Source organism: Nuphar pumila, chromosome 3 (assembly GCF_984573655.1).
Source record: "Nuphar pumila chromosome 3, dmNupPumi1.hap1.1, whole genome shotgun sequence".
Taxonomy (NCBI): Eukaryota; Viridiplantae; Streptophyta; class Magnoliopsida; order Nymphaeales; family Nymphaeaceae; genus Nuphar; species Nuphar pumila.
In genome coordinates this window covers 81,039,519-81,111,607 of record NC_143251.1, presented here as the reverse complement: position 1 = coordinate 81,111,607, position 72,089 = coordinate 81,039,519, and the positions used below count along the sequence as shown (strand labels likewise).

General features: G+C 36.8%; 1 protein-coding gene across 1 annotated transcript; it reads left to right on the top strand.

Annotated features, from left to right (window-relative positions):
• Nucleotides 1-31,279: 31,279 nt before the first annotated feature.
• On the top strand, nt 31,280-45,513 carry LOC149843087 (large ribosomal subunit protein uL13x-like). The gene is made up of 4 exons (XM_089999595.1): nt 31,280-31,612; nt 31,757-31,873; nt 32,035-32,122; nt 45,044-45,513. The coding sequence occupies exons 1-4, from the start codon at nt 31,341-31,343 to the stop codon at nt 45,185-45,187; spliced, it is 621 nt and encodes a 206-aa protein (XP_089855721.1). The 5' UTR covers nt 31,280-31,340; the 3' UTR covers nt 45,188-45,513.
• The last annotated feature ends 26,576 nt before the right edge of the window (nt 45,514-72,089 follow it).

Here is a 72,089-nt window from a genome sequence, read left to right as displayed (position 1 = left end):
ATTATTTTGATTTAGCAAAAGCAATTTGTTTTATGATGGGCGATTTCTCTGAGTCAATTTATTTTCCAATTTTCAGAATGTCTTCCCGACCTATCAAGAAGCTCATTCTTAATCCAAATGCCTTTTCAAGGCCGACAGTGATTCATTAGGTCAAAATAAGAGCAGAATGCAGTCAGACTACAAAGCAGTCAGAAGAATCTGCAGAGTTCGATTCAGCTCTTCAAGAATTACCAGAATTTACAGTAATTCAGAAACAAGATGAGCCATCATCCTTAGTTTAAGATCCAACTGAGGATATCAATATTGGATCAAAAGATGATCCTAAAATTCTCAAGATTGGCAGCAGTTTGAGCCTGGAAGAGAAAGAAAGACTCACTAATTTTCTCAAATAGCATGAAGAAGTGTTCACATGGACGTATAAAGACATGCCAGGTCTGGATACCAAATTCGTTGAGCATCGTCTCGTCCTAAAACCAGATGTCAAGCCGGTTAAGCAGAAGCTGAGGAAGATGGATCCCCGAGTGGAACAACAAGTTAAGGAAGGTCTGGAAGACCTACTCAAAGCAGGGTTCATTCAAACCATTGACTACCCAAATTGGTTAGCAAATATTGTCATTGTTCCCAAGAAGAATGGCAAGGTTTGAATCTGCATTGACTTCAAAGATCTCAATAAAGCGACTCCTAAGGATGATTATCTGCTTCCTAATATTGAACTTTTGATCAACATCACGGCAGACCACGCCATGTTCTCTTTTATGGACGGATATTCTAGATATAATCAGATCAAGTTGGCCGCTCGCGATCAGTCCAAGACATCTTTTACTACTCCTTGGGGCACTTTTTGTTATACAGTCATGTCATTTGGGCTTAAGAATGTTGGAGTTACCTATCAACGTGCTATGGCCGTCATTTTCCATGACCAAATGCACAAAATCATGGATGCATATGTTGATGATATTCTGGTAAAATCCAAAGAAGAGGAAGATCACATCAAAGCTCTCAATCAAGTTTTCAAGTGGCTCATTCTTTACAAGCTAAGGCTCAATCCGCAAAAATGTATTTTCGGACTTGAATCAGGCAAGTTGCTAGGCTTTTTGGTTAGCAAAAAGAGGATAGAAGTAGATCCTGCTAAGGCCAAGGCCATCATTGACATGTCGCTCCCGACTAATCTCAAAGAATTGTGTAGCCTTCAGAGACGTATGCAATCGATCTGATGATTCATATCTAATTTGGCCATGAGATGTGAGCCTTTCAATCATTTGCTCAAAAAAGGAGTGAAGTTCAAATGGGGACCAGAGTGTCAGCAATCATTTGAGCGTATCAAGAAATATTTGCTCAATTCTCATGTATTAAAGCCGCCAGAATTGGGGAAACCCTTTTGTTATACATCTCAGTTAATCAAGTTGCTTGCGGCGGATTCTTGGCGCAATACGGAGAAGGCATTCTGATAGAGCATGTCATTTATTATGTGAGCAAGACCTTCATTGATTATGAGAAGAAATACTCTCAGATAGAGAAGACATGTCTAGCTCTGGTGTGGATGTGTCAGGAATTGAGACACTATCTGCTGGCATCTGAAGTCAAAATTTTATCCAAATTAAATCCTCTCAAGTACATTCTCGAGCAACCCTTTCTCAGTGGACGGATTGCCAAATGGCTAGTCCTATTGATGCAGTATGATCTGGAGTATGTCTCCCAACAATCTATCAAAGGCCAAGCAATTGCAGATCAATTGGCAGATTTCCCTCTAGTAGAGGATGTTAAAGCCGAAGATGATTTCCCCGATGAGCGGATCTGCAATGTTCAACAATCTTCAATTTGGAATTTATTCTTTGACGGTTCCAAGAATATGACAGGCATAGGAATCAGGATTCTGCTAATCACACCAGAGAAAGAGATGATCCCCTTTTCTCTCAAACTGGATTTTCAGTGCACCCACAATATGGCCGAGTGTGAAGCTTTGATACAAGGTCTAAAAATTCTACAAGACTTCAATGTCAAAAGAGTGCATGCTTATGGCGACTCTTTGCTTGTCGTCAATCAAGTCCTAGCCGAATGGCAAGTGAAGGATCAGAAATTACTTCCTTATCAGATGATCGTCTCAACTCTTGCCAGCAATTTCAAAGAATTCTAACTTTTCCATATCAAGAGAGATTTCAATCAAATAGTTGACAGTTTAGCCAATCTGGGTTATATTATGACTTTCAAGAGCAGAGAATCTTGTCGTTTCTTTGAAATTAGAAGACTCGATCAACCTGCTTTCGTCCCAATAGAGCAGATAAACCAAACTGAGCAAAAGAAAAAAGCCTTGGTATCATGACATCAAAATTTTTATTAAAACTAACAAATTTTCTTCAGAACTCTCGAAGAAAGAGCAGTGAGCAATTCAGCGCATGTCCGCCCGATATTTTGTGCTTGCAGACATCCTCTATCGTCGTGGATTCAGTTATAAATATTCCAGATGTTTGGACGAAGAAGAAACCAAAGAAGTTGTGCAAGAAGCACATGAAGGCATTTGCGGTGGTCATGTTGGCTACCAAACTCTTGTCAAGCAGATCATCCGAGCAGGATATTACTAGAGGACTATGCAGCAAGACTGCTATTATTTGGTGAAGAAATGTGTTCAATGCCAGATACACGCACCTTCCATCTATGCGCCAGCCACATATCTGCAATTTATTGTCTCTTCATGGTCATTTTCTATGTGGGTCGTTGATGTGGTAAGCCCCATCACTCCTTCTGCTTCAAATGGCCATAAATATTTTCTTGTCGCAACAGAATATTTCACTAAATTGGTAGAAGCAATCACTCTATGCATAGTAGAAGGTCGACATGTGGTCTCATTCATCCACAAGAATATCTCATGCCGCTTTGGTATACCGCATGATATTGTGTCAGACAATGGCAGTCATTTCAAGAATGAGAGAATAAGAACTTTCTACTTAAAGTTTAGAATCCATCATCATTTCTCTGCTCCTTATTATCCTCAAGTGAATGGTCAGGTAGAGGCCACCAATAAGATTCTGATTCGAATCCTGGAGCGAACTCTGGAAACAGACCGTGACTGACATGAAAGGATCCATGATGCATTGTGGGCATACAAAACCACCATTCGAACTCCAACTAATGCTACTCCGTCAGAACTTGTCTATCAAACTAAAGTAGTATTGTCTTTACATGTTCAAAAATCTGCCATGAAGTTTGCATCACTTCTAGAGTTACCACTTGATCAATATCAGCAACAGCAGCTAGTACAACTTGATTTGCTTGATGAAAGAAGGCTCAGAGCAGCAGAGCATGCTTAATCATATCGTCAGAGGATAGCCAGACAATATGCAAAATCTGTCATTGAAAGAAAATTTTGAGTCAATGATCTAGTGCTTAGATCAACGGCTTATCTCAAGCACCGCCCGGGCGGCAATTCGTCACCAAATTGGGAAGGTCCCTATGTTGTCAAAAAGGCATTACCTCATAATTAATATCGGCTCATCAATGCCGACGGAGTGGAATTACCAGATCCCATCAATGCTTGACATTTGAAAAAAATTATACTTAAATCATGTCTTATTTTTTATAATTCCCTAAATTTTCTTCAAATAATGATCAGATTCTCTTTTCTCAGTTACACTAGAGCATTTTTAAAATTTTATTTTTAAATACCCTGTATGCAGGCAGGATAAACAAATCTTTCATTTTTGCATGCATGTGCACCCATTTACATCATTTTGCATTTATTTACATACACGGGCATTCAATTGTATCCATCTGCATTCATTTGCATCAATTTGCATTTGCATCAAATTCACTACCCATTCAGAATAAGAGATAATCCTGAGACCCCGGCAATCATTCTCGTCACAATTCTCAAATATTTTGAGAGCGTCAGTCTCTTTCAAAAAAAAATCAAAGACTCAATTCAAAAACAAGGTATGTTTTCAAAATCCAGTGCTCGAACTGGTACATTTTCAAAACCCAGTGCTCAAACTGGTATATTTTCAAAATCTAGTGCTCGAACTGGTATGTTTCTGAAATCCAGTCTCAAACTGGTACATTATCAAAATCCAATGTCTATGTTGATATATTTTCAAAACCCGATATTCATGTTGGTGTTCCTTTCGAAATTGAGCACTCGTGTTAGTGTCTCACCAGTTGGCGGTGTCAGTCGACCTCTTGGGTTCAGTCTTCATGCTAATCATTCATCAAAATTCAAGTTACAATTACCACTTTCGGCCCTCGGGCCATCCAATTACCAATTTCGGCCCTTGGGTCATCCAATCACTAATGTCGACCCTTAGGCAATCCAATTACCAATTTTGGCCCTCGGGCCACCTAATTTCTAAATTTCTAATTTTGACCTTCGGGTCACCCAATTTTCACTTTCGACCTTTGGGTCACTCAATTCCCAATTTTGACCTTCGGGTCAATCAATTTCCAAATTTTCAATTTCGACCTTCGGGTCAATCAATTTCTAAATTTCCAATTTTGACCTTCGGGTCAATCAATTTCCAAATTTCCAATTTCGACCTTCGGGTCAATCAATTTTCGATTTTGACCTTCAGGTCAATCAATTTCCAATTTCCAATTTCCAATTTCCAATTTCCAATTTCCAATTTCCAAATTCCAAATTCCAAATTCCAAATTCCAAATTCCAAATTCCAAATTCCAAATTCCAAATTCCAAATTCCAAATTCCAAATTCCAAATTCCAAATTCCAAATTCCAATTTCCAATTTCCAATTTCCAATTTCCAATTTCCAATTTCCAATTTCCAATTTCCAATTTCCAATTTCCAATTTCCAATTTCCAATTTCCAATTTCCAATTTCCAATTTCCAATTTCCAATTTCCAATTTCCAATTTCCAATTTCCAATTTCTAAATTCTAAATTCTAAATTCTAAATTCCAATTTCCAAATTTCCAATCTCCAAAATTCCAATTTCGACCTTTTGGTCACTCAATACCAATTTCAATCATTTTATCTTGCGAGAGACCATTTTTACAGAGAGAGTTTGAGGGAGCTCGTTCTTTTCGCATGCTATCCTTTGTTCACTTAGCCCCTTTTTATGGAGAGTTTGAAGGGACTCGTGTCTTTGTAAACCGTTTGCAAAACAAATTTTTAATTTCACACGAGGAACCCTTAGTTCAGGGAGAACTTTGACGGAAGTTCGCTTTCCTTGTAACCCCAATTTCATACTAGGTCATTTCATCATGAAGTACCCTCTTTTCAGGGAGAGTGTGATTGACTCGTTCCTTCATGACCAATTCACCAACCTTACCATTACCGGCTCCTTTTTCATAAGAGAAGCCTAATGTTAGGAAGTTTTGACGAAAGCTTAATTTCTCTTCGAAAGTTCGTTTTGCAAACACCTCCTCTTCAGGGAAGAGATGAGTAATTTCTATTTTTCATTTCTGAATCTTTTTCTTTGGGAAAAGGAGAAGAGAATTTTTGTCATGGATGTGTTGAATCATGCTTCAAATGATCATTTTCACAAAGGATTTCAATAAAATTTTGCCAATTTGTCATTAAATATTTGTTGATTTCAAAATCTTTATTGCACAAAAGAATTACTTCAAAATACCTTCAGCATTACTTTCGAAAGAGCAAGGTTTTCGCGAAAAAGAATTCAAAATTCAAAATCTTTCTATTGGCCAACCAAAAGGATGAAGAATAAATCTTCGATATGGTCAGCAAAGAAAATTCAATGTTGTTGCAAAGCCATAAGTGATCGGTATTGATCGCATTCAATGGCACATTTTTAAAGATCATTGTTGGAAAATAAGGCAGTCGAAATATCCTGGGTGATATAGAAAAATCCATTCAATTTCCATATCTCATCAATCATCTAAGCTGCAATTAAATATTTGCAAAAGGGATCTCTCAATTGTCGTCAAGATGAAGATGAATTATGCGAGTTAGACCCCCGGGGCCAAAGAAGATTTGGATCATCTCCAAGATGGAGTTTGTGACAGATCCTTTCAGGGAAAGTTCAGAGCACCATCAAGACGAAGGCGACTACGATGAGCCTCCCAAAAAAACCTAAAAGATATTTAATTTCTGTTATCATCAAGAGATTTCCAACCAAAGAACCAATAACCGTCAATATAATCCCTGAGAGAAAGAAGGATCGGAGCATCTCCAAGATGAAGGAGTTTGTGACGTACCCTTCTAAAAAAAAAGAGAAAAGTCAGAACATCTCCAAAATGAAGGATGATATAATCCCTCTAAGAAAAAAAACCAAGAGAGCTCTAATTCTACCAATAAAAAAAAAGAGGGCAGAAAGATCATCATGAGAAAAGAATCCCAAGATATCAGACCGCCAAATCTGCCAAGAATCCTCTTTAAATTTTGTGAAATTCTATTATCTGAAAGTGCAGTAGGATCGAGGCAACGAGCACTAGAGGGGGGTGAATAGTGCTTTTAAATATCATCTTCGGAATTTTGACGAATTTTGAAATTTACAAAGCAATCACACAAAGTACACAAGAATTTATCCTGGTTCGGTCTTCCAGACCTACATTCAGTCCCCAAGCAAAACCCGCTTGAGATTTCCACTATCAACCTTGTGTAACTATAAGATCATACAGACCAAATTTGGTCCCACTTTCAGTAACACACCTACTGAAAGCAAACAACTCATTTAAACCAAGGAGTCCTTCCTTTTACAGAAAAATGAAATAAGTAACAACTTACAAACAACCTACGAGCCCTTCTTATGAATGCAAATGAGATGCAATTGGCTTTTGAGGTTGTTGAAATAGTCAACTCATGAATTCACTGTCTCTCAAAGGAATTTGAGTGAAAAACTGAAGTGAAAAATATCAAGTGAGTTTGAAAATGAATATGAGTGAAAAGCAAAGAGTAATTCAATGTAATTCAATCGGATTGCATTCAATTTGATGTTTTTTGAATGTAGAATGCACTCAGATTTATAGTTGAAAGATTCCATATGTTGAGGGTATGAAAGGATGTTAAAACAGTCCATTTTGAACAATCAAAACGTTTGAAAAATGAAAAGACACACCTTCTAAAAGTTACAGGAAAATTACTCGACTGGAACAGTATTTAGTCGACTGATAATTAACTATTAGTAGACTGACAGTTATCGTCGGTCGACTAATGTGTTTATCAAGCCGTTTGAAAATCTAAAGTTTGAAACTTAGTCGACTAGAGAAAAAATTAGTCGACTGATAATATCATCAGTAGACTGAAAATCTTTAAGTCGACTGCTGCTAAATTTTTCTGAAAATACATGTTCTGTCCGGTTGACTGATAAAATCATTAGTCGACTGCTGCTAAATTTCCAGAAAACAGACATTCTGTTCGGTCGACTGATAAAACCTTTGGTCGACTAATTTGACAAAAATGATATTTTGCTTAGAAAATTTGGCGCGAAAGGATTAATCGACTGGTGAGTCTATTGGTCGACTAATAAACATGAAAAATTAAATAAAGAGTTTTCTAAAAAGATTTTTATGAAGGGTTTTTTTAGAAAAGTTTTTCTAAAGACTTTTTAGGAGAAATGCAACCGAAATATGCACTCTAAGTCTCTTACAAGAATCTAAGACTTTTAATGAATTTTACATTTACACATTAGTCTTCAAAGATTCTTCATCAAATTCTTCAATTCTTGTCATCTTTCTTCATTGTCTTAACTGAAATGCAGTTGATTCACTTGTTCATCATCAAAACCTTGTACTTGAAGTATCATGTACGGCTTCATTGTTGTAACATTATCAATATTCTTTCACCGATTGCTTTTACAGTATCAAGAATACTCTCTTTTTTGTTCATATCAAGGAAATTGATAACTTCCTTGAAAGAAAGTCAAATGCGAGCAATTTGAATTCGAATCTTGATTCTACGAAGTTAAGTCCAGTCGGAGGTGATACTTCAGGTAGAAAAGAGGGAATATTTTCGCACCAATGTGCATCATTTCCAATTATTTTGAATCAGCAACAATTTTTCAATATTTTGACAACATTTTTCTAGCTATTCTAGCATGAAGCGAGAGCTTGAGGTTCATCTTTGGCGCATCCTGACACCATTTGTTATCCCTTTTAGGACTTGATAAAGGGAGTTTTCAAGATTTCTTCCCTTCTGTTGGTATAATCTGAACGTCTGGGCTCTTAGATTCGCACACTTCCCTATGTCCCTACTGTCTCACCATAGACAGTCAAATTTCGGCTTGAGGTTAAGCCACCAATCATTTTCTCATAAAGGTCATCAATTTCAAAAGTTATTTAGTCTCAGCAATGAGGCGCCCAAAATCAAACCTATTTTCAAGCTTTAGGGACCCCCAATTTCATTCTTTTGCAAAACCCCTATCGGATTCATTGTGTGGAAGTCCGAAGGTTCCATCATGGGTTCTTCTTTCGAGAATACCATCATTTTCATTCTCGGTCAGGTTAAGGGTTAAACCTGAGTCTCATTTTGATGAGGTATTTTCATTCTCAGTGAGGTTAAGGGTTAAACCTGAGCCTCATTTTGATGAGGTATTTTCATCCCCGGTCAGATTAAGGGTTAAACCTGAGCCTCATTTTGATGAGGTATTTTCATTCTCGGTCAGGTTAAGGGTTAAACCTGAGCCTCATTTTGATGAGGTATTTTCATTCCTGGTCAAGTTAAGGGTTAAACCTGAGCCTCATTTTGATGAGGTATTTTCATTCCCGGTCAGGTTAAGGGTTAAACTTGAGCCTCATTTCAATTAGGTATTTCATCTCCCGATCAGGTTAAGGGCCAAACCTGAGCTTCGTCTCTACACGAGGTATTTCCCGTCCCATCCAGGTTAAAGGCAAAACCTGAATCTCACTTCTTTTAAAGTAAAATTTTCTTCTTCATTCTCCATTTCATATCTACCATTTTCGTGAGGGTTGATTTTTTCATATCCAGTCAAATCCTTCTAACTGGGGCATTTTTATAGCCCAAATTTGGTGTGTTTTTCTTTGCCACTAAGCTCGTCCTCAAGTCGGCTTAGTAGCAAAGAGGGGCATCTGTAAACACTCCCAAATTTTTCTTATTCATTTTCAAACACACTCTTTGTGCAGTGCCAACCCTGTTAGGTCAGTGTAGGAGTCAAACCCCGAGTCAGTTTCAGAAAATCACCATTTTACCCATTTTTATTAGGAAAATTACGAATTTACCCCTAGGTCATCCCGGACCCCAGTCAATAGGAGTCAACCAAGCTCATTGGTCAGCTCATAACAGTTAGAATATCAGCCATTTCAAGCTCACCTAAGCTCGCAGTGAGAAGGTCATTTTCATTTCTGACAATTCCTGCCAAAATGGGATCATTTCTTAAGAAATGAGCTCATTTCTCACTCAAATCTAAGCCAATTGTCTTTGAGTCAGTCATTCACAGTTAGTCATACTCTTCTGAGTCTAGCTTGAGCTCACCAGAAGTTCAAGCGCTCCAGTTTCTGTTCAAAACCATTTCCAAGTGTCCAGGAGCCCATTTTAGCCCATTTCAGCTCATTCAGCTGAAATTGAGCTGAGTCTGATTGATTGAGCTAGTGTTTGAGCATCGGTTTTAGTTCATGTCAATATTACTGATCTTTGTTTCAGCTCAAGCCCAGCTCAGATTCGTAATTCACTTCACTCCAGTGACCATTCCGTACCATTTCTCTAAAAATGACAGCTTTTCTTGAACATTTAGTCGGAAAGGTCAGTTGAGTCAGTGTCTGGTCAGTTCTAAAACTCTAAAACCCAGCTCAATCCAGTTCATTTCAGTTCAATACAGCTTAAACCCTAATTTTCAGCGTCACCCTAGCTCGGTAGGGCCTGAAAACCATTTCTTGAACCATTTCGCAAATTTTGTCAATTTCAACACCTTTTGAACTTGTACAACTGCAAATCAGGGTCTAACATCCAAAATTCTTCATTCAGGGTCTGCATCTCGCATAGTATTTATGTCAATTCTCATCATTTCATATCATTTCTCAACATTTCATAACATTTCATCACATTTCATTTCATTTTCGAAGTCCAGAACTCCAGTTTTATAAATTTCAATCCAGGTTGAGTTTTAAATGTTTTCATAAATCAATTTCAAACCCTGGGTTTTCAAAATTAACATTTTCACCCCCAAGATTCTAAATTTAGAAATATTTTCCCGAGAAAAACAATTTGGATTTCTTTCAAAATCAAATTTTCAAATTCTACACTGGATTTGCTTTGCAATGGGGTATTGAACTTCAAATTCTGAGTTTGTTTCAAAAACTGCCAAAAATAGTTCATTTTGTCCAGGAAATTTTCTAAAAAGACTATTCTACCCCTATGATTCTCAAAATGAGTTTCAAATTTGGAAAGTGAGCCCACTTTGAAAACTCCTTCATTTTCATTTAAAAAAAATTATTTTTCCTTTTCTTTTGCTTTCTTTCATTTTTTTTTTATGAAGAGGAGGTGGGACCCACAAGGGGGTCGACCAGCCCCCTCTCTCTTCCTCTCCATTTCCTTCCTTTCTTCTTCTCCTTTCCTTTTTCTTCTTTCTTTTCTTTTCTTCCTTCTTTCTTCTTTTCCTTCTTTCTATCTTTTCTTCCTTTTTCTTTTTCCACCTTTTTTTTTTCCTTTCACCAGCCCATTCACGTAAGGCTCTTCTCCCTCCTCCTTCTCTTCCTTTTCCTCTTTTCTTTCCTTTTCCCTTTTCGTTCCCCTTTCCTTTCTTCTCTTCCTTTTCTTTCCTTTCTTTTCTTCCCTTTCTTTCCTTCTTCCCTTCCCTTCCTACCTTCCTTTTCCTATTCCCCAGCCCATTCACGTAAACAGCCTCTCTCATTTTAACCCTATTCAAGACTTTAGCCATAAGCCATAAAAACCTAAGTTTCAGTTTCTAATTAAACAGAAAAAGAAGAAAAGGATCACACGACTGGTGCTTTTGGAGGAACAGCCCATCTCTCTCTCTCCCTTAGCCTCTCAAGCTCTCTCTCTTGTTGTCATTGCTGCAGTCTCCTCCACACCATCTTTAACCTCTAGCCACACCAAGGTGGCAGCATAGCAACACTTCCAACCCCCACGGTTGCAGCAGCTTCCTCCATCAATTCAATGCAGCACCTCCAACACACCTCCAGCCACCCCTTTCACGCCCAGCAGTCTCCTCCACAACCATACCAGCTCCATTACAGTCGCCCATTCCTTCCAGCCATCTTCTTTCGTTTCCAGCAACCTTACCTTCAAGTTCCAGCAGGCATCCTCTTCGCAGCAAGGCAACCACCTCGGCAGTCGTCTCTTTCAAGGTCACACCAGCCAGCATCACTCCCATTTCAAGTGGTCTCCAGCTTCCAGCTCGCAACCTCCTTCAATCCTCCATCCTTGGTAGCATCACAGGAGCATCTCCTTCACGCCAGCCATCATTGCAACCTCAGTACAGTAGCAGTATCCATCAATTCCTTGCTCCAACCGGCACCATATCCAGCTCCACCTCCTTCTTCAGCAAGGCCAAGTAACCTACCCCCAGCTACTTCCATCTTGCTCCCTCCATTACCACAATAACTCCATTTGTTCCAGCCGAGACCCCCAAGGTAAATCATTACTCTTTTATTCCATGATTTTCATTAATTGTCTCTAAATCCCTATAATGGTCACATACGGAATCCATTAAGTAGAGATCTTTAGGTTTTATTTCATATAAACGTTATGGAATCAAATAAAAAAAAGGTGGATTTACAGTCATATGAAACCCTTTTTATCTGGTTTTAAATCAAGCAAATACGGTAAAGTATTCATCTTATCCATTGAAGCCACATGGATTATGGGATTCATCCACCGGTTGGATCGAATCTCTCATTTTTTTTTTAGCCAACATGAATTTTGAGTATACCCCCTATGATTATTTTGATTTCATTATTGAATTCATATAGATTTCGTAGTATATGCCTTACATTTAGATTATTTTTGCTGCTTTGCAGGTATTTTGGTTAGTTTCTTTAATGTTTGCTTACTAGTTTGTAAGTTTTTTATTTTGGGCAAGGTCCAGTCATTATTGCATGTATCAATTCTCATTATCAAATTCTGGGAAGTTTATGTCAGGCGTTATTTTGTGTTTGTAATTTCTCTAAAAAAAATGAGACTGATTTGGGTTTTCGAACCCTCTCTAACAAACTGAATCCCAAACTGGGATTTCACATTTCCAGAATTTCTAGTTTCTGTTTTAGCAGACAAAAGCCTCTGAGATCTCCTAGATGGATGATCTTATTTTCCTTCAAACAAATACCATGAATTCCTGTAAGAACTTATTATTCTCCTATAAATTTTTAGATTTTTCTAAACAGATTTGGCCTTTGTTAAAAATCAATTTTTTCAGACCTTTGGGAAAACCTCGATTTTTCCTTGTCAGGGTATAGACAGACCCTATTGTGTTGTGTCCGCTCAACCCGTAGCTTGAATGCAAAAACTTTCAACATGAAAGTTGTTTCTAACCCATTCCTTTGTCATTTCCCAAAATTTGGGAATTTTTTGATAGTCCAAGTATTTTTTTCCGAAATTGTCTTTTCTGTCCGACAGATTCCAATATCCAGAAATTTCAGAGAGTCAGGTCTCTGATAACAGTGTGATTATTTCCAAACTGTAACCCAAATTCCAATTATGCAAAAAGATGAAAACTTTATGTGTTTGTCAGGGACATTTTTCTATAATTTCAACCATTTTATCATCTGTCTGCTATTTTCCCCACATTTTCTCCCAAAACCTGTCAGTTTGTTTTAAATCCTAGAGTCGCCAGATTCCGATCTGACTTGCCGGAGCTGTCCAGCTCCTACCATAAGTCAAAACCAAAATGTATAAAATTAAAAAATCTTTTCCTTACTGTCCTCTGTCACCCCAGAAAATTTGGGAAATTTTTATGGAAGTTTGATATCCGAAATCTAATTTAGAATCAGCATTTTAGGCAAAATTTTGATTTTTTAGGATTTTTAGTTATTTTCCATATAAAGAAAATAACAAAAAAATAGACTTTCGAGTTTTATTATGTTTTTAGGGTTAGTCTAGGTGTCCATGCTAAATTTGGATGAATTTAAAGTTTATTTGATTTATATGTTAGTTTAGTTTTAAATTCAAAAGCAAAAATCAGGCGAAAATTGAGTTAAATTTGATATTTTATGAAATTTTTGCCATTTTTGGGTTTTATTTATAGACATAAGCCTGACATGTCATATTAGGGTTAATTTCAATGTCATTTTCATTTCAATTTCTCATTTTTGCAAAATTTATTTCAGAAAACCTTGGTTTGAAGGCCATAGTCTTGTTATCAGGGGCATTTTGTCATTTTGACCCCAATTTTGAAATTTCAAACTTTAATTCTTCAAATTTTCATGCATATCTTCATATTTCATCATATTGTGTTTGATTTGGTTCATTTGATTTTTAAATTTCTAAATTTTACAAAAATTCTTTCAGAAAACCCTTATTTCAAAGTTATCAGGGGCATTTTGGTCATTTTGACCCCAATTTCGAATTTTCAAGTTTATTTTCAAAATTTATTTCTTATTTCCCATGTTTATATCAATGGTATGATTCTGGGTTTATATCTGAATAATAACCGATAATTTCCCATATTTTCGGATAAATTCAAAAAAACCTATATTTCTGTGCTAACATGTTTTTTCCAGTTTTGCAGGAACATCCAAGAAGAAGACTTTGTTTATTTTTATTTTATTTCAATTCCATGTAAAGATGTAATAATTTAGAATAAGAATTTACATTTCTGCTTAGAATAGGATTGCATTTCATATAGTTTAATTTCTGCAAATTCTGATATCTGATGCATCATTCATGCACATTTTTCCAAAATTCACTATGGTTGACACGAATGGCACGTGCACAAGCTCTTATGGAGTTTATAAACTTGGTGGGATTTGTATTTATGGTCATAGTCAGAATACGAAGAAAACCAAGATTTGTGATCTTCGTATTAGCCACATTCAGCCTACACTCTTAGGCTAACTTCAAAAATGCACTGCATTTCTCAAAAACTCAAAAGAATTTCTCAATTCCTCAATGAAATTCTCTTTCAAAATCATTCATATCATTCAAATTGCATTATTTTCAAATTCATTCTCCAATTTCATATTCAGATAAATCAATTTTCTCAAAAATTCCCAAGTCTTTCTCAGGATTCGATTTTCTCAGAACTCTGAATTTTCAAATTAGATTTCGAAGTATTTTCCAAGTTCAAATCAAGATTTTTGAAGATTTCCATATTCTCAATTTCATTTTCCAATCTCAAAAATTGATTTTCTCAGAGTTCCCATTTTCCTAAGAATCCATTTTCCATTTCAAAAAAATTATTTTCTAATGAAGCTCCTGAGTTTCTCAGAATTCTCAAATCTATTTTAGAAATTGATTTTCTCAAAAAAGTAATCCAAATCTCAAAATCGATTTTCCCAAAGTTCAAGTTTTCTTGAGAATTCATTTTTCAATGCAAATTTTTGATTTCCAATGAAACTCAAAGATTTTTCCAGGAATTCCATTTTCAAGCAATTTTCCAGTCATTTTCTAAGTACATCTCAATTTTTTAAAAGCAAACATCATATTTCTCAAACTTGCATTATTTTCAAAATTTCATAATACATGCATGATTCTTTGTGCATTCTAGGAAAATAGAGCATAATTTAGATAATTTAACTTAGTCAAAGCACATAATTGATCCTTGGTTCGATTACCTCTGGTAAAGGCGCCAGGAACGATTGAACCTCATACCGACAGGCGGATCCCATTCCACGGATTTTTCCCGCAAATTTTCAAAACAGAAGCAAGTAATTTTCAAAATCAATTTTCAAAACAGAATCATTCTCTCACTCTTGGAGAGGGAGAGGGGGGGGATTTTGCGATGATAACAATGTTTTACCTCAAAAAAAAGGTTTGGAATAAAGCAAGAGTGGAGAGTTTTATTTGTGAGGCATACACTTTAGAAGAGACTTTAAATTTCTCATCTATGTACTTTGAGCCTCACATTCCAACACGTTACACTTGTCCACCTTGTAACGATAATGGAGAACAATTTACTATAGCTGACAAACTATTGATATTTCAACCACTTGGGCATGCCTTTGGTAGTTGTCGGTCAAGACTCTTGGAAGATCGAGAGCAAGACGCAGCACAAATCTATATTTTTTTTAATTGCTCAGTGATCGACCCCTACATCGAGTAAGTATACATAATATGTTACACTAAGTTTTTTACGTACATGGTTCGGTAATATAATTATTTGTTAAGTGCAGACGATTTGATCTAAAGTTGCGAAGAGAACTTCCCCATCTCACTTATTTTGAATTACAAAAAGAACGTGAAAATAAGTTTGTGGCATGGTTGAAAGAGTTGGTAAGGACGATAACATGCATTCTTTTCATATAAACAACAATATGTTACTTAATTGGTCGTGTTTACAGTCATTGTTTATGCTTGTAGGTCCGCCATGGTGATGTTAATGACCAAGGAATAAGTGATTTACAAAATAGTTGGACCAAAGTTGTGCAATGTTACAACGGATACATCGTAAATGGTTATCGATTTCATAGAGAAGACTACGATGTAAACAAGTCAACGATAATAGTGGCGTGTGTGTCAAGGGTAGCAGTTACGGTGAAATTGAACTTGACTACTACGATGTTATTGAAGAAATAATGGAGTTGACTTACTTAGGCTTAAATAACATGGTAACTTTATTCAAGTGTTATTGGTTTGATCCCACAACAACAAGAGTCGACAAAGCCTCAGGCATTGTAGAGGTGAATCATAAATCAAGCTTTGAAACATATGAACCATTCATATTAGCATTGTAAGATCAACAAGTTTACTATACTTCATATCTGAATACAAAGAAGTCAGATAGAAATGAATGGTGGGTGGTTTGCAAGGTGAAGTCTAAACTATACTCCGAGTATGATCAGTTACAGGAAGACAAGATTGTTGAAGAGGGTGATTACTATGAGTTAGATGATATGTATGACTTCTCTTATGGCCACGATGTCACACATGGTCTGCATGTCACATCTTCATTGTTCGATGGCACACGTATGAAAGAATGTGATCCAATGAAGGTTGTGGGATATCATTAGGTAGATGTCTTTGTATTATATTTAAATATAGGCATTCATTATGTTTTTGCTTATATGTTGATATAAAAATTGTTACTTATTAATCATCTTTATAGGATCCCAGCTCAGTGATAGTCAGTCTCAGCCTTCATCTTCACGTAATGCTTCGATAGGTATATCATTTAAATAGTTGTATACTTGATTAGTTTAAATGTGCATTGTGTTCATTTCTAACTCATTGTTCTGCAGGTGGTATTTCGCCTACACATGACCCACCTACACCAACTACTCATACACATTACGAGACAACGCTGAATGCAGGGTCTTCTCAGTCTGACACACGACAACTCATTCAAATAGTTTATATCGATAGTCGACCGTAAGTATTTCATTGTCACTTGTCCAATACTTATCTTATAAATAATGTATATCGACAGTTGATTGTTAATGTGTATCAATTCATATGCAGCGCGAGGCTCGAGCCACAAGAAGTAATACGAGAAATTAGGAAGTCGCTACTTTAGCATCTTTCAGGATCGGTCACTCAATGAAAAGAGTACCCGAAGGAGGTGTTGGACAGATTATTGTCCTTATTCATGGTATGTAATCGTTTATCATAACCAATGTGTTTCATATTTAATTTTTTATTATAGTCATGTGTGTTAACTTTCTGAAAGTATTTGTAGGTTTTGCATTGCTTCGTGACTGCGAACGAGGAGAAGGACGCGAGGGTAGTGTGGCATCAATCGATTTGTCGACATGTTGCACAATATGAAGACTGCAGCAATAAAAGTAGCTGGTGGGATAGATGATCCACGGTAGTGGAAGGGCCATGGCCCTTCTACTATCAGGAAAGATTATTGAGAGAGAATGTGCGACAAGTGGGCGATCAATAAATTTTAAAAACGCTCAGCAAAGGCTACAAAAAACCGAGCAAAGATGCTCGATTCCCATCTACACATAGGTGGATCTAGGAGTTTTGGGAGCCACCAAAAGAAATGGTAATTCATCAATATATATTGTCAAATTTATAAGTATTTCTGCATACTTTTTAATTATTTTTTTTATCCTTTAACCTTGCAGGAAGCAGAAAAAGGAGGCATTGTGCTTTACAACGATGTGTTTGTTGAAACACATAAACGTAAGAGCACGGGAGAGTTTGTATCAAAGAAGGCGAGAACGACATCGATATGTATTTATTGTATTAATAAATATTGTAATATACAAGTTACTATGAATTACATTATCATAAACATTGTAATTCTTAATTATTAATTTATATTATAATCATTACTTTTTAGGAGTCATACGAGCAGCAGATGGTAGAGCGATATGGCGATGACTCCACTCAACATCCACCTTTTGATCATGCAGCATGGGTGGCTGCAACCGATGAACCCAAAAAGGGTCGTGTATTCGGGTTTGGGAGTAACAAGAACACTATATCAGTCGTTGCATCCTGTAGCCAGGACTCTCAGAGTTCTCTCGCCAGCATCAACTCTCACCGTTCGATTGACCCTGCTATATCTTGGGATGGTGTCTGTCAACGTCTTGAGAACAAAATACGTGACTTTTTATATGAAGTCATTCCCAACCTTGTCCATAATGAGTTATGCAACTTTTTTTGGGACAGGAAAACTTCGTCTGCATTCAACATGAGCTCCAGTGCCCGTCAGGTATAAAGATTCATGTAATTTGTTTCATGACGTTATATTTCAAGCTAGTATATGCATGATTGAATACGTATATGCATGATTGAATCACTATAAATTTTTTTGACACCTTTAGAACACATATATGCATAATTGAATCACTATGAAAGTTTTTTGACAACCTTAGAATACATATAAGCATGATTTCATCACTGTGAAAGTTTTTTGACTGCCTTATAACACATATATGCATGATTGAATCACTATGAAAGTTTTTTGACAACCATAGAACACATATAAGCACCATTTCATCACTATGAAACATCACTATAAAATTGTGTTACTGCCTTAGAAGACATATATGCATGATTGAATCATTATGAAATTTTTTTACTGCCTTAGAATACATATATGCATGATTGAATCACTATGAAAGTTTTTTGATAACCTTAAAACACATATATGCATGATTGAATAACTATAAAAGTTTTTTGACTGCCTTAGAACACATATGAGCATGATTGAATCACTATGAAAGTTTTTTGACAACCTTAGTACACATATGAGCATAGTATTAGCATATATGAAAGTTTTTTGACTGCCTTATAACACATATATGCATGATTGAATCAATATGAAAGTTTTTTGACAACCTTAGAACACATATATGCATGATTGAATAACTATGAAAGTTTTTTTACTGCCTTAGAACACATATAAGCATGATTGAATCACTATGAAAGTTTTTTGACAACCTTAAAACACATATGAGCATGATATTAGCATATATGAAAGTTTTTTTACTGCCTTATAACACATATATACATGATTAAATCAATATGAAAGTTTTTTGACAACCTTAGAATACATATATGCATGATTGAATCACTATGAAAGTTTTATAAAAGTTTTTTTACAACCTTAGAACACATATATGCATGATTGAATAACTATGAAAGTTTTTTTACTGCCTTAGAACACATATGAGCATGATTGAATCACTATGAAAGTTTTTTGACAACCTTAGAACACATATGAGCATGATATTAGCATATATGAAAGTTTTTTTACTGCCTTATAACACATATGTGTATGATTGAATCAATATGAAAGTTTTTTGATAACCTTAGAACAGATATATGCATGATTGAAAGTTTTATGAAAGTTTTTTGACAACCTTAGAACACATATAGGCATGATTTCATCACTATGAAATTGTTTTACTGCCTTAGAACACATATATTCATTATTGAATCACTATAAAAGTTTTTTGACAAGCTTAAAACACATATATGCATGATTTCATCACTATGAAAGTTTTTTGACTGCCTTAGAACACATATGAGCATGATAGAATCACTATGAAAGTTTTTTGACAACCTTAGCACACATATGAGTATGATATTAGCATATATAAAAGTTTTTTGACTGCCTTATAACACATATATGCATGATTGAATTAATATAAAAGTTTTTTGACAACCTTAGAACACATATATACATGATTGAATAACTATGAAAGTTTTATAACTGCCATAGAACACATATGAGCATGATTGAATCACTATGAAAGTTTTTTTACAACCTTAGAACACATATGAGCATGATATTAGCATATATGAAAGTTTTTTAAATGCCTTATAACACATATATGCATGATTGAATCAATATGAAGATTTTTTGGCAACCTTAGAACACATATATGCATGATTGAATCACTATGAAAGTTTTATGAAAGTTTTTTTACATCCTTAGAACACATATAAGTATGATTTCATCACTATGAAATTGTTTTACTACCTTAGAACACATATATACATGATAGAATCACTATGAAGCATGATTTCATTACTATGAAAGTTTTTTTACTGTCTTATAATACATATATGCATGATTGTGATACATAACACATTTATTTGACAACCTTATAAACATTATATGCATGCGTGAATCACTGTAACATTTTTTTGACAACCTTAGAACACTTATCTGCATGATTGAATCACTGTAAAAAAAATTTGTCAGTCTTAGAACACATATCTGAATTCTATTATTGTCCTTCACTTTATTGCTTGTCTATGTGTCATTCAGCCATTTACTTTGATTGTATTAGATTAGGTGCATTGCATATGATTTATTTCATTATATTTTGTTTATCAATACTAACATTTCGGTTCTCTTGTAGGATGCTGGAGATGATCAACGTAAAGGAGCTGATGGAGGCATGGATGAAGGGGCGGATTGAGACAATGAAGAGGATGATGCCCTGAATCTTGACGAGGATTAGATTCATGTGTTTAATTTGTTTCACGTACTTGTAACTAATTAGAACTTGGCAAGGACTGTACTCGGTTGTTAAATTTATTTAACTTATAACTTGTGTCAAATTTGTTTCACCTGCTTTGTATATGTATTTTTTATGTGTACTTTATTTTTTATACATAGGTTATATAAATTGTTTAATGAGAAATTTTTCTTGATATTCATATTTAAAAAATAATATTTTTTTTAAAATCTGTGATGGATATTATCCGTCGCTAATATCCGTCGCCAATTTAAATCAATCGATGTTTTGCGATGAAATTTAATCCGTCGTGAATCCCTCACTAAATTGGCGATGGACATTAGTGATAGATACGTATTCGTCGTTAAATTTTAGCGATGGAATACATTCCTTCGCAAAACCAAATCAATCCTTATGTAGCGACGTATTAGCGATGAACATGATCCATCTCTAATCTATCGCTAATTAGCAATGGATTGGCGATAGATAAATTTTGTCATATTTTAGTGACCAGGATTATGCGACGGAGGCTTTCCGTCGCTCATCCGTCGTTAAACATGTTAGCGATGAATGGGTGACAAAAAGCGTTTGTCGCTAATACGCATTTTTCTTGTAGTGTCAGATATGAGATCCAAGATAATCATACTCACCCTATATTTCAGAAACAGGAAATTGTACTCAAATATCAATGTCACACATATAATGAACCACAATAAATCCACCAAGTTGGCATCATGAATTTTGACAATTTATGTTATTTTTGTCTGCCAATGTCTTTAAAAGAAAAAGAGTTGAGAATTCACTTAAAAGACAAACCTGCTATTATAAGGATTTGCACCAAATTCAAATAAGTAGAAAGAACATACCGTTTCATCTAAGTAGCTGCTACAGTCTGTAGTGCGACCATCTTTCTGTAGGTAGTAAGAGTGAGATATCAAATAAAAACAAGCTCACTTTTATCATAAGTACGACATAAGGGAATAATACAATATAAATGGCAAAAAACAAATATGTATCTCATGTATATCTTCATCCATCATATCTATGCATAATTTGTACCTGGATATCTGCCACATAACCCACCAATAGATGAAATAAAAACTTTCTAAAATGACCCAGCGATCCACGACCATGTGATTCAAATATGTTCCCATGATACAAGTATGCATATCACACGCACATATACAAAGAAAAGTGCATGTGTAATAGCGTGTGTTTTTCTTCATATTAAATTTTGAGATTTCAAAAAAATTGGCTAAGTGTTTTGGTAAAGTTGATAAAATCCTTGATTTTAAGTAGCGTCAGTTGAGTCTAGGTGGCCCAGGACCTATTGACAAGACCTAAACAAGCCAATTAAGATTTGATAAAATTGTTTATTTTTACCTTTAAAATTGAGCAAAATTTGAGTTAAATTCAGGTAATATATCATTAAATATGTTTTAAAATTCTGAAAACATTGATATTTTATTTTTCTAAATTCGAGCTACATTGACCCGAAAATCACATTTTGATTTGGTCTAGCAAACTGAACGGGTCTAATTTGGTAGGCTGAATTGTTAAAAAAAAACAGATTGACCATCCAATGAGTCAAATTTTCAGGTGTAAATTTCATTGATATAATGATACAAATGCCAAAATCATGATACTTTTTGTGTGAGGATAACAACGTGATATATTGACCGTTTTAAATGGTGACTAAAATATCCCATTTTTCTGACGATCTTTTTCAAAAATATCGTTGAAATTTGTTACAGTCGTCTTGACCCAGCAAAGTGGAACTAGAGAAACTTAGTTTAGTTACACCGAACCCCTAAAAGCTAGTGAGCCCGCACCGTCAAAGTCAAAACATTTGTGATCTGCCTAACCCCAACTTGCTAAAAAAAATATGATTAGAGAAACCCTAATCAAGCAACGCAAAGCTCTTATGTGGATCTAGTTAGGACCTAGGTGAGCCTGAACCTGGATCTGACTTTTGAGGTATGGGTAAAGGGTTTAATTAGACCCATCATAAGAAAAACCATACCCAGGTCCTATAAGGATTACATAAACCAGACCTGGTCCATACCCAGTAAAATAATAATTTTTTCATCTTTTTTATATTGAAAAATCACTGGACTTAATCTGGAACTCCTACCGGACCTGAATCTCATATGAAATTTCATAAACCATACCCGGATCCATATATTAATCAGACCTTTTGGAGCGGATCAAGTTTTTAATCGTACATCCTCCTTTATCACCAAACCCTGACCCTATAAGGTTTGGTACAAGACCCCTAGGTTCCAAACAAGTCGAATTTGGGTCTTGCAGACACTGGATCTGATCTTGAGTAAGTGGGTCCTATTTTTTACCTAGATATGGTAGAGTCTGTAGATCCAGATATAATACAACAGCCTCCGACACTAGATCCACATAAAAACAAATAAAAAATGTTAGCATTTCATAAGATATACAAAACAGATCAGATCATACTCGGTTCCAACCAGGTTTCAAACCGATTTTTGCTTATTCGATTCTGGCAGGGATCCAACAGAATCTTACATTCATTTGCTTCAAAATTCGACCCGTGCTTAGCATGCACTGACCATCCATCTCAACATTTCTGAACTATGCATCAATCAGTCATGTTATCTAATTTGGTAGGCAGAATGCGGCGAGGAGGACGAGTGGAAGAGCCACAGTGAGCACCGGCAACGTCCCCCTCATTAGAGAGGGGAAACATTTTCCTTATCGACACTAGGTTTCGCAGAAAACTGAAAATGCTGAGGACGATCATTTGCCAAAGCAGGTTATATGTCCCCCCCCCCTTCGAACAGGGCCGGTACTGAGATCTCATGTTCGGGGGTTCTAAATAGCGCCACGTATAAGATGCAGACCGGCATGTATTCCCATGTGTGTCCGCATCATATTGCATCGTAATTTGATGCCGCAGCAAAGACTTAAGTACCCTTTACCGCCATTCGCTTCCTCTTCCTCAAACGGACATAAATGCCCTCCTTCTAGAAAACTGAATCGTCGGTTCTTAAAAAGGACAAAAATGCCCTTCATCATTATCGCGCCAAAACGTTCCGCAAAGTTTGCGTATGCAGCAAGCTGTATGTTGTAGGATTTAAATAGTTCAAAACAATCCATTCTCGCCCAAAGCAGAAAACTCTACATGAGCATTCTTTGCTTTCATCTGTGTATAACAGAGCATCCTTTCCTTTGTTCCAGAGCATCCGTTGCCACCTTCTGTTGTGTATTAGTTGTTACTATTGCTTACTCTACAGTTGGAATATCCAAAATCCTATCATTTCGGTGAGTTTCGTGTAAGGTTTCGTTATTCAATCTGTAGGTTTCTTCTTATACAACGACTTATAAGTTTGAGAAATCTTACAAAGATGTGTACTTATGAACCCAAATGTTGCGAAGATTTGTAATCATGATGATCATTTAATTTGTTGTGCAGGTTAGCAATGTCTGCGCCTCATCAGAGAAGAGATGCCCCGTCGTTCTATGGTTTGTGTATTAGAGAAGTGATCTGTCAGTCCCATCTATCCAAGGTTCTTGAGAGGTACCAAAATATACTTAACATTGAGAACGACGAAGATAGGGAGAAAGCCTTGGAATTGTATTATGCGGAGGATTATCCCTCAGATATCGAGGCTGCGGACCAAAGGAGGAATGCTGAAGAACGAAAGATGCAGAAGAAGGATGACGAAGAGAAGGCAAAGCAAAGAAATACGGAAAAGAATGAAAAGAGAAGGCGGAGGAAGATGGCAGAGCTTAGGGAAAGGCAAAGAAAGAATAAGGAGGAGAGGGAAAGGTATTTTAACCAGGTAATGATGGAGGCTAGGGCAAAATTGGATAAGGGGATCTTGGAGAATAAAGCAAGGTGAAACAAGGCAAAGCTACTGAAGGAGGAGGAAGAGAGGCAAAGACAAATGAATAAGGAGGAATTGCAACAAAAGGAGAAGGAGGATGAGGAGAAGAAGGAAACGCAATGAAAAGAGGAGGAGGAGGAACAAAAGGAAAGAGAAAGGAAGAAGCAGAAGGAGGAAGTGCTGGAAAGAAGAAAACACTATTTGGAAGAGGAAGAAAGGCGGCGGAAGGAGAAGGATGAGGAGGAACAGAAGGAAAGGGAAAGGAAAAAGCAGGCGGAAGAAAGGCGACAGGCGAAAGAAAGACGGCGGAAGGAGGAGGAAGAAAGGCGGCGGAAGGAGAAGGAGGAGGAGAAAGAAAAGGAAAGTGAAAGGAAGAAGCAGGTGGAAGAAAGGCGGCAGGAGGAAGAAAGGTGCTGGAAGGAGAAGGAGGAGGAGGAAGAAAAGGAAAGACAAAGGAAGAAGCAGGAGGAGGAAGTGCGACAGAAGGAGAAGGACGAGAAAAAGGAGAGAGAAAGGAAGGAGGAGGCGAAAAAAGAGAGAGAAAGGAAGGAGAAGGCGCATAAGGCGAGAGAAAGGAAGGAGAAGGAGGAGGCGAGAAAGGCGAGAGAAAGGAAGGAGAAGGAGGAGGAGAGAAAGCAAAGTGAAAAGAAGGAGAGGGAGGAGGAGCGAAAGCAGAGAAAAAGGAAGGAGATGGAGGATGAGGAAAGGAAGGAGAGAGAAAGGAAGGAGAGGGAGCACGAGAAAAGGAAGGAGATAATAAGGAAGGAGAAGGAGGATGAGGAAAGGAAGGAGAGACAAAGGAAGGAGAAGGAGCTCGAGAAAAGGAAGGAGAGAGTAATGAAGGAGAAGAAGGACGAGGAAAGGAAGGCGATGGTGGAGCCGGTAGTGAAGGAAAGGGAAAGGCAGTTGGAGGCAGTGGACCTACCAGAAAGGCCTAGGTTGGAGGGAGAACAGGAGAACAGAGTGACCAAGGTAAATAAATTTGGCCTGTCTTTGAAGATTTAATAATATGTTTAGCGATTTTGGTACATCGATTACTGTGTTAGGTATTAATATCTATAGCGATTACTGCAATAGTCTGTGTGCAACCAATATTATTTATAGCGGTTAGTAGAATAATATTTATAAGTACAAATGGAACTAATTGACAATTGGTATGAATAATATGTTATTTTTTGTTACAGGGAGGTCACAGGAGAAGGAGAGCACCAGGTGAAAAGCTCGGAGGCCGGTGTCAATGGCATGTAGTTCTGTCATGGTATGGTCAGTTGAGTGCATATCAAAAGGACCGATTACGAAATATGCACTTCGGTGCCCTTTTGAACCAGCAATATTTTGAAACTTGCTGGAATACCATGACCCACCTGATAAATAAGTGGAATGATAAGACTAACACATTCCAGTTTGATTCTTTTGAGATGACCATGACTCTAGAAGATGTGGCGAGGATCACTGGCCTTAAGTGCGATGGCAGTGCTGTCCTATTACGACATTCAAACTATAACGCAAGGGAAGAATGCACAGCCCTTTTGGGAATGTCGATGGACGAATGAAGTCAATGTATTTCTGGTGGAATGAAGTCCACATCAATAAAAGTGTCATTTATCCGTAATAAATGGAAAGGTCGCTCCGCTACTTGTGCATCTGAAACAGCTGACCAAGAGTTGCGCGGCTTCCTTCTTTATTTTTTTGCTCTTACATTATTTTCCGATTGTTCTGGTTCGAGAATAAGTTCCATGTGGCTGCAGTACCTGGCAGACTTAGACGAAGTCGACAACTATTCCTGGGGTGCCGCTATGCTCGCACACTTGTACAGTCAACTCTACCGTGCGAGTAATGGTATGAAAACCGTTGGGGGATTTTGGCCATTTGTTCAGGTATTTGTTGATTGCATAGTTAGTAATTGTAGACTAATTTCATTGAAGGTTGTAGTGTTACTAATAATATTGTTTTTGTTAGGCTTGGGCGTGGGAACATATTATCCCATTGCGTCCATGTGTTGCCCCTGCGAGTTGTGGTTTTTCCTGTTATTTGCCCCTGCGAATTAAATCATAAACATTCTTGGACTAAACTCTATTCAAGAAAAATATGTTAGATCCTGTTATTTGCAGAAATTTATCCCGATTTGAGAAATTTCTATAGGCCTATAGATTTTTTTTATAAAACTATTTTTAAAAGATCTTCTTATACCTATTACCTTTCACCAAAAAATTTCTCAATTTATTTTGATCAATCTTGATGGGTTCTTTAGATCCAACAAAATCATGAGTAGGAACAGTCCTGCAGATAGGATAGAAAACCAGTGCTCTATTGCAAGGGGTATTTTTTGTCTCTATTGCACCACAAACACCCATAGATTCTGCCGAACTCTGGCTCACATCTGAGCCACACACACATGCTCATATCCGACATCATTATTACCATATCAAATGTCTACATGCATACATAAAGGTTGAAACTATATGTCATCCATGATCATGCTTAAACAAGGAATAACATGTGTAACAATTCACTTTACACTGATCATGTCTTATGATATTCAATATTCGTTAATATGCATGTCATATGAATGATTATAAATCAAGAATAACATATGATACATTCAGTTTTTATGCATATTAGCTCAAATTTCAAGATAAACATCCATAATCATGTTACAATGTATAAATTGAGATCCCTAGTAATTTATTTTTAGAAAACCCACCAAAAATCACATAAACTAAATTATACATTGCCAATTTTTTTGACAATGCCCCTATGTCTCAAGAAAATAGTCCAAGTAATATAACTAAAAAATTTATTATAATTAAATCAAAAACATTCTTGGACTAAACTCTATTCAAGAAAAATATGTTAGATCCTGTTATCTGCAGAAATTTATCCAGATTTGAGAAATTTCTTTAGGCCTATAGATTTTTTTTATAAAACTATTTTTAAAAGATCTTCTTATACCTATTACCTTTCACCAAAAAAAATCTCAATTTATTTTGAACAATCTTGATGGGTTCTTTAGATCCAACAAAATCATGAGTAGGAACAGTCCTGCAGATATGATAGAAAACCAGTGCTCTATTGCAAGGGATATTTTGACCTCAATATTGCTCCAAACAAAGCGATTCAAGATTCTAAATTCAAGCCTTGCGTGTGTAGAATACTTTAATATTTTTATTTTAATTTATTGACATGGTTTTCATGAAGATATTGATTTTTTTCTAAAATTGGTTGGGATAAAAAATGATGACAGAAAAGCTAAGATTCAAACTCATGCAAGATCTATCAAGCAAGAACAAGATTCACGGTAAAAATCTATACAATCATGATTTTCGATGTTCTAAACATGTTTATATCATCATACAATAAATATTTGCTCATATGCATGCTAATTTTGCTAAAACAAATAACATATATCATTTAAGAATCACAAAACCATCAAGAAATACCTAAAAAAGATTACATCTATGCAAGAATCATAATAAACCCTAAACAATCATAGAAACATGGATTCTTTATATATTAACATGTTGTTTAATCATTCTAAATATGAAATACTCCATCATACATCATGCTCAGATCAACTTTATTTGTCAAAAACATCAAAACCCTAAAAACATTTTTGTCAAAACTTTCTTTAAAATGATCTTTCACATACAAGAATATGGATTCACACATATAATGAATTTTCAAATTTTATAAAACATATATTTCATCAATATAAACTAACATTAACATATTAAACATGCTGGAACAAATAAGATCTAACAAAGAATAAGAAAAAAACTTTTTCTAATCGTTTTTTTCCTTACAAGCCAACAAATTGTCCTGTTTCAAAATTTATTTTTCTTTTTTATTCTTTGATAACATAGATCCATAAAAATGTGTTCTCTAGATTGAAAATCAATCTTAGAGAGGTGTTTCAAAGTCTGATTCATCATTGGTTCAGATCTAAAAATTGTACCACACATATTTCATGCGTTTAAAAAAATCGATGCCTATACGATTGATGTACCTACATTAATCAGGTTCTCAAACATAGATCGACTTTCGTCTTCCGTCTTAGAAACTTAAAAGAACTTCAATGGCTGCTGGAAAAGCTCCAAGAAAAAAGCAAGAAAGAAGATGAAGAAGAAGAAAAAAAAAAGAATAATAAAGAGATTTGTCTCTCTCTCTTTTTTTTTTATATTAGAAAACCCACCAAGGGGGCGAACGTCCCCCTCCTAAGAGTTCCAACCCTAATGATATTCTATTTAGGACTAATCACTAAGAGTCCAATAAAATTTATACTAACCAATCTCTTGATTAATTAATTAATTTAATTAACTAATATTTTAATCTTACTTAATTACTAATTAATTTAATGAATCATGGATATACTAGGGAGGGGGCATCCAACCCTCTCTAGAGCCTTCTATGGTTTTCAAAGACTCTCTAAGGTTCAGGGTGGATCCCACTTGGGTCCAAATCAAAAAATAATCTAGATTCAAAAACCTGATCCAAATCTTAAACCCGATCTAGATCCAAAAAACATAGTTGGGTCGGATCTAAGAACCAAACAAAAAGATCCAAATTTGAATTTTCAAATTTTATAAAACATATATTTCATCAATATAAACTAACATTAACATATTAAACATGCTGGAACAAATAAGATCTAACAAAGAATAAGAAAAAAACTTTTTCTAATCGTTTTTTTCCTTACAAGCCAACAAATTGTCCTCTTTCAAAATTTATTTTTCTTTTTTATTCTTTGATAACATAGATCCATAAAAATGTGTTCTCTAGATTGAAAATCAATCTTAGAGAGGTGTTTCAAAGTCTGATTCATCATTGGTTCAGATCTAAAAATTGTACCACACATATTTCATGCATTTAAAAAAATCGATGCCTATACGATTGATGTACCTACATTAATCAGGTTCTCAAACATAGATCGACTTTCGTCTTCCGTCTTAGAAACTTAGAAGAACTTCAATGGCTGCTGGAAAAGCTCCAAGAAAAAAGCAAGAAAGAAGATGAAGAAGAAGAAGAAAAAAGAATAATAAAGAGATTTGTCTCTCTCTCTTTTTTTTTTTATATTAGAAAACCCACCAAGGGGGCGAACGTCCCCCTCCTAAGAGTTCCAACCCTAATGATATTCTATTTAGGACTAATCACTAAGAGTCCAATAAAATTTATACTAACCAATCTCTTGATTAATTAATTAATTTAATTAACTAATATTTTAATCTTACTTAATTACTAATTAATTTAATGAATCATTGATATACTAGGGAGGGGGCATCCAACCCTCTCTAGAGCCTTCTATGGTTTTCAAAGACTCTCTAAGGTTCAGGGTGGATCCCACTTGGGTCCAAATCAAAAAATAATCTAGATTCAAAAACCTGATCCAAATCTTAAACCCGATCTAGATCCAAAAAACATAGTTGGGTCGGATCTAAGAACCAAACAAAAAGATCCAAATTTGAATTTTCAAATTTTATAAAACATATATTTCATCAATATAAACTAACATTAACATATTAAACATGCTGGAACAAATAAGATCTAACAAAGAATAAGAAAACAACTTTTTCTAATCGTTTTTTTCCTTACAAGCCAACAAATTGTCCTGTTTCAAAATTTATTTTTCTTTTTTATTCTTTGATAACATAGATCCATAAAAATGTGTTCTCTAGATTGAAAATCAATCTTAGAGAGGTGTTTCAAAGTCTAATTCATCATTGGTTCAGATCTAAAAATTGTACCACACATATTTCATGCGTTTAAAAAAATCGATGCCTATACGATTGATGTACCTACATTAATCAGGTTCTCAAACATAGATCGACTTTCGTCTTCCGTCTTAGAAACTTAAAAGAACTTCAATGGCTGCTGGAAAAGCTTCAAGAAAAAAGCAAGAAAGAAGATGAAGAAGAAGAAAAAAAAAGAATAATAAAGAGATTTGTCTCTCTCTCTTTTTTTTTATATTAGAAAACCCACCAAGGGGGCGGACGTCCCCCTCCTAAGAGTTCCAACCCTAATGATATTCTATTTAGGACTAATCACTAAGAGTCCAATAAAATTTATACTAACCAATCTCTTGATTAATTAATTAATTTAATTAACTAATATTTTAATCTTACTTAATTACTAATTAATTTAATGAATCATGGAAATACTAGGGAGGGGGCATCCAACCCTCTCTAGAGCCTTCTATGGTTTTCAAAGACTCTCTAAGGTTCAGGGTGGATCCCACTTGGGTCCAAATCAAAAAATAATCTAGATTCAAAAACCTGATCCAAATCTTAAACCCGATCTAGATCCAAAAAACATAGTTGGGTCGGATCTAAGAACCAAACAAAAAGATCCAAATTTGAAACCAATTTAAAGATTCATATCCAACATAAGATCCAAAATAATACTGGATCCAAACTTAGGTTTGGATCCGAACCTAACCTATTCAAGATCCAAATAATCCTAAGTCACCCCTGAACCTCTGTGAACCACCCTAACCGTAACTGGCACTCCACTGGGCTAGGCGTGACCCTTATGAGCCTCTCATGGTCCCTAGTTTGAGTCCAAAACACTGTTTAGTCAATATAGACTCTCGAATATAACCTGAATTGACTGTTTTAATGAAAATTTTCAAAGTTAAATTAAAGCAAAGTAACAGATGTTACACCCACCACCTCAACCAAATGAGCCCCTTCACCTACACCGACAACAATGACCTTGAGAAGACCCTCCACCTTCTCTTAGAGATGTGGCACCTGGGCATCCATTCAGATCCTGTCAATTATATCGTTATCATCCAAGCTTGCACCCACACCATCGTCGATCTCCATATCCTCGATTGCCTCTGTGATGAGCTCCAAGACGATGACGTCAAGTTGAATGCTTGCCTATGCAACAACCTCATCCTCGCCTTGAACATGGCTAGTGATCCCGATCGGACCCTCTTATTCCGCTCTAGGGTTCAGGGCTAGGGGCTCAGCCCCAAGATCTCCGCCTATGTCACCCTTATCTCTACCCTCGACAATTCCGACTACACTGCCAAGGTGGTGGCTATCTTCCACTAGATCGGTGAGAGTGGCCTGCAACCCAAATCTCGAGCTTTGTGAAAAAGGGGGCATCTCTCTCCTAGTGGGAAACATTATGGTAGGATGAGGAGTCTTTCTTGTCAAAAGTTGTACTTTTTTTCAAAACATTTCTCAGCGGAACATTTTGGCTTGTTTGAAAAGCTCGAAAAAACTGTACGTTTTCCAAACCTCGGTTCACCTTTCCGAGATGATTCCCACTTTCAAACGTGCCCTTTGGGTTTTTCTCGCTTCAGCAAGGTTCTCGTCGCAAAAAACAAAAAAAAAATACTTTGATAAGATTCAGATAAAGATCCGACCCGCTTATCTTCGGAGGAAGAAGAAGGGGCATTGTGGTCATTCCAACAAAACCTCGTAAAAACCCTAGACCCATTCCTAGAAATTTCGCCTTTTCTTTTGGTTCCTCCCCGAGAGAGAGAGAGCGAAGAAGAATAAGAGGAATAGAAAATGGTGTCGGGGTCGGGGGTGTGCGCGCGGGTGGTGGTGGTGGACGCCCGCCACCACATGCTGGGTCGGCTGTCGTCGATCTTAGCGAAGGAGCTGCTGAACGGTCAGAGGGTGGTGGTGGTTCGGTGCGAGGAGATCTGCCTCTCCGGCGGCCTCGTCCGCCAGAAGATGAAGTACCTCAGGTTCCTCCGCAAGCGCATGAACACCAAGCCCTCCCACGGCCCCATCCACTTCCGTTCCCCATCCAAGATCCTCTGGCGCACCATTCGCGGGTACCCATTTCTCATCTTTCCCTTTTTCTCTTTCTGTTTTTGTCCGATTTCGATCGTCTTATCCGAATTGGTTTTGTGTTCGTTGTTCGGGCTTGTTTTGTTTACTGATTCGGATTTTTGGATTGTTGGTTGTTTCTGATTCAGCATGATCCCTCATAAGACCAAGCGTGGCGCCGCCGCCCTAGCGCGGTTGAAGGTGTACGAAGGGATCCCGCCGCCGTATGACAAGAAGAAGAGGATGGTCATCCCTGATGCCCTCAAGTGCATTTCCCTTTCTTACTCTTTTTGTTTTGATCTCTTTTTTTTTCTCATATTTTGATGGGGATGGGTTTATTACTTTTGGGGAGTTTTGGGGTTGCTTCAATTGTTATGCTGGGGTTGTGTTGACTGAGATTAGTGTTTGTGATGGGTTTGATGTTTAGGGTTTTGAGGCTTCAGACGGGGCATAAGTACTGCTTGCTTGGCCGTCTGTCTTCGGAAGTTGGGTGGAGTCAGTATGATACCATCAAGGTAGTCTCTTCTTCTCTGGTTTATATCGTGGGGATTGCTTTGTTGGTTGCATTCTTTTCTGAGCATTTCTTCAAATTTGTTTTGTAAAGTATACATGTTTAGCACGCCCAACACGTATACTTTTGGATGTTTTCTTTTTGTTTATGTTGTGTCATTTTCGTACTGTTTTGTTGCCAAAGATCTTTATTTATTGTCCATTTCATTCCCCCACTGTATTTTTATTTATTTATTATATAATAGTGAATTGTTGGTCTTCTTCTCTTTCATTTGAGAATTGGACGTAAGCTTTGGGATGTATGTGAGGTAGATAGATGGGAAGATGTATGACTCTATTGATCTCCATTTGTCATTTAATTGTTAGTTGCATGAAAGGTATCGGACAGTAGTGTCATTTGATTGTTAGTTCAGGTAGATGCTATGATGTGTACATAGCTTTAGAAACATTGCACGAAGGGTATCGGACAGTTGTGGCATTTGATTGTTAGTTCAGGTATATGCTATGACGTTTTCATGGCTTGAGAAACATTGCCTGACGGGTATCGGACAGTAGTGCTTGTGCACACACACTTTTATCTCTTGTTGATATCGTCTGCAGTAGTCACATTCCGATTTCATAACCCTGGAGCTTGTTGATTCTCGTCTGCACTCCATTTTGTTGGTTTTATGTTGATTTTAGATAGATTCCGTGATGTGTACATGCATGAAATTTGTGGGATAGTCTGTGGGTGGATGCAGTGTTCATGCTTGTGCATGAATTTGTCCTGTTTATTTCTTGTTGATATTGTTTTGCTGTAGTCATCATGTTCCAATGTTGCAATCCTTGATTTTTTTTCTTGTGGTGCTATGTTTGACTATACCAGTCTAGTGTAGTTTGGCAATTCCATCGTTCCATTTAATGATATGTGTATGATGTTCATCTGTCAACTGAAAATTCTGTGAACATGAGAAGCACAGCATGGTATTTGACTTGCTGTGACCAATAGCATGCAGTTCTCTAACTTTGTCATGACTTGCAACAAAAATCCATCTGTATTCATGCAGTGGGTTGAATGTTTTGACTCAACTAAGTGTATTCTACAAATTGATGCATGATACTAAGCTGCTGATCAACACCTAGAGAAAGCGGACTTAGCTTATGTCAGAATCTTATGGGGAAGAAAAGAGGAAAAATGTTAAACTCTTGTCTACTTCTGTATGTGTCTTTGAGGGCTAATTTTTTTATTCATAGTGATAGTGGTAATGATTATGTAGTCTACTCTAGATCTTTGATCTTTTCAATCCTCATGGAAATGATGCTTACAAAAATTAAAAAAGAGCAATGTGGGATATACTCATAGTTAACAACTTCAGATACCACATGAGGGCCATCAACTTCTTTGGCAATTTCTTTCATCTGCTTTATTAGCCTTGATAAGGTGCCTGATCAAAAGGTTTGAAGAAGGTTTGCACATAGGACCAACCCACCTTTCTGTATCACCTATTCACATGAAGCAGCTGGATGCAACATGGAAATGTGCAATTGCGAGGCCTGTTTCAGGATGCAAAGAAAAATTAGGGGAGCATACTTACAGGCATAATAGAGCTTGGGTAACACTATGACAAATTCTCAGCCCTATTGATGAGTCTGTCCGAATTAAGATAGTAAGATTGACTGTCTTATAGGCCTCCTTCCCGGCTTGGGAAGTCATGAAGAGTACCATCAAGAAAAAAGGTTGATGAATAAATAAAGAAGCATCCATGTGTTTCGGGAGCCTGATGTTCTCTTTAAAAGGGAGGCCACTTGTCCTGTGGAAGATCTGCAATAATGTTAAAGAGGTCATGTGATATGGAAACTAGCTCCTCTTGGAAGTGGAGTAGGCCATCATCTTTGTTTACTGCATCAATCGTGATTCAAGAATGTGTCACTGTGTTAGCCACCTTCTTACCCTTCCTTATGGTGATCAAGGCAAATTTAAGAGATAAAAAATACAAGTAAATACAAAACAAATAGTCAAGGTAACAAAAAGAAATAAAAGGACATGGTGTGATGGTGTTGATTGTGTCCAACTCAAGAAGTGTTGTGGTGTGTCCAGTATCATGTTTAGTGTCATGTTGTATCAACACGAGATACACATGCTAAGTGATGTGCCTGAGAGAGGTTTGTAGTTTTGGCTATTATTTTAAATTTTTTAAAATGAAATAAAACTCATTAAATAGTTTCACATTTGTATCTCATCAATGCTTTTATCCAGATACTTTATTGTATGCATTGATAAATGCTTCTCTCTCTCATGTGTGTATGATAGATGCATGGCTGTTTGTGCATGTGCATGAATATGCACCACTTGGTTCTCAATTTATCACATGCTTCTGGCTATATGTTACTACTATCTAGCAATAGCAGACTGGAATATAGATGGTCAAATATGGTTTTTGATAATATAGTATTGTTACAAAATGGTGGTCTTCCACAAATGCGCAAACTCACAAATATGTGTCTATTGGAGACACTACAAGCATGACCCTTGAAAGGGTATAAATGGAAGAACACTTGAAATAATAATTTATTCATACACAAAAAAATGCTTAAGAAGCATTGCTTTACAAGGGAGGGGTTCACCCCTATTTATACAAGAAGTAGAGGAGGAGAGGAAGAGCTCTTAAGGAACTCTTCTTAAGAGTCGTTGGACCTAGTCCAACGACTCTATTTGTAGCCGTTGGACTAGGTCCAACGGCTATAGGAATGGTCAAGATCTAACAAGATCTTGACCATCTAGTTCAAAGTGAACTAAAAAAAATAAAGAAAATGAAAAAGAAAGGATAAAAAGTATAAATATATAATATATATTATAAAAATAATATATATATTATAATATATATATATATATATTATATATATGTATTTACATGTTACATTTTAACACTCCCCCTCAAACTTATGGTACAATGAGCGAAAGTTTGTCTGAGATAGTGAAATCGTGGAGCAATGAGAGGCTTTGTGAAAAAATCTGCTAATTGATATTTGGATGTAACATATGGCAGATCAATGGTTTCATGTAAGTATTCATCTCTGATATAGTGACAGTCTATCTCAATGTGTTTGGTGCGCTCATGGAACGTCCGGTTGCTTGCAATGTAGGTGATACTTTTGTTGTCACAACACATTTTTATAGCTTGCTTGCAATCGTCTGAGCCCAAACAACTTCCATGATTCTGTATTCAGCTTTGGTGGAGGAAAGAGAGACCTTTTACTGCTTCTTGTATCTCCACGAAATCAAGGATTCACCTAAGAACACACAAAAACCCGTGGTTGAGTGCCTATTATTGGGATCACCTTCTCAGTCAGCAACAATATATGCAATTAAATTTAAGGACGATGGAGCAAACAGGAAGAGTCCTCGTGAAAGAGAAGACTTTAAGTATCTAATAATTCGCAAAATTGCTTTCATAAAATTGATTCGTAGTATGAACAACATGAGCTATATCTGGCCTAGTAATGAAAAGATAAGAAAGGGCTTCAATAAGCTGTCGGTAAGGAGTAGGATCATCAAGAAGTTCTCCGTCATCAATCTTCATTTTAACGTTAACAACTTCTAGAGTGTCCACTTTCTTATCATCTGTAATTCCAGACCTGAAAACAATATCAAAAGCAAATTTAGATTGAGATACCAAATACCCACAAGGGGAATAAGCAACTTCAATGCGTAAAAAATATCTTAACAAACCTAAATCAATCATTTCAAAGTGAGTTTTAATATTTGCAACTCTTTGTTTATCATCGCCGGTGATGATCATATCATCCACATAAAGAAGGAAAATAATGATGCATCAAATTTCTTAATAAAGCAGTGTCAGTTAAACAAGGTTGAAAACCAATATCAATCATAACATGACTAAATCTGTCATATCAGGCTTTTGGTGCATGTTTAAGACCATAGAGAGCCTTTTCTAGACAAAGAGCTTTACCCTTAAGAATACTAGTACAAGGTGAGGGCTTTCATGTATACTTCTTCGATGAGATTCCCATTTACGAAAGCATTTTTAACATCCAATTGAAAGATAGACTATTTCCTAATTGAGGCCAAGGCTATTAAAGTTCTGAGAGTGGTCATACGTGCTACATGAACGAATGTTTATTCATAATCGATACCATACTCTTGAGCATATTCTTTTGCTACTAGTTGGGCCTTATATATTTCCAAGATTCGATCACTTTTGGTTTTGACTTTATATACCCACCTACAGCCTATAGGTTTCTTACCCGAAGGAATATCTTGGATAGTCCAGGTGTTGGCCTTTTTTAATGCATCCAATTTGGTTGTCATGGCTTCTATCCATTCTATATGATTTTTGGCTTGAGAATAGGATGGTGGTTCAACATATGATTGTATTAATGCAATGGCTGCCCTATAAGTGGGTGAAAAAGATTCGTAAGACACAAATTTTTCAAGAGGTCTAAAAATTCTAGACATTCTTGTAGGTGGAACTTTGGAGTATTTTTCTAAAGCACATGGAAGATTTTGCTCTTTACGTCTTGAATATTGTAGACTAACATCTCTATGAATTTGCTTTCTATCATCATCATCATTTTCAACAGTAATAGGACTTTGATCATTGTCAAGGTTACATTCATTGGATTTTGAAGTAAGATCAATTAGAAAAGAATATTCAGTGACATCCTTGGATTTTTTGAATTCAAAGAAGCTTTCTTTTTTCAAAAAAAAGATACATTTCTTGACACATAATTTTTTATTTTGAAAGTCAAAAGACCTGTAGCCTTTTTTATTATCAACATATCCTAAAAAGGCACATGAGATTGCAAGGGGAATGTTTGTCATTTTTGTTGGTGAAAACAAAACACTTGCATCCAAAGACTTTTAACCTAGAATAATATGGAGCTAACTTAAAAAGTTTTTCTATTGGAGTTATATTCTTTAATGAGGAAGATGGCATCCTATTGATGAGGTAGATGGTAGTTAGGGCTGCTTCAGCCGAAAAACTTTTTGGAACCTGATTTGCAACTAGCAAGGTCATAATAGTTTTCATAATGTGCTGATGTTTACGTTCGGCTAGGCCATTCTGTTGTGGAGGTTGTGGACATGATCTTTGATGTGTAATGTTATGTAAATTGAGATAGTCTTTGAATTCTTTGGATATAAATTCTCCTGAATCAGTGAGAAAAATGAAAATATCATTTTGAAACTTTTTTTTAACAATTTTATGAAATATTTGAAAGTTGTCCAAGCTTCAGATTTACGATTAAGAAAATAAATCCAAGTATGTCTAGACAAGTCCAACAAAAATGACATAATTGTAATGAAATATGCGGAAAAGCAAAGAGTGCTATAAGCACTTACAATGTCCACCAACGGACAAAAGAGATACACCCAAATCCTCAAAGAGGCAACAACATGAAAATATAAATGACTCTTATTGAAAAGAGAGAGAGAGCTCTCAAGAGTGAAGAATACAAGAGGGGTTCACCCCTATATATACACAAGGAGGGAGAGGGGCCTTAAGGCCTTGAGAGAAGGGCCACCTAGGGGGCTCCCCATGGAGTCGTTGGGAGCCCCCAACGGTCATAAATGTGACCGTTGGGGGTCCCATCGATTCCATAGTGGGACCCCTAAAGTTGGCAAAAAAGAAATAAAAAAAAAAATAAAGTAAGAAAATAAATACAAAAAAGAGAAAAATAACAAGTACCCATATCGGGTACTTGTGAAATGACAGAAATACCCCTATTGGGCATGTTTAGATTATATATATATATATTACATCTATTTTAACACCCTCCCTCAAGCTTTACGGGGGTATAACCGAAAGCTTGTTAAGGAGAAACATAAAACGAGGAGCAAAAAGAGCTTTAGTGAAGAAATCCGCCAACTGGTACTCAGATGTGACGTAAGGGAGTGCTATGGTTCCTCTTAGGTATTCATCACGCACGTAATGACAGTCCATCTCGATATGCTTAGTACGCTCATGGAAGGTGTGATTGCTTGCAATATAAATTGCACTTTTGTTGTCACAACACATCTTCGAAGGAGTAGAGATGATAATGCCCATATCATTGAGGAGACTTCTTAGCCATACAAGCTCCATGGTTGTAGTGGCCATAGCACAATATTTAGCTTCTGTTGAGGACAATGATACTTTGTGCTGCTTCTTGCATCTCCAGGAAATCATAGAGTCACCTAAGAAAACACAAAAACCCGTAGTTGAGACTCTATCATTGGGATTTCCTCCCCAATCAGCATCAGTGTAAGCAATTAAATCAAGTGATGAAGAGGAGGAAAGAAAAACTCCTTTAGTTATGGTATTTTTGATGTATTTGACGATCCTTAATACTGCACTCATGTGCACAGTTGTAGGTGCATGTTGAAACTGACTGAGAGAGTGGACGACATGAGCAATGTCTGGCCGAGTGATGGATAGGTAGGTTAGAGACCCAACAAGTTGGTGGTAGGGAGTAGGATCCTCGAGAAGTGTTTTATCTTCCAACCTTAACTTCGCAGCTGCCAGTTTCATCTGAGAGAGAATATACCCTCGAGGAGAGTATGCTACTTCAATTCTTAAAAAATATCTTAAGAAACCAAGGTCAGACATATCAAAATTTTCCTTTAAAACTTTCTTAATCTCATTAATTCCTTGCTCATCACTTCCAGTGATGATCTCATGTCATCAACATAAAGTAGTAGAATAACTACTGAAGACCCTGTACTTTTCACAAACAAAGCAGTGTCAGTATAGCATGAACGAAAATTCAAACTTGTCATTAAGTTGCTAAATCTATCATGCCAAGCTTTTGGGGCTTGTTTTAAACCATATAATGCCTTTTTAAGCTTGAGAATTTTACCTTTTTCAATACATACTCCTGGTGGGGGATCCATGTAAACCTCTTCATTTAATTCACCATTTAGAAATGCTTTCTTAACATCTAATTGATAGATAGGCCATTTTTTAACTGATGCAACGACGATAAGAGTCCTAACACTTGTCATCCTAGCTACGGGTGCAAAAGTTTCTTCATAGTCTATACCGTATTCTTGAGCGTATCCTTTTGCTACTAATCGGGCTTTATAGCATTCTAATGAACCGTCGCTTTTAGTTTTAATTTTGTAGACCCATCTACATCCAATCGATCTCTTTCTAGTGGGTAATGAAGTTATTTCCCAAGTTTTTGCTTTTTCAAGGGCACTATGCTCTAAGTTCATGGCTTCAACCCATTGAGGAGTGATTTTGGCTTCATTATAATGTGAAGGTTCATGAAATGCGTGTAACGCAATTAGACACGCTCTATACCTTGGAGTTAGAGACTCATAGGAAACAAATCTATTAGGAGGATTGGAGATTCGGCCGGATCTCCTTAAAGAGGTTTCTTTTATGTTGGAACCTTGAGAGTATTTTTCTAAGGCACTAATTTGAGTTTGTTGACCACGTCTAACATAGGTTTGGATTGGTCTATCACTTTCATTTTCAACATTGTCAAGAGGAGTATCCTCTAGGTCATTCAACATTTCATTAGAGATTTCCTCTTCTTGAGAGAGAAGATCAAATAAGAAAGCATATTCGCTTTCGTTAATATCTTTAGTTTTCTCAAAACCATTTTCATTTTCCAAAAAAGGTTACATCTTTGGATACATAGAGTTTGTTATTTTTGATGTCAAAACATCTAAAACCCTTTTGATTTTCTCCATATCCTAAAAAGACACATTCAATAGCTTTAGGGGGATAATTTGTCTCTTTTATATGTAAGGACAAATCACTTACACCCAAAAATTCTTAATCTATTAAAATCGGGTGTTCTTTTAAATAGTTTTTCATATGGAGATGTATTTTGTAAGGACGAAGATATCATTCTATTTATCAAGTAAGTTGCGGTTAAGGCAGCTTCGGCCCAAAAACTTTTTGGAATTTCTTTGAAAATAAGAAGTGTTATAGTGGTTTCCAAGATGTGTCTATGCTTTCTTTCGGCTAAACCATTTTGTTGAGGAGTCCTAGGACACGATCTTTGATGACAAATTTCATTCATTTCTAGATAATTTTGAAATTCATTTGATAGATACTCTCCACCCGAATCGGATCTAAGAGTAGATATATTACTTGAAAATTGATTTTTAACTATCATATGAAATTTTTTGAAGAAGTCAAAGACTTCGGATTTTAAATTGAGGAAGTAGATCCACACATACCTAGTGCAGTCATCAATGAAAGTAACGTAATAGGAGTATCCTCCTTTAGACATGACCGGAGAAGGACCACAAACATCCGAATGGACTAACTCAAAAGGTCTTTTGGACACAAAAGTTTGATTTGGAAAAGGAGTGGATTTCATTTTGCCAAAAATACAATTCTTGCAAACAAAATGTTTCTCATTACAAAATTTCTTTCCCAAAGGAAAGAAGTACATTTTTGAGAAGCTTGGATGTCCAAGTCTTTGATGCCAAATTTTAATATTTTTATCTTGGACATGATTATAAAAAGAGTTAGTGGGAAGTTTCAAATTGCTCATGTAATAGATATCTCCTCTCCTATGGCCTTGCCCAATCTGCTTCCCGGACCGGAGATCCTGTATAGAGCAATCCTTAGTTGAAAAAGAGATTTCACATCCATGATCACATATTTGAGCCACAGAAAGGAGATTTAAATTTAGTTGAGGTACCACTCTTACGTTGGGTACAAAAAAATTGTTTGAAAAATTTAAAGCTCCAAAACTTTTTACTTGTAAGGATGTACCATCGGTAGTGGAAACATAGGAGTTTTTAGGGTTATTACACAAATCCGAAAGCCCATTTTCAAGAGGGGTCATATGAAAGGAAGCTCCAGAATCAAGGATCCAAGAAGACATATCTGGAGGAGAGGAAGAAGCTATGGCGGCACCCGAAGTTGATGGTGACTTGAGTAGAATTTGTAGTGCTTCCGATAATTGAGCAAGAGAAAAACACTCCTTCCCTTTGATAGATTCCTCCTTTTGGGTAGCTTCTTCAACGGTGGCCACCTTATTCTTAGGTGCTTCATTCAACTTAGGGCAATTAGGTCTTATATGACCCGGTTCTTGACAATGATGGCAAATGGCTTTTCTATAGTTAAGGCTTATAGGCTTTCACATGATTGCCGTGTTTAGATACGGCCAAAACATCATCTCTTCTTTTAACCATGCAAAAACGAGTTTCTTCTTGGCATATTTCGGCTATTGCATCTTCCAAGGGAAGAGGTTTGGATCTATGAAGAAGGGATGATCTAACTTGTTCATATTTGGGCCTAAGCTCATGTAAAAATTGGAAAAAGTGTTCCTTTTCCATTTGTTCTCGTCTTAATTCCACGTCTATACTAGAAACCCACTTTGGTTCTAGTAAGGATAACTCATCCCATAAAGGTCCAAGAGTGCTAAAGTAATCCCTTACACTCATTTCTCCTTGTTTGATAGTCCAGATTTTTTCTTGGAGAAAGAATTGACGAGCAAGATCTTTTTGAGTAAACATACCTTTCATAAAGAACCATGCTTTGTTAGCCCTCCGAAACTTAGCAATGCTGGCGCAAATTTTTAGCTCCACATTGTTCATGAACCAAGCAAGAATCTTGGCATGCTTGCTTTCCCAATCTTCCATTTTAGATTGGTGATCTTCAATAGCTTTTATGCGGGCGTTTCCTTCAAGAGCTTTTTCTTCATCACCATCCATCTTGGTGAGTTGGAGTTGTGGTTCCGGAATGATGCCCATAACGTATCCCCAAAGCTTTTTGCCTTTGAGATTATTTTCCATGGCGGCGGCCCACATCATATAGTTGGAGCCATTAAGCTTGAAGGAGAGATCAATCTTTTGTTCCCCTTCCATTTAATCTCTCACAAGAAGACAAACAAGAGAGATACAAAGAAAACTATATATAGCTATATCAACTAGCTATATTAAGAATCAAGAGCATACACAAGGCTCTGATACCATGTAATAAAATATGCAGAAAAGCAAAGAGTGCTATAAGCACTTACAATGTCCACCAATGGACAAAAGAGATACACCCAAATCCTCAAAGAGGCAACAACATGAAAATATAAATGGCTCTTATTGAAAAGAGAGAGAGAGCTCTCAAGAGTGAAGAATACAAGAGGGGTTCACCCCTATATATACACAAGAAGGAGGGAGAGGGGTGGCCTTAAGGCCTTGAGAGAAGGGCCACCTAGGGGGCTCCCCATGGAGTCGTTGGGGCCCAACGGTTATAAATGTGACCGTTGGGGGTCCCATCGATTCCATGGTGGGACCCCTAAAGTGGGCAAAAAAGAAGAAATAAAAGGAAAAAATAAAGTAAGAAAATAAATACAAAAAAAAGAGAAAAATAACAAGTACCCCTATCGGGTACTTGTGAAATGACAGAAATACCCCTATTGGGTATGTTTAGATTATATATATGTGTATATATATACATATATATATATTACATCTATTTTAACAATAATATGCAAAACCACCTTTGGAAATAATTGGTGCAAGGCCCCAAACATCCGAATGGATTAACTCAACTGATCGTGAAGAAACAAAAGTTCTACTAAGAAAAGTTTATCTTTTCATTTTGCCAAGAATGCCGTCTTTACAATAAAAACTTTCAGAATTACAAAATTTTCCCAAACTTGAAAAATATTGAATTTTAGACGTGTGAGGATGGCCAAGTATTTTGTGCCATAAATCCAATTCTAATTTTTGAATATTATAACAAAATGCATTCTTGGGCAATTCCAAAAAGTCCATGTAATAGAGTCCTTTGTTTCTATGGCCTTCCCCAAGCATCTTCCCTGACTGACGATCTTGTACCCAACAACCATGAGAAGAGAATGAGATATTATATCCATAGTCAGATATTTGCGAAACAGATAAGAGATTCAAATTTAGTTTAGGGATATATCTACATTATGAAATAACAATTTTTTTGGATTTTTGAAAATTTTCAAAGCATCTTACTTCTTTTATTTCAAGAGATGTGCCGTCGGATGTAAAAACTTTTGACACACTTGAGTTATTTTTAAGGCATTCGAATAGGCAATTGACATTCGTGGTCATGTGAAAAGAAGCACCAGAATCTAAAAGCCAATGGAAGTTACCTGAACCGGAGAAAGATGCAACATCCGCTCCAATTGAGGCTTCAGTTGAGGAAGATACCCCTCTGAGAAGAGGTTGAAGAATTTCCAACAATTGAGCCATTGATACAGGTGCATCTTGATCTTTTGACTCTGATTCAACTTTTTTTTTTCTTCTCTTCTTTTTTAACTTTGGACATTGAGGCCTATAGTGCTCTGGTTCATGACAACGATGACAAATGACTTGTTTGTCAAAGTCACCATTTTGCCTTCCAAAATGAGACGGCTTGCAAGTGTAAGTATGATTTTTCGGTCTAGACACAAATAAAACTGAGTCATCATCAACTTTTGGAGTACTTTGTCTAAGTCTATTTTCCTCCATAGTGAGCTCTTCTATAATATCAACAATAAAAGGAAGTTTTCTACGATGTAAAAGGGTCGATTTGGTGGATTCAAACTCCAGCCTATTGATAAAAATGTTCCATATCGAATTGCTTTTGGTGAAGCTCGATATCTTCGGCACACTGCGATTTAGGCTCAAGAAGAGCAAACTCTTTCCAAAGTTCGGACAACTCATTATAATATTCTCGAATAGATTTATCTTTTTGAGTCATTGTCCGAACTTTATCTTATAAATTGCACACATGTGCAATATCTTTAAGGGAATACATATTTTTAAGGTATTCTCAAGCCTTGTCGGCATGCTCAAACTTAGCAAGATTAAAGCATTTTTTAATGTCTACGCTATTAATTAGCTATGACATAATTTTTGCATGCTCTATCTTCCACTCTTTCCATTTCTTTTCATAAGTGGCTAACGCCTTGCTCTTTTCCTCTTCCTTTAGAGGAACCTCTTTATCACCCTCTTTCTTGGTAAGAGATAGTTTGAGTTCCGAATCGGAATCATCCACTATACCCCATAATCCTTTCATAATCAAAGCCCACATTACATGGTTAGTATTATTTTGCTTCATGGGTATGATGGTGATCTTATCATTGTCATCCATCTTTTACAAAGGTAAGAGAGGAATAGATGAGAGAAGAGAATAAAAAAGTAGACAAGAGGATAAGAGAGGATACAAAACTAATTTTTGTAGCACAAGTCCTCTTTTCTTCAAACAAATCTTCTTGAGCCAAGAACAAGGTGATGAAACACCTTTTGCTAATGAGGCACATAAATCGAGGTGAAAGCACTTCAAGATTTAAGGTATCCGTGGCTCTGATACCATGTAATGAAATGGTGGTCTTCCACAAATGTGCAAACAACTCATAAATATGTCTTATTGGAGACACTACAAGCTCTCTTGAAAGGGTATAAGTGAAAGAACACTTGAAATAATAATTTATTCATACACAAAAAATGCTTAAGAAGCATTGCTTTACAAGGGAGGGGTTCATCCCTATTTATACAAGAAGTAGAGGAGGAGAGAAAGAGTTCTTAAGGAGCTTTTCCTAAGAGCTCTATTTGTAGCCATTGGACCTAGTCCAACGGCTATAGGTCTTTGACCATCTAGTTCAAAGTGAACTAGAAAAAAATAAAAATAAAGAAAATGAAAAAGAAAGGCTAAAAAGAAAATAAAAAATATAAATATATAATATATATTATATATGTATTTACATGTTACATTTTAACAAGTATTTCTGTTTGCCAAATCCATCTGTGTGTTTGATGTTTATACATGCATTTCTGGTCATATTAAATAATGTGGGGGTACTTGAATGGTATATGTTATGGCTTTCGCTTTATCCAGTCACCTTTAATTTTTTATTATGATGCTTGTATTCTTGGTGCTATTTTGTTTTTGTACCTATCTTTGAATATTTCGTTTCCTCTTGGTTGAGTTAATGCAATTTCACATTGTTTTCTTACACTCCATTAGGAACTGGAGGCGAAGAGAAAAGTCAGAGCCCAGGTGATGTATGAGAGGAGGAAGCAGTTGACAAAACTGAGGGTGAAGGCAGAGAAATCAACAGAGCAGCAGCTTGGTTCCCAACTTGATGTGCTTGTGCCCATAAAGTATTGATTAACTTAACAGTTTTGCTTAGGGCATCAAGAAAGTGAAACATTGTTCTTGGGTTCGTGTCTTCTTGTTGCTGTAGTTTTTGACGTTGGAGTTTACTGTTGTCTTGTGTTTTCAGAATTTTTGCCTTTGAATTGAGCGATAGAACTTTGAAGGTTTACTATTTAGAGCATCTCTAGGAGAATTTTTATGGAGATGGTTGCTTTTCTTTTGATTGGTCTCTGAAGCCGTAGGCCCTGAGAAATTGTCTTGTTTTTTGTAGGTTAAAGCTACTATGTTTAATTCAGATCTGTGCCGGAAACGTTTTGATTTTATCCTTTTGAATATTCTACTGCCATTGTGTAGTGATTGTGCCGACAGTAATGCATCCGACCGAGTCTCATAACTTCTATAATTATGTCAATGTCATACGCCCTCGGGTTAAAACCTAACCAAGTGCAGTTCTGCACAACATTGGCGTGTGGCATTCAACCACATCCTTTTAAGCATTTCAATACTTCCTCAGGTATAAAGTGACTATTTTAAACAATTCATCTTATGGAGAGAATGTTGTTTAAAATGGTTTGAACATTTACTGCTGAGTTCTATTATGTTTCTAATAATCAAAGATTGAAATAATGAAAGTCGAAGGAATGAGGGAGAAAAAGAAAAACTGTTGAAAGACGAGAGCATGTTTGGAAGTGGAAAAATAATAGGAAAAGTGAAGGTAGGAATTAAAATGTGTAACTTTTCCATCAATTCCAAACAAGAGAATTTTTGAAAGAAAAGTTTGATTTTTTATAGGAAAAATTCTTTCACTTAATTGGTCAGGGGAATTTTTCCTATCAAAAATTATGTTTGTATTAGGACAATCATTCATCCATGATACATCTCATTCCATGAGCTGCCATAGGAAGAGCTTTCCATTTTCAAGTCTCTCATTTCTACTGTTTTTTTCATGCTACACAAACAAGTGAAATTTTTTCATTTAGAAAAGTTGTCATATCAAAACTTTTCATCAGCAAATTTATTTTTTCCTATGACAATTTTTCTTGCTTTCTTAACTGCCTTTAGATAATGTTTGTTTCATCCATAGCGGGAAAGCTAGGATAAAAAGATTTTAGCTTAGCAAATTCCCATAAAAACTGCATGAAACGAGCGGGGAAGCGTGGGAAAATGTCAGATTTCAGGCTTTTGAAGTGAGCTTTCAAAGTTTTTAGAGATCTTGGGAAACTCTACCTGACCGGTGAGTGCCAATTTATCAAACTTGTCTCTCGGCTTTATAAGATGCATATGTTGCACTTGAAAAATGTTCATGGTCTGCAATCTTGGCTGTAAAACTGCAAGGTCTGGCCCGTACCAAAAATTTGCCAATTCCAAACGTGAACTCTGTATAGAAACTGGGTCTTATGTCAAAACCTGATGTCATTGGGTTGGAGTCAAGTCGGCCCATGGCTCATGAGAGAGTGAGTATGTGAATTTTTGGAATGTCGGCCCATGGCTCATGAGAGAGTGAGTATGTGAATTTTTGGAATGCCGGCCAATGTCCTTGCTGGGAATCGGTCCAGTGGAACATTCGGGATGAGCCAAGTGTTGCTAGGAAGTGGATCGAGTTTGGGGGTACAGGTGTAACTGGGCTGATTGGACCGATGTTCTGAACCGGCACACTGAACCATTTGAAAATCAACCAATAGGTCCATGGGATCGGATTGGGTCGAAAATCTAGAATAGTTTAAAATTTGAGTCATTTCTGGTTATGAAAAATATGGGCCCAAAACCGATTCGATCTGAGCTGGACTTTATACTGTATCCCATCTGACCTGAACATCAACACAACATTTACCAAAACCGTTTCATACCCAACTCGTTTTCACACCCTACTCAAACGGTTGTATACATATGATCCTGAACCTGTCTTGGACCTGACATCAAACCGACTCTAACCTGAACTAATGTATATTGATTGTGAGAAATTAAAAAATATAATTATCATTAATAGAAATGGAAAATGACATGTTTCTTAAAATGCTCCACAATTTACCAAATCCGCCTAATGGACAATATCAAAAGTTCTCAATTTTTTCTTATCGCATTTACCCCTCACATGTGCGAATTTTTTATTTTTACACGTCATAATGCTAAAATAATATGCTCACGGAACTCCTCAACAAAATCACATCTAAGGTTGCAAAATCATGAGTTTTGTGCAAAAACCTACGAAAATCATAAAATTTGTGAAAGTCCTATAATTGAAAAATTATTGATGAGTATCGCATGAAGTATTCCGAAATTCTAAAATATTTGCGAAAGCCTGATATTGTAAAATATTTTATTTTAATCTCACCTATATTGCGAAATTTTGCCCAATATAAATGACACTTCGTTTTATAACCCTCTTTTTTTTCATCTGAATGCCCAATTTTCGCAACACCTAATATTCTTGTGGTCCCCAATCCTTTTGGAAATCTTTCAACGACATTCAGATGAATATTCCGGCAGGCAACGACTTTGCGAAAATGCCTCATTGATTTTTTAGATAGTTTCTTCGATTTTTTTGGCCCATATAAATGTGAATATAGTTACTTATTTTTGTCAATATTTGGTGGTTTTGTCAATATTTATCTCTATTTGATTGAGGGTAGGGTTGCCTATGCACAAGTGCTGAATAAGGGTTGGTTGTGTGGGGTATTGTGGTTTATTGTGGGTTGTTGGTTTTCAGAGTTGTTAACTGAGTGATATGTTATGTGGTTAGCGACTGAAATGATATTTGTAAATTACTGTAGCATTGAACAACTCATTTGGAAATCTATAATGATCTCTAAAAACAGTTGCTATAAGGAATTTGCAGCATTAATGTCTCAAAAAATTAGATATATGAAAGGGTTAATAGTCTTCTAGTATAAGTGCACTCTAAAATTTGATGATGAAAATATATAGATAATCTTTTGGGCGATGATGATGTAAAATCAAAGTTATATACAAACAACATTTACTTAGTTGCTAGTAAAGCCACATAAGACGTGATCGAAAGTGATGTACAAAAATGGAATGATGAAAATATTACGGATAATGTGCATTTATCTCAGCCACCAGCTATTGAGTTCATTCCTCTAGCGAACATCCCACCATTCCCATCAGTTAATGATGAGATGATCACTGCAAGAGATGTAAAACCACTTGGACAAACAACTACCGACAATCTTCATCGCAGGATGTTGTATGACACCCAACCTTCCAATGCAAATGAAAAATCTAAGTAAAGGTTGAAACTCTTTCTAATTTATACTTGAACTCGAAAAGTTAGTTTTTGTTAATCTTGAAAGTTGGGATTACAAAATGTTGCATTTTTTGAAACAAAGAGAGCCATAGATATGGCAAGTTTTGATTTACTTTGTGCAATTGATTAGTCATTTTGCACTAGCAGCGATGATGAGTAAAATGCAGAATCATATGATAGCGATGATTTTGAGTATATCATATCGGCTAAGTCGGAGTCAGAAATGATAGAAGAAGCCCAAATTAGTGATGATTTTGAACAAGTACTACGGGTGAGAACGATGTGCTAATGACATTTGGAAAGTCAAACCCTTAGTTCTTAATAAATAATTTCCCATTCAATGAAGAATAATTGAAAATAATTGATGAAGAAGCTTCTCAGTTATACGATGAGTTGCACAACGAAAAACTTAATGAATGTAAATAATTTCAATACTCATCAACAGAGTCAAACAATCACAAAATTACTTGTGGCAAAAGGTTTATTGATCTTGAGCAGTGTTGCAAGTTTTTTAAAGATCATGTGGTTAGGAAAAACCTTAAAACAAAATTTGTGAAGAAAGAGAGAATATCATACCTCGAGCCCCAATGTAATACATGGATAGACTTAGTTACAGATTGCATATGAATGAAAAACTTTGACACATTTTTTGTAATGTGTTTAGCATAGTCCAATTGCTAAGAATTGACACTTGAATCATGTTTTTTTTTGATGGAAAATGTGATATTTTGATATTTAAATATTTATGAAAATTTTAGGTCATTGTTTTTCAAACCCTATAAAATCCTACTCACAATGATTCACAAGTCAATTCCTATAAAAATAAATATTTTCACAAACTTTTTTGAAATTTTGCAACCTCATATGTGATTCTGTTGAGGAGTTTCGTGGGTGAATTATTTTAGTGTCATGACATGCGAAAATCAGAAATTTTGCACCTACGAGGGGTAAAAGCATCAAGAAAAAATTAAAAGCTTGCGATATTATTCAAATTTGGTAAATTGTGGGGGCATTTTAGGAAACATGTCATTTTGGCCTTACAATACGTCCGTAATATAAATGCAATCATTATTAATCTAATAGTTTTCCTATAAAAATTTTAATTCAAAAAAGTTAAAAAAATCGTACTAGAACTTGAATTAAAACAAAATCTACCCATTTATGCTCGACTTAATTTATATTTGAACCGATTAATCCATACAAGCCTACATTCGCACCAATATCTAGACCCAAACTGAACATTTTTAAATTAAGATCCGACCCATCTTTTTTTGCTTAAACCTGTTAACCCATATGAGCATAATTTTTGGCCAAACCCAATCCTGAATCAAAACTGGGCTGGTTTGGGGTCTATGGACCCAACTAAAAAATGTGTCTACTTAAGATCTGAGCTGATTTACACGCAACACATTAGCCTATATGGGTCTTCAATTTTAGTCATACCCAAATTTGAACTTAGATCCAAATCAAATTGGGTTGGGTTTGGGTTTAATTTTAGACACAGTCCCAAAACAGGTCTGTCATGACTAGGGGCGGCAATTTCTGACACGACACGCCAACCCGACCCGCCAACCCGCCTCTTAGGCGGGTTCGGGTTGGGCTTAAGCCAACCCGTTTAATAAACGGGTCGACCCGTGTAACCCTTTTATTAAACAGGTCGGGTTCGGGTTGGGGGTATGCCAACCCGCCAACCCGGCTGACCCGTTTAATAAACGGGTTAGGCGGGTGGGTCAACCCGCCAACCCGACCCGCCAACCCGTCTGCCCGACCCGTCAACCCACCAACCCATCTGCCTGACCCGTCAACCCGCCAACCCGACCCGCGAACCTGAAAACCCGTTTACCCGACCCAACCCATTTATTAAATGGGTTGGCGGGTCATGTCAGGTTACCCGTTTATTAAACGGGTCGGGTTCGGGTTGAGGTATGCTGACACGCCAACCCGACCCGCCAACCTGCCAACCCGACCCGATTGCCACCCATAGTCATGACGCAACTCAAATCGGAAGCAAACCTGACCCCATTACATCCCAGTTTGGGAGCTGCAGAATTTAGACACATTTTCTTGCCTTATGTCAATATATATATATATATATATAGAGAGAGAGAGAGAGAGAGAGAGAGAGAGAGAGAGAGAGAGAGAGAGAGAGAGCTGAGTATATTAGGCCCCATCCTGACCCAACTACATCCCTAGTTTTGAAGTGTTCTATGATAAATCTGAACCGTTAGATGTATTTATCATGCTCAATTTAGTAAGATTGGACTCTTGGATCATGTTTTTTTTATGGAAAAACATGATTTTATGAGCCAAGAGAAACTGGTACCTTAGTAGCCATTGATTTTGGATCACCCGGTTCAGATCACATCTATAGTGTTAGATGTGAGAAAAAACAGCAAAAACTACATTTTTTGAGGGGGCAGAACGAAAAGGTGGGCATGAGGAGCCCATTATATATATATATATATATATATATATATATATATATATATATATATATATATATATATATATATATATATATATATATATATATATATATATATATATAAACACATAAGATGTTAATGGAATTCCAGTTTGATTATAAACTCAGTATATATATATTTGTCATGTAAACGCATAAGTTGTTAATGGAATTCCAATTTGATTACAAACTCAGTACAAGCCCACATTTCGTGCATTAAGCTACCCGATAGCTTGGGCCTCACGACTAACAAGCCATTTAATGCACAAATATTTGTGCCATCATATTGGACCTGATCCTTTCACCAATCGAATTTTCACTCATATCTAATCAGTTTGAGGGCCTTGAGGAGGAGGTGTTGCAGTGTCCCTTGTGTTCTCAAGCATTTTTTTTTACAGTAAAAGCTAGGGTGAGGCAGACCCCCTACCAGTTATACAACCATGTATTATCATTGGGATTCCAACTTACAATGTTCCAACACAAGGTGACGTGCACTAACCAATCAATGAGGGCTCTTGCCAGACAAGCCGAGCCCCCATTGATTGTGTTCTCATGCTCTTTGTTTGGAAATAGTGATATTGCTAAAACACTCCATTGAGAATATAGTTGACAGCTCCCAACACTACATTTTAATTAGGGGTGGCAATCGTGTCGGGATTGCGGGTCAGAACACCTCAACATGAACCCGACCCATTTATTAAACGGGTCGGATGTGGTAGACACGAACACAATCTATTTATTAAATGAGTAACTCGATCCGACACGGTTAACTCGTTTAATAAACGAGTCGGATTGACCCAACACGATTATATCTCTCCGTTAAAAGATGTTGCAAGCAGAAAATAAGGAGGGGTTATTTTAAGTAATAAGAAATTAAAAAGAGTTATACTTTTAGCTTGATTTGATGTTAAAAAAAAATTAATGTTTTTTTCATATAAAAACATTTAATGCCATTGCTCTCAAGTCTTGTCACCTCTGCGATTAACTTTTTATCTCTTTCTCTCTCTCACATTTAATGTTATTGCTCTCAAGTCTTTGTCACTTCTGCAGAGTCGGTTTTAAATATTTAAAAGTGTCGTGTATATTTAAAACGGATCGACATGATTACCAGTTTGAATTATAAATGAGTTACGAATTTAATCATCTCAAAGAACTATTTTAAATATAAACAGGTTGCGAGTTGACGGGTTCATGTAAACGGGTTGACCCGCCCGCCTAACCCGTTTATTAAACGGGTCAAACGGGTTGACAGGTTGGCATACCCCTAACACGAACCCGACCCATTTAATAAACGGGTTAAGAGGGTCAACTCGTTTACGACACGAACCCGTTTAAGCCAAACCCGAACTCGACTAAGAAACAGGTTGGCGGGTCGGGTTGACAGGTCATGTCAGATTTTGCCACCCCTAATTTTAATGATATTTAGAATAGGATGCCTTTGGCAACTCCATCATCAATGCCACATCGTGGCAAAATCATATTTTGTCTACACATGGAAATGGTGTTTTTATCTCAATGTAAGTCTCCTCTTGCACAGATCCTAAATGTCTTCCACTATTCATGTTACCCAAGGAAAGAATACTAATAGTTGATTTAATATCCAGCCCAAATCTAAACTTTAAGACTCAAACTTGGAGAGTGGATCTGGTCAGAGGTGCCCTTGACTGATATGCAGGTGTTCATCTCAGAAACAGTTCTTTTGGATTTATTTTCAGCGATCCATTTTGTAAGCTCTAGATGCCATTTATATAGACCATCAATGGCTAAAAACAAATTTGTTGTACGTATCTATAACCTAAAGTTAGTTATGGTGTTTGGGATCCTGATGGATCCTGCAGATACCACAAGGGTGTATATCTTGTCTCCTCCTCCTCACTTACCCAACTTTCTCTCTTTTGCACTTTCTATTCTGCCTTCTGCCTTTGGTTCTTCTGTCCTCTCCTCTTCTTATCTTTCATTGCATCTTTGTTGGTTTCTTTTTGTTGTTTTTTGGTGAAGTTTCTAATAATAACTCCTGATTTATGATTGTTTTTGTTGGTTCTACTAATACCATGATGCTTTTTGCCTTGAAGGTTGACTTTAACTGTAAGACCTGTGCTTTAAAAAAAAAGGTTTGGATTCAGGTTGGATCCGACTCATTTTGCCTTGAAGGTTGACTCTAAGTGTATGACCCATGCTTTAAAAAAAAGGTTTGGATTTAGGTTTGATCCAATTGAATCCAATCCAGATCTGGGTCACAAACCACGCATAGCGTGCTGAGCACCCTCTCCTTCCTCCTCTGAGGTGAGACCAACAACAACCTCTGGCTGCTATCATTTTTTCGAGAAGGGGCAGTCGAAGGGAGGACTTGATGCTTCTCCTTCCTGCCCCTCTAACAAAATAAAGGGCAAACACCTCCTATTTCAGGAAAAACAACAGAGGTAAGGCAACCCCCCTGGTCTGCCTCTTCCTCTCTCGCTGGGTGGGCCGTATGGAGGGACCAAGCCAGCTCCACCCGACACCCACCCATCTGATCGCTGCCCCAAGCTGTGGTGGCAGCAGCCGCAATGTCCTCTTGGGTTCAGTTTTCACCAGGGTGCCCCAAGTCGGGGTGCAGCCTGGGGCTCGGGATGGATTTGACTCAGCTCAGTTGAGCCACCAAGCTGTCTTGCTTGCCCTCTCTTTGGCCTATCTGGTTAGGTGCCGTCGAGCTGAACTTGGGTAGCACTAAGCCCGGTTCAGTTCGGTCTGGTCAGCTCGAATTGGGTTCGGGTTAGACCCCTGCGACACAAAAATCATTTATTTTGTTAAATTAAGTTGTTGCACTATTCTTTTTGCAACACAATAAAATATCTTTTAGCGCACCATATTGGTGCAATGGATGAGACATACTTACCAAGGCACATGCCGTTAAGAACCTATGCTTATAATCGTCAGCATGCCAGACCATTTCCAAGGTAGAGTAAAATTGCATAAGGGAACAAATGCTGGAATACTTTTAACTTATATATATATATATATATATATATATATATATATATATGATTTTAACTCAAGGACACAATTTTATGTATTCTTGTAAATTTAAAATTATGTTATTTACTTTGCCACCGCGCTGTTATGTGAACATACTACTATTTATATAATTTATTTAGCTAATGTACGATTTCATAAATCGTGCACTGCTTACGCAATTTATTTAGCCAATGTATGGTTTTGTATATCATGCACTGCTTACGCAATTTATTTAGCCAATGTATGGTTTCGTATATTGTGCACTGCTTACGCAATTTATTTAGCCGAGGTACAGTTTCGTATATCTTGTATTGCTTGCACAATTTATTTAACTAATGTACAGTTTGATACATTGTGCATCACTTATGCAGTTTATTTCACTCGATGTGTGGTTTCACACATCGGGTCTTGCTTTATGTCATTTACTTTGCTGCCACGCTGTAATGTATACAAGCTTATATATATATATATATATTTTATATACATATATAATTTTATAAAGTATGCAGTTTTGCGTACTCTTGCCTACTTTATATTACGCCTTCATGCTTTTTAAAGATGCAAATTTGTGCATCCTCACCAAGTCTTTGTTTTAAACAAAAGAATTTCACATGCAAGATTTCAAGCTCATATTATTCAATGTCTCAAAAAGCAAAACAAGTATTTGGCATTGTGTTTTTACAACTAAGTTTTTTCCTCAAACTTGTGTAACGGAAAAGCTTCAACTACATAGCCCTAGGTGGTACGTACGTTCGGTCTTTCTCTTTGGTATCCGAAATGACTTAGATATTCTTCAGTCTAAAGCACAAAACATTGAAATTTCTAAATAAATATTAGGGTTTCTTTATGATAAATGGATATCCCTCTCATCGTAGTTATACTATCAGACATGCATGGCATGTTAGTACTATGATGATTAGATGAAAGGTTTATGGCAACCTCGTAGCGTGAAAATGTATGATGATTAAAAGAAAATCACATAAATGATGATAATTCGCCTTCACAGGCAAGATACTTGATTTGGTTTGAAATACCAGAGCATGCAAAATAGGTTGTTAGTTAAAATAGAACCTAACATACTCATTCGTCTCTTTGGTTCTGTCAAGAGAGAGGATGAGATGATACAAAAACTCTGATAGAAAGGTTGTTAACAATTACGCTCCTCGAATAACAATGAATTGGTGTATTCGGTCATCGAAGTTAGGGGATGGGGCTACCAAAAATTATCTTAAGTGGTAGATCTCATGGGCTTCTGCAGAAGTTTAGATGCATTCTTTGCCATGCATGCTTCTGAAGATTTTTTTCTCGGTCACTGGTCGTCCCCTTAAGAGCGAACTCAGATAGTTGGCTGGGATATCAAAATATATAGAATAACAAACCCTCGGGCAATCTCAGTTATTTCTACGTTTCTCCTTTGCATACCCTAAGGACAATTAATATCGAAACAAGATTATCATGCTCATTTTACTTATTCTGAATTACACATTACGAAATGAACAACACATATATTAGTTTTGTTCTGAATTTTGATATCTATGCACCTACCATATTTTTATAAGTTTGGCCCATTTTATGGAGTACAGGTGATGATTAGGTCAGTACGACATACGATGGTGCAATAACGTGATGATATCAATATCCTACTCTTTCCTTGACGTTTCATTCTTTAGCACGTTTTGTAATTTTGCATAAGAGTTTTTTTTTGAAAATTTCTCTTTTGTATAAACTTTAAATTATCAAAAACCTTGTTTTAAATCTATAGGGTTTTAATGCTTATATGGAGATATAAATCTATTGTGTAAAGAACGCTTCACCTGTGATGCACCCAAGGTCCGTTGACTTGTTATTTCAAACACCATTTTTTTACTGAGCTACCATTTTAAACTCTGAGAAAAGATTGATTACAAAGCTTTCAATTTTTTCTTAAAAAGTTACAAGTTTGGGATTTTAGAGCATTACACTAAGAGCATAAATTTATGTCCCTCTTCCCCCGTTGGCATCATGAATGTGCCTTTTGCATGAACGTGGATAGATTTTATTGATGGGTTTGGTTAAAATTAGAAGATCTATGGTTTGTGTTGTTGTGGCAAAACTGCCACTAATCTCATCACTCAAACCAATTTTGATGGCAGTGAATTGATTCGAGCAACCCACTAAATTGTTTCCAAAATATATTCCTCACAAGTAGTGTTATACAGATAACAAAATACAAAGAAACAAAAAAGTATGCACAAAGAGGTTTTTTATGGGGTTCAGCCACCCATTCTCTATAAAAGACTGGTAACACAAAAATGTGGTGATTTGATATCATTAATTCAACATTAATCTCCACCTTAAACAAGAAAGTCACGTGCTTACTATTAACAAACCGTCAAGCTCACCTTGACTTGATAAATCGAGAAACTAAAATTCACATGACCCACTTTAGTGAGAATATCCACCAAAGTTCAGTTTACTTCCAACCTTCAATCCCTTTCACTTTGTCTTCTTTCCCTAATTCATGAATATAGTGATATGGAACTATAATATGATTTGTCCTCTTATTGTAAATTGATATCTCAAGCAATCATACTATAGTCATTGTTACAAAAGAAAATCATAGGTTTAAAATGTACACCTTTTTTTACCAATAAAACCTTGAAGCAAAACCATTTTCTTGTCAGCTTTGTCAATGCTATATACTTTCCCTTGGTAGTAGACAATGCTTCTTACAATGGAAACTTGATACCCAGCTAATTGGTCGGTTCTCAAATTGGAATACATAGTTCATAGTTGACTTTATCTTTTCAATAGCACCAGCAAAGTTTAGATATACATAACCATGCATTGGTTTGGACTTTCACTATATGTAATGACAAACATTTTTTACTTCTCAGGTATCAAGGTATCCGCCTGGTCACTCTTGATAACTTTTTCCAGGATTTTGTCATATATCATCTTATAACATTAATTAACCACATAGGCTTCATACGAGTCAATTTTCGATTAGAGTAGTCATATGGAAAATCTTTCATATTTTTTATCACCTCTTTCTTTTTTGGAAAACCTTTTATAACTTGAAGTTTGTCGCTAGTGATGTTTTAGCTGACTTTGCCTTGCTCATGCCAAATTCACTCAGCAACTTTTCCACAAAACCCTTTAGTAATAACAAATTTTTTTCTCTATTCTATATCCAAGGATATATTTTGCTTAATCAAGATGTGTTGATTTTGACTTTATCCTTTCCAATTAATACCGTATCATCAACAAACTAAAACTAATGTCAAGAATCTATCATCTTTGAAAGCCTTTAGGTATACAATGGTCATACTTCTGTAAAAGTAAAGCCTTTTTAGTAATGATTGTCTTGATGTTTAATTGAACCAACACAAAAGCTGTTAAAGCATGCAAAGAGAATCTTGTTTACTTCAACAAACCCTTGGGGTTATTGTTTCCTCTTCAAGGTTGCCATGTAAAATGTCTTCATATTCATATGCATAAGCTCTGAATCACAATTAGCTATAAGTTTTAACACAAGTTGAATGAGATCCAATTTATCAGCCATGTAAGATACCCAATTTAACACCTTGATTTTTTATAAAACCTTTGTTAACTTACCTTCCTCAATACCTCCTGGGTTGTTCAATGATTTTTTAACCCAATTGTATCTAATGACTTTTTGGTAGCTCCACCAATCCCATTTTGGTTCGTATGAAGATCTTGCAAGTCTTGATCCATAGCTTGCTAGCTTTCAGCTTTGTTAAATTGGTATTTTCGATGGGTAAGAATAGAGTTCTCCATCTTTCATTTGCGGAATTCTGATGGTGGTGGGATCTACACACTCCTCCATCCATCCATCCAACAACTACATGTTTTATGCAGTAGCATCACTTTCTTAGGATCCAATCTTGTTGAAATATGCGATTCTTCTGCCCGTAAACACCATCTTCAATGAAGCTTGGGTGTAATTTTTTTTCACTTAGTTGGGTTCATTATTCACTTTAGTGGTTTGATTACTTTGCATGACTCTATCCAATTTTGCTTCTTTTTTCAGTTACTTTCTTAGCAATATTTTTTAAGACAATTCTTTTTAGCACAATATATGTCCTCAATTTTATCATATCTTAATTGCTGCTTACGCCACATGCTCACTTGACCATACTCGAGTTACAGGGCTTTCCCTTTGAATCAACTAAATCACCCATATATGCCTTTCATGGAAGTTTATAAAAAAGAAGAGCACTACTAACAAAGTTCAAACTAAATAATGTGCATTGATGCAACACAAAATAGTAATCGAAGTTGCATAGAACTCTATCAACGAACAAGGTAGTGCAACCTCCCTATTTTTTCTTCATTCAACCTCACTCCAATAAGTATTTAGTTATCTTTGCTCTTGACTTCATTAACACTAATTTGGTCACTCTAATTAATTTTATTAACACCCACTTGGTTCAAAAACCCCCAAAACGGTCTTGATATATAAGACAGCTAATTTAGTAGTTGCAAAAAAAGAAAAAGAAAGAGCAACACATCACAACACAAAGGATTTAGGTGGTTCACCAACATGCATGGGACCGCATCATTGATCAACATTAGCATGCAATATTCAGCTCAACCAAAATCCCAACAATGTTGATCACGACAAACCAATTTCACCATTATATTCTTGATCTAAGACTGAAAGCATTCCCCAAAACACCTTGGATCTTAGGGACTGGATTGACATGGTTTATAGACGAGAAAACTCTCTTTTTTCTTTAATAGACTTTACCTCTTATGTGTTTTAGATGAACCATCCTTTCTCTCTCCATACTTAACAAGAACACATTTACCAAAATGTCCCTTGATTATCAAAAAGTACCTATTAGCCCCAAGAAAAAACGATGGGCGATTTGATATCACCTAACCTAACATATGTGAATGGTGATTGTTTTTCCAAAAATCATGCTTTTATGAGTTTAATCAATTGTCGAAGACGAAGTCAGTTAAGAAGGCTGATCCAAAACACATGGGTTCGCTGCCATGAGAAGGGAACGAAGAGAAAGAAGAGTGCTGCCAGAGTTGCACCATAGAATGGTAAGTCCCCTGGAGCTGGGACCTTGGCCTTGAGCTTGCTGGAAGCATGTCCTCCCTCCCATCGGCACCCTTAACAGAGGGACTGACGATGGGTGATGGAAGCCAACGGTGGGAGGCCTGGGCAGCTGACGGAACTGGTGGCAGGTCTACATTGGAATTAGGAGCTTTCTCTCAACCAGACTGCTCTTCTGCGTCTGGGTCGTTCGCTGTCCAAATGGGGGTATCTCCTCCAATTGGAGAAGACCACCGGGCATCGAACAAGCTTTCTTCCCAAGACTATCAAGAACGATGAAGGACTCTTTGGATGCTGGTACGCTGCACTATGCAGAGATTTGAAGGTTCATATTTGGAGTTCCGACTCTTGTCATGCATGAGATACTTCCTCAGGAAGATGCTGAATTTTGCCTTCTTCTATATTGACCCAAATCTGGAGACTCATCTGTTAGATTTCGGGCAGCGGAAGCATACCTGAATTCATGTCGATTATCACAATATGTTGCCTTGTATGTGACAGACGATAATTCAGTTCATACGATCAAGATTCACATAGTAGGAAAATCACAATTCATGATAAATCGTATGAGTACAAAGCCTTCTTTACGCTGTCTTTTCTTCCTCTTATTCTTGATGATATGGGTCTCTTCAAAAAATATTAGACCGCCTAAAGAGACTAAGACTCCTCATGTCTACTCATCAAGACCCAAAAGAAAATCCATTTCTTTACCCAACTTGAATTGAAAAATGCTCTCAAAGGTTGGGTCTAAATGAAAATAAATTTAATATTACTTTTTACTTTATTTTATGCCACCTTAATGAAAATTCTAACATCATCTCCAAAACCAAAAAAACTAGAAGACCTAATTACAGGGAAGCCAAGAGTTTGGATTCGGAACGGACAAAGGTGAAGTTGCGAAGGTTCTTTGGTAGGGGATTGGGCCTGAAAGATTCTTGAACGTATGTCCAAGGCTGGTGCTTTGGAAGAGGATTGGGCTTGCGAAAGATGCTTTTACGTGAACTTCAAATACAGAATTTTTTTGTAGGCGCTGTGAATGACCACTGCAATTGAAAGATCCAAACTTGATTTTGTGTAAATTCAAGGTTTCACCAGGCGATTGTATGGTCGAGGAGTCAAGAGCTGAGGAAGCAACGAGTGTGGAAGGTGCTGAAGTGTGGGGGGAGAGGTCGAATAAATCGGCCTTGCTATCAAATGGAAGTACAATGACTGCGGAGGGGGTGTCATGACGAAGGGTTTCATTAACAAGCAAGGTTCTACAGTGTACCAAAAACTACATAGCAAATCCAAAGTTGGTGGCCAGAAAATAAAAAAATGATAAGAGCAGTTCGTTCGCAGCCACATCACAAGGGAGAAACAACCGTATGACGTCAGAAGAAGACTGATGTTGGTGAAGCACAGGGCTGCCGGAAAAATCAAACAACCAGTGAAGGTGTTTCTTTCCAGCATGTGCGGGAGGAGGGAACTCTTCATGACCTGGTACTTAGCAATAAGTGCTCCCTGCTGTCTAAATATTGGGGAGGGCCGGGGTAATGGCTACAAAGATAGAGATTGCTTTAATCATGAGGAAGGGGTTTGAAACAGAAGAGAGAAGAGGAAGAGAAGTATGCCAAGAAAAACGGGCTACCATCATATGGCTCGTTAAAATGGAAATGCCCATTATTTGGTAGGGCTTTGAGGATTGGCACACGATAAGCTTCTCTTTAAAATTACCTATAATGTCGCCCCAAAGCTGTTGAAGGGATTTGGATTCCTAAGGCATGTGTGTTTTCCTATGTTAACCGGTCCCGGGCTCCAACACTTAAGCATGCTGTCGACTATGATGCCATGGGGCCCACATTGGATCAGGTGGTGTTATCATGGCAAAAATTTTCCCCTCCCTTGCGAGAGAGAAACAAATTTCGCGAGTCAAACTCGATCAAAGTTTTGAAAATCGTTTTTGAAAATTAACTCGCCTCCGTTTTGAAAATTTGTGAGAAAATTCCGTGGAATGGGAACCGCCTGTCAGTACGAGGTTCAACCGTTCCTGACGCCTTTACCAGGGGTAATTGAACCAAGGACCAATTATGTGCTTTAACTTGACTCAAATAGTTAAATTATGCTCTATTTTTTCTAGAATGCACAAAGAATCAGGCTTGTGCTATGAAATTTTGAAAAGATGCAAGTTTGAGAAACATGATGTTTGCTTTGGAAAATTGAAATATGCTGGAAAATGATTGGAAAAGTGCTGAAAATGGAATCTATGGGAAAATCATTGAATTTCATTGGAAATCAGAAATTTGATTGGAAAATGAATTCTTAGTAAAACTAGAATCTTGGGGAAAATCAATTTTTGAAATTTGGAATTTCTTTTCTAAGAAACTGGATTTGAGAATTCTGAGGAAATCTAAGAAATTCATTGGAAAATGACTTTTGAAATGAAAAATGGATTCTTAGGAAACTAGGTTCTTAGGAAAATGGGAAACTTGAGAAAATCGATTTTTTTGAAAACTTGAGACTTTGAAATTTGAGAATTTCAAAACATTGGAAAATCTTGATTTGAACTTGGGAAATGCTTTGAAGTGTCATTTGAGAACTTAGAATTTTGAGAAAATCAGATCCTGAGAAAGACTTGAAAATTCTTGAGAAAACTGATTTTTTTTTGAAATTGAAATTGGAAAATGAATTTAAAAATAATGCAATTTGAATGATATGAATGAATGAATATGAATTTGAAAAGAGAATTTCATTGAGGAATTGAGAAATCCTTTTGAAGTTTTGAAAAATGCAGTGCATTTTTGAAGTTAGCCTAAGTGTGTAGGCTGAATGTGGCTAATACGAAGATCATAAATCTTGGTTTTCTTTGTATTCTGACTATGACCATAAATACGAATCCCACCGAGTTTATAAACTCCATAAAAGCTTGTGCACGTGCCATTCGTGTAAACCATAGTGGATTTGAAATAAATGCACATGGATCATACATCAGATGTTGGAATTTTGCAGAAATTAAACTATATGCAATGCAACCTTATTCTAAGAAGAAAAGTAACTCTTATTCCAAATATTACATTGATTTTTTACATTGAATTGAAATAAAAGCTAAATCTTCTTCTTGAATGTTCCTGCAAAACTAGAAAACAAGGTTAGCACAAAAATGTAGGTTTTTCTGAATTTATCCAAAAATATGAGAAATTATCGAATATTATTCAGATATAAACCCAAAATCATACCCTCTTTGATATAAACATGATAAATAATGAATAAATTTCCAAAATAAACTTGAAAATTCGAAATTGGGGTCAAAATGACCAAAATACCCCTGATGACCTTAAAATCAGAGTTTTTTGAAAGAAATTTTATAATTTTTGAAAATTTTGAAAATCAAATGAAATAAATCAAACATAATATGATAAAATATGATGATATGCATAAAATTTTGGAGAATTAGAAATTGAAATTTCGAAATTTAGGACAAAATGACCAAAATACCCCCGATAACAAGACTATGGCCTTGAAACCAAGGTTTTCTGAAATAAATTTTGCCAAAATAAAAAATGTGAAATGAAAATGACATTGAAATTAACCCTAATATAATTCTATATGCTCATGTACATGATAAAAACCTTTAAATGACGAAAATATCATAAAATATCAAATTTAACGTGATTTTCGCCTGATTTTCGCTTCTGAACTTAAAGATAAACTAACACATGGAGCAAATGAACTTGTAATTATTCCAAATTTGGCATGGACACCTAAAATATCCCTAAAAACAGAATGAAGGTCGAATATATATTTTTTTTGTATTTTTAAATATGGAAATTCAAGTAAAAAACCCTAAATTTTGTGATTTTTGCCTAAAATGTTGATTCTAAAGGGGATTTAGGATATCAAACTTCTATAAAATTTTCCCAAATTTTATGGGGTGACAGAGGACAGTAAGGCAAGGATTTTTTCCTTTTACACTTTATGGTTTTGACCTATGGTCAGAGTTTTGCCACTCCGGCAAGTCGGATCGGAATCCGACGACTCTAGGATTTAGGGGAAACAGACAGATTTCAGTAGAAAATATAGGAAAAATAGTAAACAGATGAGAAAAAGTCTGAAATTGTGGGAAAATATCCTTGACAAACAGGGGAAAGTTTTATCTTTTGACACAATTGGGATTCAGGTTACGGTTTGGAAAAGAACACACTGTTATCAGAAACCTAAATCTCTGAAATTTCTGGACATTGGAATCTATTAGACAGAAAAAGAAAATCCGAGAAAAATACTGAAACAGATCCAAAAATTTACAAATTTTGGGAAATGACAGGAAATAATGTTAGGAATAACTTTCGTGTTTAAAGTTTTTGCAAACGAGCTACATATTGGGCGGACTTGATGCATTAGGGTCTGTCTAAACCCTGACGAAGGAAAATTGAGATTTTCCCAGGGGTCTGGGAAATCCGATTTTTGACAGAGATCAAAACTATTTGGAAAAACTTCAAAATCTCCAGATCCTCAGTAGATTCAATCATGAATCTACTGTGATTTTTGGAGGACAATTCGAATCTCCCACAAGGGTGGTGTCAGAGGTTCTTGTCTGCTAAACCAGAAATTGGAATTTCTGAGAAACAGAAAACCCGATTTAGGGTTTGATCAGTTTAGATGGGTTCCAAAACCCAAATCAAATCAATTTTTTGACAAAAACACAAAAACAGATAGAAGTATCCACGAATAATTTTTTTAGACATTTTGAACGAAAATAATTATATGAAATATTAATTGGACTGATGCTTAAAATCAAAACAATGTGCCATCAATGGTATTTCAATGAAACAATACTAAATAGCATAAAACGATGAAATAAACTGAATGTAATATAAAAAAAATATGAAATCCATCTAAAACTAAGCATAAAACTAGAAAAAGATTAGGGAGATACATACTCATTAATGTTTGCTATTAAAAGGAGGGATTCTATCCACCGAACGGATGAATCACCTCTCTTGTATAGCATTGACATGAAAGAGCTTGTCAAAATTAAAAAAAATCAGTAAGGTAATGGAACATGTGGGCTCACCTTGAGTTTGAAGGAGGGTTGAAGGTAGTGGGGCTCGTTGTAGATGGCGTCAAGGGCTGCTGGATGCTTCTTGGAGGTTACACTGCCTTTGGCTGAACCGAAGAAGAGGGATGCTTCAACGTGGACAGACTGGCTGGAAGTGGTGGTGCTGGAGCAAAGGTGGCTGCACCGGCTGAAGGTGGCAATGCTGTGATAGCTGCTGAAACAAAGGAAGCCGCTCTGCTGGAGGTGACTGTGTGATGCTGCAATGAGAGGCTGGAGGAGGTGCCTTCAAGGTTGGTAGATCGGCTGCAAGCAATGATGGTGGCTTGAACCGGCTGGAACTAACTGAAGATGGAAGTGCCTTGTTGAAGCTGCTATTGATGGATGAAGAGTGCTGTAACCTCCATGGCTGTAGCAATAAAGGAGAGAAAAAAAAGAGCTAAAGGGAGAGAGAGAGAGAGAGAGAGAGAGAGAGAGAGAGAGAGAGAGAGAGAGAGAGAGAGAGAGAGAGAGAGAGAGAGAGGCGTTCACTCCATGGGCAATGGGCAGCCGTATGCCTCTTGTTTTTTTTTTGGTTTTCTTAACTTAGGGAAGATTCTATCTTTCCTTAAGTTCTTAGTTTTAATTAGGGAAGGAAAGGGAAACAACCTTTACGTGAATGGCTGGGCAAGAGGGAAAGGAAGGGAGGAAAGAAGGGAAGAAGGAAAGAAGATGAAGAAGAAAAAGAAAGAAAAGGGAAAAAGAAAGGAAAGAAAGAAAAGGAGGGAAAAAGGAAAAGGGAAAGAAAAATGAGAAAAAAATGAAAAGTGGGGCTGGAGGCTTGGGCGACCACCTTGTGGGTCCCACCTCTCTAAAATGCAAAATAAATAAATAAAATAAAAAAATGAACAAATAAAAGAAAATTGAAAGGAATAAAAGAATATTTTTTTAATAAAACATAAATGTAAATGAGTGGGCCATCTTAGAGCGGGTCCAAATTCTACTTTTGAAATTTATTTTGACGATTAGAGGGGTAAAATAGTCTTTTCAGAAAATTTTCATGCGAAACGAGCTATTTTTGGCAGTTTTTAAAACAAGCTCGGATTTTGAAGTTCAATACCCCATTGCGAAGCAAATCCAGTGTAGAATTTAAAAATTTGATTTTGAAAGAAATCCAGATTGTTTTTCTTGAGAAAATACTTCCAAATTTATTTCCAGACGAAATGAGCTATTTTTGGCAGTTTTTGAAACGAGCTTGGATTTTGAAGTTTAATACCCCGTTGCGAAGCAAATCCAGTGTAGAATTCAAAAAATTTAGTTTGAAATAAATCCAGATTATTTTTCTTGAGAAAATATTTCCAAATTTAGACTCCTGGGGGTAAAAATGTCAATTTTGAAAAAACCCGAGGTTTGAAATTGATTTCTGAAAACTTTTAAAACTCAATCTGGATTGAAATTTATAAAACTGGAGTTTTGGACTTCGAAAATGAAATGAAATGAAATGTGATGAAACATTATGAAATGCTAAGAAATGATATGAAATGATAAGAAATGACATGCGAAATGCAGACCCTGAATGAAGAATTTTAGATGTTAGACCCCGATTGGTAGCTGTACCAGTTTAAAAAGCATTAAAATTGATAAAATTTGCAAAATAGCTCAAGAAATGGTTTTTGGGACTCTACTGGGTCAGAGTGACACTGAAAATTGGGGTTCGAGCTGGATTGAACTGATATGAGCTAGATTGAGCTGGGTTTTAGAGTTTCAGAACTCAAATGAACTCACCAGACACTGACTCAACTGACCTTTCCAATTGAATTTTCAAGAAAAGCTGCCATTTTTAGAGAAATGGTAAGGAATGAACATTGGAATGGAGTGAATTACGAACTTGAACTGGGTTTGAGCTGAAACAAAGGTCAGTAATACTGAGGTGAACTAAAATCGAGGCTCAAACACTAGCTCAATTGACTAAACTCGGCTCAATTTCAACTAAAAGAGCTGAAATAGACTAAAATGGGCTCCTGGACACTTAGAAATGATTTTGAACTGAAACTGGAGCGCTTGAACTCCTGGTGAGCTCAAGTTAGACTCTGAGGAATATGACTGACTATGAATGACTGACTCAGAGACAATTGGCTTGGATTTGAGTGAGAAATGAGCTCATTTCTGAAGAAATGATCCCATTTTGGCAGGAATGGTCAGAAATGAAAATGGTTTATTCATTATGAGCTCAGATGAGCTTGAAATGACTGATATTCTAACTGTCTTGAACTGACCAATGAGCTTGGTTGACTCCGACTGACTGGGGTCCGGGATGACCTAGGGGTAAAATGGTAATTTTCCTAATGAAAATAGGTAAAATGGTGATTTTTTGAAACTGACTTGGGGTTTGACTCCTATACTGACCTGACAGGGTTGGCACTGCCTGAGGAGGATTGTTTGAGAATGGATGTGAAAAATTTGGAGTGTTTACAGGTGGGCCTGCAAGCACCTCATCCACTGGTAACACACATAATGGAGAAGCAATTGGGGCGTGTAATGCGGACCCGCCCTATAGTCCAGAAACCAAATGCCATGTCAACAATGGATACAAAGCAATAATTGGGGAGATCCGAATTGGAAATAGAAAGGAGAATAAGACCGAGCAGGTAGGTACCACCGGTGGATCAAAGTGGGTCCCCACTTGAGGTCAACATGACGTTGGCGTGTCTAAACGTGAGATATTGTCGGGGATCCAGCAATTGGGAGGCCCATTGTAATGTTCCATCAAAGGTGCCCAAAAGGTTAGTCTCTAACTGGTTTCTCAATGAACACGAAATATTAGGGGGCTCGGGGGGGGGGGCCCAAACAAGCAACTGTTTCTTGCAAATCTTATCAAACAACACAAACTAGATATAATATGCATTTAGAAAACAAAAACGGAGGTTTCTTGCAAATCTTATCAAATAAATAAGTTGGAGGCAAAGATCAAATGTTTTATTGGATGAAAAAACATGAACAAGAATACAAAATTTTTCATCTATATGCCTCTTCAGGAATAAGAGAAAATTTCCATCCAACATTGTCAATCAAGGGGTGCAGATTTGAGAAGGAAGTGGTCATTCAAGAGGCCACAAGATATTTTCGCAATCTTCACAACTTCACTGATCGATGACTCTTTTGACTTATAGGAAGCTTCTATGGGCTGTTTTGATGAGAGAGCAGAAGCATCCTTGAACGAGCCTTTCTTTCTTGGTGGATGAAATTAAGCAAGCAATTTGGGAGCTCCCAAACAACAAGGCCCCCGGGGTTGATGGGTTCCCTATTGAATTCTTCAAAGCAGCATGAACATGTTAGGAAGACTTCATTGCGGTTTTCAATGATTTCTACAAAAATTCATGTTTGCTGGGAAGGTGGGGGAGTCATTTTTGGCACTTGTCCCTAAAGAATCGGGGGCAAATGAGATTGATAAGTTCAGAGTTGGCTATGCATGCATCTTAAAGTGATTACAAGCAGGTGGTTCATCAAGTGGTTGGACCCACACAATATGTTTTTTCTTCAAGAAGAAGAATCCACGAGTTGTGTCTCCTTGCACATGAGGCAGTGCATTTGATGCATAAGTTCAAAAAGAAGTCGTTTTTACTCAAATTGGACCTTCATAAAGCTTTTGATTCCCTAAGTTGGAACTTTCTCTTGCAAGTCCTACGGAGAGTGAGTGTCAGTGAAAGGTGGGTAAACGAAGCAGGTTATATGTTCCCCTCCCCGAACAGGGCATCTCATGCTCGGGGGTCCCAAAAAGCACCATGTATTTAAGCATGTGCGTCTCGTATCCCCATGTTTGTCAGCATTAATTAGCATTGGAGTTTGATGCGATTGCAAAGACTTAAGTACCCTTTCCTCCATTGGTGCACAAAAAAAATAATGATTCTAGAAAAGGAGTGATTGTAAAGACTTAAGTGCCCCAAAGATGATTATTTAAGACCCAGTCTCTGCACTGCAGGATTATCCGAGAAAAAAATCTCTCCTGGAGGAGGCCATGAACATCAACCCTCTCACTCTCTCTCTCCCTTCTCTTTCTGCTTTTGTGCACATCCAGCAGAAGATCCTACATTGCTCCATCAAGCACCGACTGACCTGCACATTAACTATTGTGGAGCCTGATTCAAAGTTTTTACCCTTACAGGAGGTGGGTTTGGGGGCTCCTCCCAGCGTGGGTAGCATCATTCAACTAAATGAGTTGTGGATCCTGATTCAGAGTTTTTACCCTTACAGAAGAGGGGTCTGGGAGCTCCTCCCAGCGTGAGTAGCATCATTTAACTTGAAGAGTTGTGGAGCCTGATTCATAGTTTTTACCCTTACAGAAAGGGGGTCTGAGGGCTCCTCCCAGCGTGGGTAGCATCATTCAACTTGATGAGTTGTGGAGCTTGATTCAGAGTTTTTGCCCTTATAGGAGGAGGGTTTGGAGGCTCCTCCCAGCGTGGATAGCATCGTTCAACTTGATTCGTTGTGGAGCCTGATTCAGAGTTTTTGCCCTTACAAGAGGAGGGTTTGGGAGCTTCTCTCAGCGTGGGTAGCATCGTTCAACTTAATTCGTTGTGGAGCCTGATTCATAGTTTTTGCCCTTACAGGAGGGGGGTCCGGGGGCTCCCCCCTCTCCCCCCCCCCCGGCGCTGTCAGTGGGGGGGGGGGGGGGGGGGCTCGGGGGGCAGCGCCCCCTGGACCAAATTTTTTTGGGGCCTTGTATAATTTTTTATTTTCTTTCATTCTTTTAACTATCAAAAAAGAGCAATAAAGAATTTTGTTTAATCGTGGGGCTTATGTTTCCTTCGGTTGTTTCTTGCTCAAGGTTTTCGTAACACCCCTTCCCACGATTTTTTTATTTTTTTTTACGTTTCTTTCGAACAATGTATTCAATGACTCTCCTACAGTATTTTTTAGTGTTGTCGGGTCTCCAACGAGCCCCACAATGATTTATAGTATTGTCCAGTCTTTCAACAACATTTTTTAGTATTGTCGGGCCTTCCTACAACAATTTATAGTGTTTTCGGGTCTCCAACGAGCCACACAACGATTTATAGTATTATCCGGCTTTCCAACAATGATTTGTAGTATTGTCGGGCTTTCTTACAACGATTTATAGTATTTTCGGGTCTCCAACAAACCCCACAACAATTTATAGTGTTATCCGACCTTTCAACATCGATTTGTAGTGTCTTCCGCAAATCACTATAGCGATTTATAGTATTTTTGGGTCTCCAACGAGCCCCACAATGATTTATAGTGTTGTTGGATCTCACTATAGCGATTTGTAGTGTCTTTCGCAAATCACTATAACGATTTGTAGTGTTATTCAGTAAGCAAATCGTTGTAAATTGCTACCCGAATTAGGACCAACTTGTCAGGGCCATATCTCCCTAACCGAAGGTCATATTCCAAATCCGTAAAAAGTGGTGTCTTCGTTATTAAGTCTAGTTTATTCTTGTAAATTTTCAGCGATTTCTATTGTCATTTAATTCCCCATTTTAACTAAAAACCAAACCCATATTATTCTGTGTTATTTGAGTTGCACAAAAGTGTAGGCACTGAGAATGTACATGGAAGTACACTTGACTATTTTCAGTAGAAGGAATGCAGTTTAATAATGAGGAAGCTGCATATAAATTTTACAATGATTATGCCTTAAAAGTTGGCTTTAGTGTGAGAAGGTTTTTAGTTAAAATAACACAGAATAATAGGGGACCCGCGCCGGGGGGAGCCCCCAGACCCCCCTCTTGTAAGGGCAAAAACTCTGAATCAGGCTCCACAATGAATCGAGTTGAACGATGCTACAGTCAGTGTGCAGGTCAGTCAGTGTTTGATGGAGCAATGTAGGATCGTCTACTGGATGTACACAGAAGTAGAAAGAGAAGGGAGAGAGAGTGAGAGGGTTGATGTTCATGGCCTTCTCTAGGGGGAACTTTTTGCCTCCCTTGATTTCTTCTCTAGAGAGAGAGAGAGAAAGAGGGTTTTACAGTGTTTTACGGAGAAGGAAGAAGAAGAAGATGACGATGAAAAGTTCAAACAGACATTTTTGATGACTCAGGTTCGTTTCGCCGGATGACCATCGGATCGCCGGCTCACCATCGGATCGTCGGCTCACCATCGTTTTGCCGTATCACCATCGGATCGTCAGCTAAGGTTCGTTTCATTGTGTAGACTTTGAAGAGTCAACATCATTCTCGACTTTCTGGATGAAGGACATGTTTGTCCTTTTTTTGAACCATTTATTTTCCTTTTTTGAATGAAAGACATTTTTGTCATTTTCTCAAATCGTCATTTTATGGCAAGAATAGCAAGAAAGGGTACTTAAGTCTTTGCAACCGAACTAGACTCCAATGCTGAGTGATGTCAACATACACGGGAATACGAGCTCCATGTGCTTATATACGTGGTGCTTTTTGGGACCCCCGAACACAGACGTGGGATTCAGTGAATCATCGGGGGTGAACATACACCACCCTCCCGTGGGTAAAGACTATCTTGGAGTCTTCCTCAACTTTAGTTTTCATTAATGGCCAACAAGGGTCATTTTTCAAACCCAAGAAGGGGCAGAGGCAGGGGGATCCAATATCTCCACTACTCTTTATTATAGCTATGAGGTTTACTTCATCAGGCTAGAAAATGCGGGATGTACAAAGGGGTATAATTGCTAGGTTTAATTTTTTTTTTTTGCACATTCTTTTTGCTGATGATATGTTAATTTTTGGTGAAGCTGCTATGGAAAACATGAAAATTTTAGAGATTGTCTTTAAAGTTTTTTTTGAAATCTCTATATTTCAAATTAATTCAAGGAAGAGTAGTTTTGTTTTAATTATGAGAATGGTAACCTGAAAGTTATAGCAAGAAGTGTTTTCCAATACGAGAAGCAGGAATTGCCAATGAGATATAATAACAGGATATAATCGTGAAAAGGTGCTATCGCAAGCTAGAAGGAAAATTTTGGTAAAGCATGCTCTCACCATAGTAACACAACATTTTACGGGTCTCTTCTCTATTTTAGTTTCATTTTTGAAGAAAATAAACCAGGCCCTTAAAAAATTCCTATGAGGAGGCCATGTTGACAAGTCGGCTAGAGCACCCATTAGTTGAGAGGTGATCACAATGCCACTTGCGGATGGGGAACTTGGGATCAAGGAGGTGCGCCATTTTAATTATGATCTGTTGGTTAAATAGTGGTGGTTAACAAGAGTGCTACACTGCAAATAGAGAGAGTGTTGCATCTTCTCCCCCAAACACACATTATAGCTACAGTGCATGTTCGGGGTCTCGACTGAGCACCACATGGTGCTCAGTCGGGTGTATGGGACCCCCATACACCCGTAAGCGAGTGTACAATGGTGTAGGGAGTCCCGTACACCCAACTGAGCGCCACACGAAGCTCAATAGAGACCCCCGAACATGCACTGTAGCTACAGTGCATGTTGGGGGGGGGGGATATAACCTCCCCCTTACAAATAGAAAGGGTATTGTGTTCTCCCCAAAACACAAATTCGCATGTTCCAGTGTGTACAGAGGAATATCTTGGGACCCATGATAATTCATATGCCAATGTTGCCCACGATGACTTTATAATAAAATAACATATAAAAAAGGTAGATATGCTTTTGACAAAAATGTCCTCCCTTAAGATAGATATGCGTTGGACGAAAATGTCCTTCCGCTCCCCGTAAATAGATTTACATGTTTCACCTTTGTTTTTAGCTTTTGTTACAACACATGGCCGCCTTCTCGTTCCTGCCTTCTGTTAGATAGAAAACATTCTCGGGTTCGTTCCTACCTCATGGAGATAACTATAAATCGAACGACTGGTTCGATCATTGGTGGGTGTCATAGGGGGATTTGTCGGCTATCTTTTTTTATAGTCTTCTCTTATTCTTCGTTTTCGTTAGGCAATATGGAAAAAAAGCAATGACGCACAAACATTCCAACAAGTGCCATTAAAGCATCGTGAGTACCTTTCTATGTCATCATGCTATTGTTGAAGAACGTATGTCATCGTGAGTGTCATTAAGGCGTTGTTTAAAACTTGAAGATATTTGTAAGGCAATGTGATTTGTTGACAATAATGCTTAGTTACAGATGCGAGCAAGGGCC

Coding starts and splice junctions, on each gene's coding strand:
- LOC149843087 (XM_089999595.1), top strand. CDS start 31,341: ATGGTGTCGGGGTCGGGGGTGTGCGCGCGGGTGGTGGTGGTGGACGCC. Junction 31,874..32,034: donor GTCATCCCTGATGCCCTCAA/GTGCATTTCCCT, acceptor TTTGATGTTTAG/GGTTTTGAGGCTTCAGACGG. Junction 32,123..45,043: donor GTCAGTATGATACCATCAAG/GTAGTCTCTTCT, acceptor ACACTCCATTAG/GAACTGGAGGCGAAGAGAAA.